The sequence below is a fragment of the Salvia splendens genome, chromosome 3 (genome assembly GCF_004379255.2).
Source record: "Salvia splendens isolate huo1 chromosome 3, SspV2, whole genome shotgun sequence".
Taxonomy (NCBI): domain Eukaryota; kingdom Viridiplantae; phylum Streptophyta; class Magnoliopsida; order Lamiales; family Lamiaceae; genus Salvia; species Salvia splendens.
The window spans coordinates 38,824,793-38,896,881 of record NC_056034.1 but is presented as its reverse complement, the minus strand read 5'-3'; the positions used below and the strand labels follow the sequence as shown (position 1 = coordinate 38,896,881).

General features: G+C 36.7%; 5 protein-coding genes, 1 long non-coding RNA gene, 1 other non-coding gene and 2 pseudogenes across 10 annotated transcripts; 3 read left to right on the top strand and 6 right to left on the bottom strand.

Annotated features, from left to right (window-relative positions):
• Positions 1–20,462: 20,462 nt before the first annotated feature.
• Positions 20,463–21,021, bottom strand: LOC121796990 (annotated as a pseudogene).
• Positions 21,022–21,110: 89 nt separating this feature from the next.
• On the bottom strand, positions 21,111–25,765 carry LOC121796228 (annotated as a pseudogene).
• Positions 25,766–29,110: 3,345 nt separating this feature from the next.
• LOC121795976 (O-fucosyltransferase 1-like) lies at positions 29,111–35,103 on the bottom strand. 4 transcript variants are annotated; one of them, XR_006049674.1, is made up of 10 exons: positions 34,875–35,103; positions 34,622–34,769; positions 34,254–34,332; positions 34,000–34,070; positions 32,793–32,881; positions 32,325–32,448; positions 31,958–32,241; positions 31,152–31,281; positions 29,577–30,307; positions 29,111–29,422 (listed from the first exon to the last, which is right to left on the bottom strand). XR_006049674.1 is itself a non-coding variant. In XM_042194654.1 (9 exons), exons 1-9 carry the CDS (start codon positions 34,880–34,882, stop codon positions 29,690–29,692), a joined length of 1,551 nt encoding a protein of 516 aa, XP_042050588.1. In that variant the 5' UTR covers positions 34,883–35,103; the 3' UTR covers positions 29,111–29,689. The 4 variants fall into 4 exon arrangements, 1 of the variants encoding a protein (XP_042050588.1); XR_006049675.1 differs by having other exon boundaries at positions 34,622–34,766; XM_042194654.1 differs by having other exon boundaries at positions 29,111–30,307.
• A 5,494-nt stretch (positions 35,104–40,597) lies between these two features.
• On the top strand, positions 40,598–45,351 carry LOC121793566 (alkaline ceramidase-like). Its single transcript, XM_042191596.1, has 3 exons — positions 40,598–40,801; positions 42,505–42,835; positions 44,608–45,351. The coding sequence occupies exons 2-3, from the start codon at positions 42,582–42,584 to the stop codon at positions 45,119–45,121; spliced, it is 768 nt and encodes a 255-aa protein (XP_042047530.1). The 5' UTR covers positions 40,598–40,801; positions 42,505–42,581; the 3' UTR covers positions 45,122–45,351.
• Positions 45,352–45,620: 269 nt separating this feature from the next.
• LOC121793553 (stress response protein NST1-like) lies at positions 45,621–47,914 on the bottom strand. The gene is made up of 2 exons (XM_042191582.1): positions 47,447–47,914; positions 45,621–46,147 (listed from the first exon to the last, which is right to left on the bottom strand). Exons 1-2 carry the CDS (start codon positions 47,861–47,863, stop codon positions 45,965–45,967), a joined length of 600 nt encoding a protein of 199 aa, XP_042047516.1. The 5' UTR covers positions 47,864–47,914; the 3' UTR covers positions 45,621–45,964.
• A 1,606-nt stretch (positions 47,915–49,520) lies between these two features.
• Positions 49,521–50,121, top strand: LOC121795975 (abscisic acid and environmental stress-inducible protein-like). The gene is made up of 2 exons (XM_042194653.1): positions 49,521–49,656; positions 49,747–50,121. Exons 1-2 carry the CDS (start codon positions 49,560–49,562, stop codon positions 49,947–49,949), a joined length of 300 nt encoding a protein of 99 aa, XP_042050587.1. The 5' UTR covers positions 49,521–49,559; the 3' UTR covers positions 49,950–50,121.
• A 138-nt stretch (positions 50,122–50,259) lies between these two features.
• On the bottom strand, positions 50,260–54,829 carry LOC121795974 (actin-related protein 2/3 complex subunit 4-like). The gene is made up of 8 exons (XM_042194652.1): positions 54,716–54,829; positions 54,545–54,610; positions 54,344–54,396; positions 54,083–54,110; positions 52,866–52,940; positions 52,352–52,456; positions 51,204–51,293; positions 50,260–50,728 (listed from the first exon to the last, which is right to left on the bottom strand). Exons 1-8 carry the CDS (start codon positions 54,812–54,814, stop codon positions 50,639–50,641), a joined length of 606 nt encoding a protein of 201 aa, XP_042050586.1. The 5' UTR covers positions 54,815–54,829; the 3' UTR covers positions 50,260–50,638.
• A 10-nt stretch (positions 54,830–54,839) lies between these two features.
• On the bottom strand, positions 54,840–54,925 carry TRNAY-GUA. Its single transcript is given in 2 exon segments — positions 54,840–54,875; positions 54,889–54,925. It is a non-coding gene; the product is annotated as a tRNA-Tyr (tRNA).
• Positions 54,926–62,248: 7,323 nt separating this feature from the next.
• Positions 62,249–67,669, top strand: LOC121793413. Its single transcript, XR_006049102.1, has 7 exons — positions 62,249–62,560; positions 62,640–62,733; positions 64,086–64,165; positions 66,045–66,177; positions 66,374–66,460; positions 67,241–67,314; positions 67,477–67,669. It is a non-coding gene; the product is annotated as an uncharacterized LOC121793413 (long non-coding RNA).
• The last annotated feature ends 4,420 nt before the right edge of the window (positions 67,670–72,089 follow it).

Below are 72,089 nucleotides of genomic sequence, written 5' to 3'. Positions count from 1 at the left end.
GAGATTCTTCTCGGTTTTACTTGCTTTCTTATTTTCTGAAGTATTAGCTTAGTTTCAATTTCACGTTGTACTGCTCTCAGTTTAGTTTAATCAAAGTTATTACGTTTTCATCCTCGCATTTACTGTTACGTTTTCACCTGCAATTCACTTGACCCAGTAGTTAACTTTATCTTGATCAAGTTAGCAAGTTTAATTCTGTCTAGAGTAAAAACAGTAGTTAAAAACTCACAAGTTAAAGTGTGACAACAACCAACCCCCTATTCACTACACACACTCTCGTCACACCAACTTCTCTGTCGGACCGACCCCGAACTTGCTGCTTTACTGTTAAAGTAGTGCAAAATTGGGAGTTTACAAATTACATTAGTAGGAAACGAGCAAGAGCGAGTTTGAATCGATCAAGTGGCAACGACATTTGCTAACTGATCCAATCGGTTCAGTTATTTCAATATAACTTGGTCCGAATTCGCGCACCTCTCGAGCCCTTCCAAAATGGCGCCGTTGCCGGGGGAAGCATGGTATTACTTTATGTTTGTGCGTAGTGCGTGGGTGTATATAGTCTTATTTCCTTGTTTTCTCATTTTGTTTTTCACTGTTGATGAGAAGGTACCAACGAGGTGGACACTGGAATCACCCCTTTCTATACAGAGAGACTAACGCTCATTGGAGAGTCTAGGGAGCCGGCGTGGTCACCACTCGTTACAGAGCAGCATTAGAAGCCGCGGCAGCCGCTGAACAGAACACACAACCACCACCATCAGAGATGGCCCTTGTCGCTGACGACTCCGGGATTGGCTCTCTGCACGCTCATGACGAGAAGGAGCCCACACATGCCATTGCCGCTACTCCTGGGATACGGACCATCGTGATCAAATTGGGAGTGCTGGTCGTTTTATCCCACTTCTACGGTCTTTCGAAGGAGTGTCCGTACGCCTTCCTAGAGGAGTTCTGCCGATACTGTGATATTCAACCCGTGCCGGCTGGATCCACATCCGAAGATTACAGGCTCAAAGCTATTCCCTTCATTTTGAAGGGCAATGCGGGTGTCTGGCTGTCAAGGCTGCCAGAAGGATCCATCAGAACCTGGGCTGAATTCAGCATGAAATTCCTAGATCGTTTTTTCCCAGCATCGAAGACTAGTGCCCTGAAAATGGAGATTACAGAGGCTAGGCAGGAGTACGATGAACCCCTTGGCCAGTACTGGGACAGATTACAAGGTTTGCTTCAAGCATACCCCAACCACAAGATGGAGAAGAAGGAAATCTACTATGTTTTCTACAGTGGACTCACTGTGGATAGCAAGAACGACCTCAACCTCGCAGCTCAAGGGGACTTCTCGAAAACCGCATTTAGCCAAGCCAAAAATATCCTGGAGAGGCTTATTGAGGCCAAGCGGTCGTATGAGACATCCCGAGGGCAGTGTAGGAGAGGGGCAGTGCACGTAGCAGGGGCGTGCAATGATGAAAAGTTGAAGGCTCGATTTGAGCAGATGGAAAAGAAACTGCTAGAGGCAGTAGAGAAAGCCAGACCACCTCCACCACCTGCACCAAAGGAAACACAGTATGTGCCACAACCGTCCCCACCAGAAGAGCATCACTACTACTATTGCGAGTTACCCCCTGAGGTGGAGCCGCAGGACCAAGTAAATACCGTTGGCCACTGGAACACAAATGGCAACTGGATCCAGGGAAAACAGAAAGATGCCCCATGGAGGGACCACCCCAATTTTCGATGGACTATTCAGAATCAGAACCAACCGCTCCAGTTATCAATCCAGCAAGTACAACCCTCTGAAGGGCAACTCAACTGGCCTGCACGGATCCAGTATAGACCAAACACTGGAGGGAACAGAATACAGAACGTACGACCACCGACCGAGGGGTCCTCACGACCAACTGTGAAGAGTTCATCAAGTAAGATTTGGAAGGCTATGCACAATGTATTCAGGGGATTTTCAACAAGGAAGAACAAAGGGAAAGCTCCAACAAAGTTCACGCCTTCGGGGAAATAGGTTTTGGTCATATGTTGGTATTTGTTTATATTGAAACAGGTTGTGGTCGTATGTTGATTTTTGAACATTTTTTATGGGTCGAAACAGGTTTCGGGCATATGTTGGTATTGTCGGGCATATGTTGGTATTTGTTTATATTTGTTTATAAAAATCATAGTAACTGTCATAATAAAAATCATAATAACTGTCGACAACATCTCACAAATGTTGATACATAAACATAGTAGCTGTCAAATATGCCCCAAACACAAATATCAACAACATTAATCCTCGAAGCCATGCCCTCTCTTGTCAGCAGTTCCTGCAATTCAACATAAATGTCAATACAAAACATAACAGATCTCCAATACACAAATCAATAGCAAATATGTACCACGAATTTACTGAACAGCACCGGTTGAGCAATTTCTTCGGTCATGCCCCTCAATCCCGCAATTTCTGCAACGGCGGGGAGCCCTCGGTTCATCTTCCTCGTGGACATCCATTTGATTAAGTATCCTCCTTCTTCTAACTCGGCCACGCGTTCTAGGAATCAACTGCTGAGGGGTGATGCACAATCTCCATGAAGGTTCAACCCAATAATCTTCGTGTCTTGGTGCATCAAATGAAATTTGACCATAGTACTGTGATCTCCATGTACTTAGGTAGTAGCACTCATCTATGAGGTCAATCATAACATGACCTCTGTCTCTAGCAACCGCACAAGCATGCGAACAAGGAATTCTCCACAACTGCAACTCGAATCCAAATACTTGACTATTTGAACATTGTTGCCCTTTGACACTCCTTTTTCAATTCTTCCTCGAGTTCGGACATGGTACTTCCCTGTATCTCGATCAATGACAGTAATGTAATGTTTTCGCCCCTTTGAGTCATTCTTAGCAAGTCTGTCCCTCGCCCATGGGGTTAACTCACCTTTGATGTGTTCTATTGTTGTCTTCTTCTGCACCCACCATTGTACCGTCCTCCAAAATGTCAAATCAACCAACGCTTTAATAGGCAACTCTCTCACACCCCTCAACACGTTGTTGTAGCACTCCGACATGTTTGTTGAACATAAACATCACACTTTCATCATTGCAAATCACAGAACATGTATAACTCATACCGGAAGCAAAGACTATACATTGTCTCTATAATAATTCAATTGTGTGTTGGTTCATATCTATTCTCATCGCATCACAGATCGTTGCTACCACTTCAGAATAGGAAACACATGAATTTAATATGATGGAGCTCCTCGCACGAGGTGGTTCATAACCAATACTCATATGTGGAAGTTGAACTACTCTACCACCCCAATACAAACTCACAAATACTTGCATGATTTCTGCATCTAAAACATTTAAAACAACAACAATTATGGAAATTTTTCCTACAAGCCCTAATTTAATAAATTGGGTAAAACTAACAAATGAAAGCAAAATAAACATGAATAATGATGAATGTAGCTAAATTGATGAACAAATTACCGGATCTTATGGAGAAAATGTTGGAAATCGCCGAAAACCCGAGAGAGGAAATGAAAGTGTATTATGTGCGCTGCTTCTGCCTTCTGCCCGTTATAAGCTGACTGAAAGACGCATAAGGGTTATGCGTCATTAGGGTAAGACGCATAAGCATTATGCGTTTTTAAACGACGCATAACCCTTGTGCGTCATTAACGAATGACGCATAAGGGTTGTGCGTTTCATTAATAACGACGCATAACTCTTATGTGTCACTCCTCCATTCGGAATAAATCTAATCTCCTTCATTAAAATTGAATTCCATTAGTGAGCTAGAACAAAAATAGAAAGAACTCTCATCCGATATCATTTGAAGCTAAAATTTGGTCACCACACAGTAGACACATTAAGGTTCATCCAGTTAAAAATCCACACCAAAATCACATCTTTAGGTCGGTCAAAAACAAAAACGAAACTCACTGGACGAGAATACAAATTCTGACAGGACTGCGCAGTTCAATTGAAAAATTCGTCAAAATTTCATCTTTCATCAAAAGAGGCTGAAATTTTGACACAACACAGAAGACACTTAAAATTTCACTCAGTTAAAAATTCGTGCTAAAATAAGATCGTTTGGTCGGCCAAACACTCGTCGGAACCTACTGTCCGAACACCATAGTTTCAAGGGATGGACAAGGGGTCGAAAATCATGTAGAATAACATAGGGACAATTTGGTTTGGATTTAATTTGGATAAATATCCCAAAGCAATTAATTAAATCCAAGAAAGAAAGTATTATTTCCAATAAATAGGAGGGCCGAGAATTTCAAATAAAATGGCTAGAATGATTATTCATTATCCGATTTAAGTTAATTCACACATTGGAAGCTTAATCACATTAACTCACATAACTCACAATAACTAATTTCACATAATTAACTCAAACACATAGAGACTCAATTTCCACAAAAGAAATTCTCATTCAACATCCACATCATTAAAATAAAATAAGCCATCAAATAAGAATAATTAAAAAAATGTCACAATTTTCCGGGGTGCTACAGCCATAGTTATGTTGTTGAGGAGGGGGGGTCTTCTGACTTGGTGGGTATTATTATACTTGGTTTCATATTCGGTGTAGAGAGCACACAAGTTAAACTCGAAGGTATGTTGGATAGTGGACCGGTCCGGGAGGGTTAGTTGAAAGGTTTCTGAGAGGTCTACTCCAAATTCGTCACTGGTATCGGATTGGGTTGCTTGAAGGGGGGCCAAGATCAATTGAACTCAAATTGTTATAATAAAAATCTAAAATCCTAGAGGTACCGGCTAATTTCCGTTTTGGATCCAATACCTTTGCAATCAAAAACACGGTTGGAATCTCACTAAAATACTTAAGCCATTTTTCAATCATATAATATAAAACACACATTAATTCAGGTGAAGATGAAGCATTTTTCATTGCAGTTTTTAAAACCAAGTGATATATACATGCAATGCTCTAAAACACGTACAACGGTGCAATAATAAACACCCGATAATTCAACAGTAGCATTTTTGAAATATTTGAACAATTTAAATAAAGCGACGCTATGTTCCCAACAACTATGTGAAAGATATAAATCATGTACGGGATATGTTCTAAAAAAATCACATAAAGAATCTTTATGCGTCAAAGTGGAATTCAAACAATCATATGTTGAATGTCATCTATGAGACACATCTATAGTAAAATTCGTATCTAACATTCTTTTGATGACAATATTTCTTCCATGCTTTGCCAATAACTGGCTTTTGATGGATTAATCTAACTGTAGTTCTAATAGGACTAACATGCTTTTGTCATAATTCAAGTGCATCTTGTACACATAAATTTAAAATATGACGTATGCATCTTTGATGAAAATACTTACCTCCAATTACCGGAGAACAAGCCGCAATCAACTCGCTAATGCTTGCGGTGTTAGCAGTTGCATTATCAAAACCAATAGAAAATATCTTGTTGCATAATTGAAACTCATTCAAAACTTGTATAATCAAAGAAGCAATTTCGGGTGCAGTGTGTGGAGTTGAACAGTCATTCTAAAACAATCAGTCCACACATCTGAGCAAATGTTCACTTTATGGCCCAAGTTAACTAAATAACGTGCTAATTCAATATTTTTATCTAAACATTGCCTAACGGTAGATTGTTGAATAGTCATTCTACCTATTCTTTTGATAGCTACGTTTAAACCACTTTGCATAGTAACCTCAAATTTTTTGTCATTATAAACGTTAAAAGGAAAATGCTTCATTACCGCCCATCTAGTCATAACATCAGAAATTGTTTTTGATCATATTTAAAAAGAGGCGTACCTGACGAACCCGAGCCACCGGGTTAGAAGTTTAGTTGGGTTTGGGTAGAGGTAGTGCCGCATTCTACCGGATGCTTTGTCACCAAATGGCGACGGAGGGTGCCATATCCCCCACCACTCGAGAATTTATACACTTTATTGCAATAGTTGCAATACGCATGAAACGCCGATTTCTCTTCTTGAGAGTGCGGATCATGAGGACTTGGAATCACCACCGGGACCTTCTTGTAGTGTTTGACAAAATTATCAGATTTCAAAGCTTTTGCCGTGTTAGTGGGTGGAGGAAGGGGATGCATCTCCTCATTTCCGCCGGTGCTAGACGGAATACGAGAATGAGATTTATCATCGTTGTTGTCCGAGTCCGACGATATAGACACGTCGTACTCATCATTTTGTTGGGAACCACCGCCCCCGCCCTCACCTTGATGCATTTCAGCGAGAAGCATGGTCATCTTATGATCTTCTTCTATCTATAAATATAATATAAGTTGAAGTTTAATTAGGAACACACAAAAAATTAAAAAAACTCAATCTTATGAAATTATGAAATATGAATTGTAAAAATAATTTTTCATTACTTACTTGCATGCGTTCAGCCTGCACTCGGGAAACCTCTTCCATAATTTCTCGACGACTAGGTCGCCTTGATTTTGAGGGACGACTAGTACTTTGATCTTGGGCAATTCCCTTGCCCTGATCACCACGTCTCGGTCCACCACGAGAAGAAGACATAGTGATAAATGAAAGTAGTATGGATGGAATATGTATGGAGTATGGAATAAGTGGTAAATTACGAGCACAACAACAAATATAGTAGTAAGTAGAAACTAGTAAACAACTTGAGCAATTAGAGAGAATGATGAGAGAATAGAGAAATGGAGATTGAGATAAGGAAATCCTTGTTAACACGAGAATATGGTGAGTAGAAATGAGGGGGAAGTGGGGCATTTATAGGAGTAAAATCGGAAGAAATAAAAAAAATTTTGAAATTTCAAATTCGGTAGAAACCGGCGGTTCAACCACAAACCGGCGGTCCAGTCCACGGTTTTCTGACGGAAACCGCCGGTTTCTGACCGAAAACCAGCGGTTTCTGACTGGTTTTCAGGCCTACACACTGCACCCTACGACCTGCCACCTGAAAAGTCACCGGAACCAGCGGAAACCGACGATTTTCTGCAACCCTAGCCTGCACCCCTACGGACCCTAGCCGGAATACCGCCGTTGGAACCGTTGAACCGCCGGTTCACGGTTCAACAATACCTCGACCCTTAACCGGCTCGTCTGAACCGACAACCCGCCGGACGGTTCAAACCGTCGGTTCCGGTTTCGGTTCATGAACGGCGGTAAACCGCCGGGCCGGTTCGGTTTGTGCATGCCTAGTGGCAACCCATATAGCAAAACATTGAAACCTCTTTATTACATTTGAAAATTTACGTTAAAATAACAAGATCAAATATTGTGATTTAAATTATAGTAATAATCTAAAACTAGTTCAGTTAGCTAGACAACACGACTTTAAATGCAAATTTAGTAAACATATAAGAGAGCAATAGATAAAGTGGATAATGTAAGAGAGAAAGAGAAAACATTCATTTAAGAAAAAAAAACACAATCAAAGTAGTTACATTTAATAAAGACTATAGTTATAATTGAAAAAAATAAATAAAAAAGAGAAACATCATCAGTCAAGTTTCAAGATTCAAATCCTTTAATTATTTGTCCTGCTCCAAATTAAAATTCTCAAATATGAAATGATAAATGATATACGTGTTGAATGATTGAGGTAATGATTGTATATATAAAGTTATGAATACATGTGGCATCTTAGCTAATTAGGGTTTCTTGGCCTACATTTTGGGTCTTTCTTGCTCCTATATAAGGATCATTTGATGTAAAACTTCACATAGTCCTTTACATCTAGTCTTTTATATAAATTCTCTCTTTTATTGCCCCTCTCTCTCTTTCTCAAACAAGCGACGAAAGGACTCTAGGAAAGACTTCGATGGCTGATTCAAGAATTGTGATTTCCTTCAAAAATCAGGCATTCATTTATATAATTTCTTGTTCCATTTTATTTTTTATACCATTCTCTTTCGGCTCATTAACTTAAGATTTACTCCATGTTTTTTTGTTTCATCAAGATTTTGTTTCGTTTCCCATGTGAAGTTGGAATTTTTATATTTATAAATAAATTAGTAGTGATGGAAATTGCAGGCTGACAATGAAATGTATGTCAGAGTTAAGGTCGAGATAGAAATAAAGAAGTTGCTAAAAAGTTATTGTAACGAAAAACAAGTGGAGTATATATGGAATTGTGGATTTCTACCTTGATGGTAATCGTGTTCCTCGTAGTAGAACTGTTGGTGAGGTTATTTATTCCTAACTAAATACTCAAATCTTTGTGTCTTGCTCTAACCTTATTTTTAGAAAATAGTAGCACTAATAATAATTAATTTGTTTGATTTGTATTATCAAGGCTGGATTGAAGGATGAGGATGTAATTGAGGTTGTGGCACCAGTCTATGGAGGTGGGCTGTCAAATCCAAGTTGTTGAATTTGCTCTCTGGGATGATTTGCATATTAAGGTTGTGTTTTAATTTTAGAGTGAACTACATAAAACGTCCCTGACTTTTGCATTTGTTTCACTCCAGACCCCTGACGTTTAAAAATATCGCCACAGGTCTATGGCGTTTAACATAATCACATATCAGGTATTTTCGGACAAAAATACCCTTCAGCCCTAAAAGGGCATTATGGTCAGACCACATCTGACCTGCAGTGGCGGCCACCATACTATGGCGTGATTTGATGTGCGGGTGTCAGCCATCAAGTCATGATGGCGCGTCAGTGGCGGTTGGTAACGTGATGGACCACACGCACACGCCACGTACTCAGGACTCTGGGTGTGATTTATGAAATAAGTTTCAAAAATTTCACAAGCCTTAGTTTCGGCCTTCACTCCCACCCCGCCTAAAAGTTTTGCAAAAAAGGAGTTATCTCTCCCACCCCGCCAAAAAATTGCAAAATATTGTGCTCACTCTTCAATCTAATCTCTCTCTCTGCCCCCTCTGTGAAAAAACTATTTTGCACGAATGGCGCCTAAACGGAAGCGCGCCGAATCATCAGGCGGTTCGTCGTCCCGAATATCGTCTCGCCGTAACAGGGAACCCACACCCCCGCCATCGCCACCACACTGGAGACCACCACCGAGACATGCACCGGTGGTCATAGATGTGGAAGAAGAAACCTGGGATATCCGCGATCCTGATCTTGATTTTTTCATCCCAGAAGATGAATACAGTAAGTTATAACCCTCGGTTTGTGATTTAGGGTTTACGGAATTTATTTAAACTGTGAATATATTTTTGTTTCTCCGGAAATTGATTTTTAATCCTCATTAGGTGAATTAGGGCACCAGAGTTTGATTTTTTGTTGTGAATTTTGTTTACTGTTTTGGTTTGATTGTTAACAGTCCGATTATTGTTCTCCTTAACAGGGGTTGCGCCTGGAAAGTTTTCAGTTGCTTTCCATCATGGCGGTTCATTCTTCAATACCAACGATGACAACAAGTATATTGGTGGGAAGTTGACATACTTCGACTTCTGCAATATAAACCATTTCGCGCTCATAGACCTATCGAGCATGGTGTTAAAGTTGAAGTATGATAGAAGATGATATGTGAGTTCTATTATTGCGATCCAAAGTACAGTAATGCGTGCGCGGGGGTTTCAATCGGCGGCCTGTTGTTGCCCATTGTTGAGGATACACATTTGACGGATTTCCTCAAGGTGGCGTCTACGACAACAAAGTTAGTTCACATCTACGTTGTGGAGATAACCCGGGCTGACACTCTATTGAAGAAAATGAAGGATAAAGCGCAAGAGCTTCTCAGATTCAGGGCGGCTAAACCCCCAGGAGTCATCATTGAAGAGATTGAAGAAACCGAACCTAGTGTGCCAAAGCAAAAGCCTAGACTGATGAGGAGGCAGCGGAATAAGCCTTTAATGATTGGATGGTATGATATGGATATAGAGTTCGAGGAATATCTTAAGAATAGTTTAGACGATGATCGTGCTAAGAGGAAGAGGGACGCGGAGGTAGCTAGTCAAAATTTGGCGAATGCATTTGAAGCGGTATCAACCGAATCAGTACCAACCGAAGCCCCGGCCTCTGAGATTGGAGAAGCATCCGTAGCAGCACCCGACATTGAATGTACAACAGAGGTTGGAGGAGGATGTTTTGAAGAAGTATGAGATGTTGGAGGTGGGGAATCACATGCACACGTACCAGAGGTAATGAGTTGTGATTTACACAATTGATTTAGTACCACATTTGTGATTTTGTATACATTTTGTGTATCTCATATGTGTACATTTGGTTCGTCTCATTTGTGATGTAGCCCCTCATTTGTGATGTAGTCCATCTGTGATTTTGTGTATCTCATTTGTGTATTGCAGGATGTCGCTAGACCTTAATCTGTGGACCATTCCATTCCGATTGGTCCAAGTGTGGATGAACCTGCAACTGAGCCGGAAGGATTAGTTCACCAACCAGATCCGGAAAGGGCAGGAGCATCAGTAGATAAAGACGTTTACCGACCGGTAATAGACTGTGGTTGTCAGTCACAGGCGGACATTCGGGTTGACAATGATATCTTTCTGATCATTGAGGATATTACCCATGAATTGTTCATGTCCGAAGCTGACACCCAAGTGCATGAGTCAGCTCCAGATGCAGCCGCATGTGAAGAACCCGTACCAGTGGTAAAAGATGTACCCCATCAGGTGGCGGAAGATGTTTATTGTCCGTCGTTCGATTATGTTCCCGATGGATGTCATCTTCATAACGAGGGAAGTACTGAAGATGATGGCAGTGATGATGAGGTCAGCCATTTTATCTCATTGGCCAACATGTATCGTGATGAACAAATGTTTACCTCATATTACGAGTCATTGTGTCAGCAACAACACTCGGAACAGGAAGCGGGACAACAAGGGGGTGCGGAGCCAGAGACATGTGAAAGCAGTGGAAGCTCCAAGAAAAAATGTAGGTTCTCCCCTGTTGTTGATAAAAGGAACTCGACAGATAAAAACCCTCTGTGCGAGCAAGATACAGTTGATGAGCTACAAGATCTCCAAGATCTTGAGGATTTGGAAGGCTTGCGTATGAAGGGTATCAAATACACCCCCTTCAAGCTGACAAATGAGCTGCCAAAGTGGAAGCCCGGTGATTTTTTTAAGGATAGAGATTTCTTCTATAAGGTCATTCGCCAGTACGCGATAATGAGCAGACGTTGTATCGATGTATCCAAGAATGATGGCAAGAGACTTCGTACCATGTGTAAAGGAAAGTCTTGTGAATGGTATGTTTATGTAAGGAAGATTGAAAGCCACAATAATACCGATTTTGTGGTAGTGAATATGCACAGAGATCATGCACACACATGCTCCCAGGTATTGGATCAGAGATGGCTTACGTCCCAGTGGCTAGCTGAGCGTTACATGGAGAAAATCAAAGCGAATCCCCACATCCCACTGGCGGCTATACGGCAGTGTGTGGATGAGGAATTCGGGCTCAAAGTTGGCAGGATGAAGGCGTACCGCGCAAGAGACATTGCCTTAGAAGGTATTTTTGGCAAGGCGGGACTCCAATATCGCAGGCTGTTTGACTACAAAGCTGAATTGGAGCGGACACACGCGGACTCTAGTGTGCATATACACTATGAGAACTTTAGAGATCCTGCGGCTGTGGGTACGAGATTCTTGCGGTTTTATACTTGCCTCGGACCGTTGAAAAAGGGTTGGATGCATTTTTGCCAACCGATTATCTTCTTGAATGCCTGTTTCTTGCGAGGAATGTACAGAGGCCAACTCATGACGGCCATGGGAATTGATCCAAACAACAACTGGTGGCCTATCGCGTGGGCGGTGACTGAGGCTGAGAGTTATGAGCAGTGGAAATGGTTCCTTGGCTATCTGGCAGAGGACATACAATTACAGGAGAATGCCCCATGATTTGTCTTCATGTCTGATCAGCAAAAGGTACGTGAAATGTGATTTCAGTAAAACGTGCATACTGTGATTATTTAAAGAATACTACTTCAGTTGTGATTTTGCCTATAAGCGTAGTAGTTCGAGTGTGATTATAGATTTTCTGTATGTGTTGGGGCTTATAATACATGTACTACTGTATGTGTTGTGTTACATGAATTTGGCAGGGTCTTGCAAAAGCCATACTGGAGGATTTCCCACAGAGTGAGCATCGCTTCTGTGTGCAGCACATCTACAACAACTTCAAGAAGCGATTCATCGGGGATAATTTTAAGGAGATGTTGTGGGAGCTTGCGTCAAGTACAACACACGAACAGTATGTTCAGCGGATGGATACACTGCGGGTTATATATCCTCAAGCACATCAGTACCTACTCGGGGTTGCTCCTAAAGAAAAATGGGTGAAGGCTTATTTCTCTCCGCATGTTTGTTGCGATGTTATCCTCAACAATATATGCGAGACATTTAATTCGAAGATAGCAATTGCTCGCGAGCTGGCCATTATAACCATGCTGGAGGAGATCCGAACAAGTCAGATGGAGAGGATACAGATTAGAGGCCAGTGGATCAAGACATACGAACACCCACTACCCCCCGTTATCAAAGAGATAGTGGATAAGTTGTTCGTGCGGGCTTCTTCTTGGAGACCAACTTGGAACGGAGAGGATTCGTACCAAGTTTCGGGACAGTCAGGCCAGTACATAGTGAACATGCGGGACTTTACTTGCTCATGCAGATTATGGCAGCTTACTGGGATCCCCTGCACTCACGCCATCACTACTATCAACAAGCTTGGGAAGGATGTAGCAGCCTATGTGTCCCGCTATTATTTGCGGTCGACAATGACGATTCTGTACTAGAATGTCCTCTATCCAATCAATGGGATGAATAATTGGCCGAAGACCTCTGCTGTAGAATTTGAATTGGCACCCCCGAGGACGAAGCGACAACGTGGTCGGCCAAAGAAAGTGAGGCATGAAGAACCCCAGGTTCGTCAGCATGCGGATGGATCTGAGTCTCTAAGACGAACCTTTGTACTCAGATGTCGTCGGTGCGGACAAGATGGGCATAACCGAAGAACATGCACTAACGATCCCCGTGTAGATACTCGAACAGAGGTTGGACAGAGTTCACAGCCCGGTGAGCCCAGTGACAGGACTGAGTCATCTAACGTGGTGCAAGATGAAGAGGTATTATTCATTACAATTACATGATTTCCGTACCCACTGATTGTGTATGTTAATGGTTTGTTTGTTACAGACAACTATGCCTCGGAGAGAACGACCTAGCACACGTCGGTCTGCGCGGTCAAGCCAGGAGGTAGTATTCACGACAATCTTTTATTTCTCATTTCCTAAAAATCCAGTCCATCTGACCGGTTTGTTGTTTGTTGTAGACCAATCCCATTATTCCAGGGCCTAGCACACGTCGGACCAGGACTCGGCCGCAACGCTGTGGCTGTCGATGGGATCATGATTGAATATGCGCGGTTGTTAATCTTGTTTGTGGCTTGTAAACAATGGTGTCTTGAAGTCTTTTTGTCTAACATTAATCACATTTTGCATACTATGCTTGTTAGGGATCATGATGGGAATGCACTCGTATTTTGTTTTGACTATGATATATGAGAAGGCATGTGTGCTGCATATCTTAACTTTGTCTGTAGGATGGTATTTCACAAAAAGTTATGTACGTCGGGTGTTATTCAACCAAAAGTTTTGTACGCAGGGTGGTATTTCAATAGAAGATGCGTACTTCAGTTGTGATTATAAAACTAAAACTTCAAAATGCTAGTTTGATGTACCTATGCGGGAAATTCCAGTCATCAGTGTGAAAGTTCATTCATACACAATATTTACTTGTTCACCCCGTACCTGTATACTACAAATGGGACTTCAAATATTTAGTACCAATAAATCCACCCTTATTGCTTGAAGAGCAAAAGTGTTACCTTTACATTAAGAAAAAATTACAATGCATAAAAACGAATATTACAGTCTTCAGATTTCGGGCAGTTTTCGTGGTTCTAACAATTTCTAAATTAACACGTGCACACTCCTCACTGTTCATGCTCAATTTTAACTTCAGCTTCTCGCACTCGTCACTTTTCCTGCGCAATTTATCTTCAAGGACACCTTCCACGATATTCTTGCAACGGAGTTGTTCTTCAAACTTGTCTCGTTCGGGCTTGATTCTTTGAAAGTAAGTGTTTTGGCTTGGCGATAGACCTGCATCAAACCAACAGAAGAATCTGCAATCATCTTCCTTCCATATTGGACAACGATAGTAACGTCGCCCATGATTAGCATCCGTCCTAGATGTCACAAGCTCCGCCTCGAGATCGTGATTACAGATCACAATCTGTGGACGAGGCCACTCCCAATTGAAGCTTGACCCGAACGATTGAGAACTTGAAGAAGACATTGCACGAACGCGCTGAATGGGAAATTAAAAACCAAACATATTAAAAACCTATACGGCATTATTTATGAAATTAAATTCCCCAAAAAAACAGCTTGGTGACAGCAGTATAACACACACATAACACACGTAAACCCTAAATTGCCAGCTACAGCTGCAAAATCCACCCAGATTGAGCTACAAAAACCACCGAAATGGGTCAGAGTGCAAGTTTGCGATCTCAAGCTCAGCTATACAGAATTGAACAACGAGTATACGACGGCAGGGACCACACGCAGTAGACGAAAGAAAATGGGAGGGTGAATTGAGGTGAGAGAATACAACACACTTTCATATCCTTGAAAATTCAAATGTAGAGGGAAGTACATAGCTTAATTCGACCATCAACAAATAAATGCACAGTACAATCGAAGGACGAATTTCAGCCCAACACACATAAACCCTACATTGAATACGACTACATTCAGCTGCAAATTCCACTCAAAAAAATACCCCACTCGGTAGGGATAAGACGACGACAGACAATGGAAGGCCGATTTACATTGCGAGAATTACCTAAATTGAGTCAATACGACGAAGTACTACAGTTGCCGCTTGAATTACAGTGAGAGGAGGAAGAAAACGATTCAATTTCAAACATTTAGGAATGAATGCACAGTACATTTAAGAAATTAAATTCAAACGTTTGACTTGACATCGATGCAGACCGGTCTGCAAAAGTGCAGCCTCGGGCAGAGATGCCTGCAACACGCCCGTAAAATGTCTAAAATACCCTGGAAGCCATAAGGGTATTGTGGACCGAAAAATGGCTACAAATACCTGATATGTGATTATGACAAATGCCAGAGACCTGTGGCGATATTTTTAAACGCCAGGGACATGGAGTGAAACAAATGCAAAGGTATTTTATGTAGTTCACTATTAATTTTAATGTTTGCTATCTGCAATGATTTCCATATGAAGGTTGTGATTTTTAATTTTGACAAAGGATCATTATGTGTGTTCATGAATATGCTCATTTTCCATTTTAGCTTAGATATCTCATAATGCTTTGAAGATTCTCTACTATTTTATGTCATTATCTATAATTTGTATATTATTGATCTTCATACATTTTTTTTCCATCTTTGATAAGAAATTATAGTTATAATAAATGGTATACTAAGAAACTGCTTAATTTTATTCTATCATCTTATTATTTTGTTAAAATTTGATTATGCAAAGAATTTGCATTAATATAAGTAATGACAAAATTTAATTTTAGGGGAAGTTTGGGAAAAAGATTCCCCCCATGGAACTTTTTTTTTATCTTCTGACTTTTAGGCTAAAATGTCAATAAGCATATTCATAGATACTACATATCTAAGCAAATCCAAACCTATTTTGAATAAATGTAACATTAAAAAGTAATTTATTTATACTAAATTCAAATACAAAATAAATATTCACCTACTCTTTATCCATATTCAATCATATCCATATACTTTATGTAAATTATATATCATCCCAACATCAATTTAAGATATATAGATCATATAAATTTAAATAATATAATAAGAATTGCTTATTAATATATATATAAATATAAATATAGAGTTGTGATAATATGATAACCCCTAAATCACGTAATAACCCTATAACCAAATCTGAACCACACATATTTTCTAATCTTGTGGTTGAGATTCAAACTTAGATTTACTTCATAAAAAAAAAGCGCGGGGTAAATATGTCATTTCCCTCATTTAATTTCTGAATTTCGCCAAATATTAGGTTTACTGCATACAATGATAGTTTGCCGGATAGAATGATAATCTGAGTTGATAAAATGATACTTTTGGCTTATATATGTTAGGTTTACTGCATACAATGATAGTTTTGCCGGATAGAATGATACTCTGATTTGATAAAATGATACTTTTGACTAATAAAATGATAAAATGATATATGTTATGTTTATTGCATAGAATAATAGTTTTGTCAGATAGAATGATACTCTGAGTTGATAGAATGATACTTTTGACTGATAAAATGATAAAATGATATATATTAGGTTTATTGCATAGAATGATAGTTTTGCCGGATAGAATGGTACTCTGAGTTGATAAAATGATACTTTTGACTGATAAAATGATAAAATGATATATGTTAGGTTTATTGCATAGAATGATAGTTTTGTCAGATAGAATGATACTCTAAGTTGATAAAATGATACTTTTGACTGATAAAATGATAAAATGATACTCCCTCCGTCCCGGACTACTCGCACATTTCCTTTTCGGCACAGAGATTAAGGAATGAGTGTATAGCAAAGTCAACAATTGCGGCTGTAGGTGATAATTTTTACTAAAAATGGAAAGAGTGCAAATAACTTGGGACGCCCAAGAAGGAAATAAGTGCAAGCAGTCCGGGACGGAAGGAGTATATGTTAGGTTTATTGCATAGAATGATAGTTTTGTCGGAATCTATCATTTTATCGCATAGGATATATGTTAGGTTTATTTAATAGAATGATACTCTGAGTTGATAAAATGATACTTTTGACTGAGTTGATAAAATGATACTTTTGACTGATAAAATGATAAAATGATATATGTTAGGTTTATTGCACAGAATGATAGTTTTGCCGGATAGAATGATACTCTGAGTTGATAAAATGATACTTTTGACTGATAAAATGAGTTGATAAAATGATACTTTTGACTGATAAAATGATATATGTTAGGTTTATTGCATAGAATGATAGTTTTGTCAGATAGAATGATACTCTGAGTTGATAAAATGATACTTTTGACTGATAAAATGATATATGTTAGGTTTATTGCATAGAATGATAGTTTTGCCGGATAGAATGATACTCTGAGTTGATAAAATGATACTTTTGACTGATAAAATGATATATGTTGGTTTATTGCATAGAATGATAGTTTTGCAAGATATAATGATACTCTGAGTTGATAAAATGATACTTTTGACTAATAAAATAATAAAATGATATATGTTAGGTTTATTACATAGAATGATAGTTTTGTCGGAATCTATCATTTTATCGCATAGAATGATATATGTTAGGTTTATTGCATAGAATGTTACTCTGAGTTGATAAAATGATACTTTTGACTGAGTTGATAAAATGATACTTTTGACTGATAAAATGATAAAATGATATATGTTAGGTTTATTGCATATAATGATAGTTTTGCCGGATAGAATGATACTCTGAGTTGATAAAATGATACTTTTGACTGATAAAATGATATATGTTAGGTTTATTGCATAGAATGATAGTTTTGCCGGAATCTATCATTTTATCGCATAGAATGATATATGTTAGGTTTATTGCATAGAATGATACTCTGAGTTTATAAAATGATACTTTTGACTGATAAAATGATAAAATGATGTATGGTAGGTTTATTGCATAGAATGATAGTTTTGCCGGATAGAATGATACTCTGAGTTGATAAAATGATACTTTTGATAAAATGATATATGTTAGGTTTATTGCATAGAATGATAGTTTTGCCTGATAGAATGATACTCTGAGTTGATAAAATGATACTTTTGACTGATAAAATGATAAAATGATAATGTTGACCTATAAAATGATAAAATGATAACTGACAAGAATTTATTATGCATCCACACGATTATGCAGACTGTCAAAACACAATTCAATTTACTCTATCCATGTTGAATCTAGTCCACAACCAATCCACATCAATATAAAAGACTCGGACGCCATATACATACATACATACATACATACATACATACATACATACATACATACATACGTGTAACTGAACCTCATACATCTGTTTTCATGAATAATCATCAGAAATTAAAACACGAGTAGTCGCAGCTCAACACCTTACAAACCAGTTACTAAAACATAAATCAATTAAATCCGAATCGAAGTAGGTGTTCATTTTATCATGTTATCATTTTATCATGAGCGAAATTCAGAAATTAAATGAGCGAAATGACATATTTACCCTCTGCGCCTTTTTTATGAAGGAAAGCTAAGTTTGAATCTGAACCACATGATTAGAAAATATGTGTGGTCCAGATTTAGTTATAGGGTTATCACACAAATTGGGGTTATCATTATAATGCACCCCTATAAATATAAATATATTGCTTATTACATAAAAAATTACCCAACCTGTAAATTGAAATAAATGAAACATTTTACTACAATAAATCTAGGTTTTTGTTTTATACTACTCCCCCCTTCTCACAATAACAGTCATACGTTTCCATTTTTGTCCGTCCGTCCCACAATAAGAGTTCTCTTTCACTTTAATTTACTATAAATGGTAAGTAGGTCCCACATTCCATAAACTTATTCAACTCACAATTTATTTATAAGTGGGACCCATTCCACTAAATTATTCAATCTACTTTTCTTTACCATACATAAAACTTGTGCCCAAATCAAATAAGACTCTTATTGTGGGACGGAAGGAGTATAAAATAAAAATAGTTTTATATCTAAAGTTCTTCAAAATTAGAATACTAGACAATTTACTTTCTTTACATCCCTATATATATAATAATATTTAAATTTATTAATTTACATGCATCACATGTTCAATTTTGTTAGTTAAACTAATTAAGTACGTAATCTAGTTGCCTTAAATCTTGGTTTTCAAATATCTAGATTGTTTAGTTCAGCTCCCTTCCTTTTTCTAGTTTCAACATATCTAAATCTAAATTATTTTGTGTTCATCACATGTAGCTTGATTTTACCTATAGAAAACACAAAAAATCCATTGAAGCAAACTATATGTCAAAAAAAAGTGAGTGTGATGAATGAATGAATGAATGCCACACAACAAGCCAAGAATATAATCAACATGATGATATATCCTCCCAACAGACAACAGTAGTAATGTAGTATCTCAACTCTTGCTTACAACCGCGATATATAAGAGTATCAGAACTGATTTCTATCCAAAGTAGGGATGATTCATAGCATCTTTTGCTGAGATTCTATCAGCTGGATTATATATAAGCATCTTCTGCATAAACCAACACAAACAGCTGTAAGAAGAAGAGAAAACAGTCTGCATTACAAATATATATGAGGCAAATTAAGGAATCTCACTGATAGAAGGTCAACACCATCAGCTCCCACTGGGGATACGCATGCCAATCGGGCAGAGAAGTAACTCCCGGCAACACCTCCTCCGTAGGCGTTCCAAGCAACCTGCCATCATCAGAGTTTGCTTGGATTGAAATAGGTTGCTATCTCCCAACAACAGATCACACTTTTTATTTACTTCAAAATCATGTTTCTTTTTTACTAATATACTTCAGAGACCCTAATTAGGATTATATCTACAAGAAGGCAAACACTAAAAATGAAATGTCTATCAATAGCAAAGTAAAAAAAGCAGCAAAATCAATTCAAATCACATGGAAATCAATCTCCTCTCACATCCTATATTTAGATGTTACTGAAAAAGTTGTTTTCATTTCTATCTTGATGAAAAATAATCATGATTGCAACAAGAAGATCAACAGGTTGTGAGGCTTGAGGTCGCGGTGGAGGACGCCACTGCAGAGCTGGAAGAGGAAGCTTTGGACGGTGTGGGGAGGGAGGAGGGTGGGGTTGGTGTCGAGATACTCAAAGACGAGGTAGAGGAGGTGCTTGCCGTTGTGGAGGGGGACATGCTCGACTGAGAGGGAGTGGGAGAGGAGTTGGAGAAGGGAGACCTCGCGGAGGGAGGGATACCTTGATCGGAGATGGGGAGGTGGGTTTTCTTTAAAGCGACGAGCTGGCCGGTGGATGTGTCTCTGGCTTTGTAGACGGTGCCGTAGGCTCCCTGCCCGACCTTCTCCAGTTTCTGGTACTTCTCCATTGACGGATCAAGATAACTCTCTCTCTCTCTCTCTCTCAACTGTGGAAATCTGCTGTTTTTTAACGGTTTTGGCAGTTCAGTTTTGAACTCTTTGGAGGGAACGACTACAATATATACTTCGCCTAGTTACCTTATCAACTCTCATTTTGTCATTTCTTTAGGTTCGGATCAAAAAATTATTAATACTATAAAATAATTCAGCATTATTTTCCACAATCACTTTATTGAAAATTATTAAAGTGATCAAAATTATTAATCACTTTAGATGTTACTGAAAAAGTTGTTTTCATTTCTATCTTGATGAAAAATAATCATGATTGCAACAAGAAGATCAACAGGTTGTGAGGCTTGAGGTCGCGGTGGAGGACGCCACTGCAGAGCTGGAAGAGGAAGCTCTGGACGGTGTGGGGAGGGAGGAGGGTGGGGTTGGTGTCGAGATACTCGAAGACGAGGTAGAGGAGGTGCTTGCCGTTGTGGAGGGGGACGTGCTCGACGGAGAGGAGGCGGACGATGTAGAGGGAGTGGGAGAGGAGTTGGAGAAGGGAGACCTCGCTGAGGGAGGGATGCCTTGATCGGAGATGGGGAGGTGGGTTTTCTTTAAAGCGACGAGCTGGCCGGTGGATGTGTCTCTGGCTTTGTAGACGGTGCCGTAGGCTCCCTGCCCGACCTTCTCCAGTTTCTGGTACTTCTCCATTGACGGATCAAGATAATTCTCTCTCTCTCTTTCTCTTTCCCTCTCAACTGTGGAAATCTGTGTTTTTTAACGGTTTTGGCAGTTCAGTTTTGAACTCTTTGGAGGGAACGACTACAATATATACTTCGCCTCTCAAATATTATAGTATCATCATCACCTCCAAAATTTCTTGATACATAAACGTCAAACTTCCACTAACGTTTTTTTGAAGACTGAGTATAAGAAAAAGACCTTCCATAAAACAGCAACAGTCCTGTGTAGAAGATCAACGTTGATAGCGGTACCTTTTGAAATTGAAGTAGACGTGCAAAATTCCTCGTTCAAACGTACATTTGAATCCTTTCTTGTGCAAATACTCCCACTCCTTATTGACAATTCGAAAGCCTGCACACATCATAACAAGGGTGAGTGGATTTTGCAGTAAGTTTTATTCTATTCTTATTGGATTGGTCGACGATGGAGAACGAAATTTGCATATAAAAATTGTAAGAAGAAAGAGACTGCAAATAACTTACAATGTCTTCATAAGGGGGCCCTGCATGAAACCTGATAATGCAGGTCTCAGCACTATCTCCATCTTTCTCGATGGTGTAGATTGGCGCCCTTTGTTTGTCAACCAGGTCTGGGTAGAAGATATTGAATTTGTATCCTTGCACTATTTTTGGGGGAGGATTGTCATGATCATAATGTGTCTGATTATATTTATTCCATTCATATCCCGTGTGCACACGGTTAAAGTACTTTGGCTTTCTAGGCCGGTACTTATCATGCCACCAGTACACCTGTAACCACAGGCATCAGTATAAAATCATGTTAGATCGAAGAAATTCTAAAAATATCAAAATTGCTCAAATATATAAAAGTGCAGTTAACTGAAGCGTACCTGAGAATCGAGGTTGATTTCGTCACTGGAGCCAAAGACGACATCGCCTTCTTCCATTGCTCCCATGGTTTTCATGGCACTTCTCTCAAAGTTATCCTCTGGTGGCGGATTCTGTCTCGAAGAGATTTCTTGGATGCGGCGGTCTTCTTTTACAGCAATACGCTTCCTCTCCTGCACAAACAAATGCAACAGGTTCAGCTTATATGTCAATTACAGCCAGGTAGCTTAAGAATGTATATATATATTACTACTATTAAACTCAGATATGATCAGAAATCCCAACAAAAAAAGACCAAGTGAAACTCACAAGCTACAAACATAAGTCAGAATTTTTTAAAAAAGAATTAGTAAACAGTGAGGAAAGATTGAGCTTTAGAATCCAATCACAAAGAACCTACCAAACTCTCAGCAGTAAATTCTAACGTTACAAATAAGATACAGTCCTGCTAATGATCTAGTCAGGATTGCATAGAGTAATGGGTGCCTAATATGAGAGCTTGAGAAGATGACTTAACAGAAACACTACAAACATTGTTGATCAGTCTAGTCTATTAATTTTTCAGATAATAATAGGAAGCAAACATGATTAAGGCCTAGACAATTTGAATGGATCCGAGCAGTAAGGGGGGGAGCAAGAAAGAGAGAGGATTGGTAAACATAAGCCCCCAGGTTCCCTCTCATGCACCCCTCTCACTTTCCTCTCCCCTTCTTTAAGGAATATAAAGGCTGCATAAAAGAAAAAAAAAAGACCAAACACAAAGGAGTATTTTCCACAAACTTCCTTACAACTCATCCAAGCATAAACTATACATATAAATTAAAGTCAGCTTACCAAAATAGCCTTGTCCTCTTCAGGGTCAATAGCATCTTCTTTTTCATCTTCATCACCATGCAATAGTTGTGGTGAATATGATCCAGAAAGCTCTTCTTCTTCTGGGGCCTCCACTTCCGTTACAGGTGTTGGAGAGGCCCTAGCACCTACATAATCCATAACCTCCTTATCTTGATCAGACTCCTGTTATCAAGTTCTTGAGACGGTTCTGTCTTGATATTTTCACCCTCAGATGGGGTCTCTAGGCATTCCAAATGCCTGCGCAGCATGCTGGTATGGATTTCCTTCAAACAAGCCTGTGATTCACAGTAACATGTCAAGGCTAACTGAAATTCGCATGATTTCCCAAATACCATAAGATTAGGATTAAAATATCACCTTTGCTTTGTAAATATGGAGTCGTTTAAGAATGGCTTCCCAGTATTCAACCACCTTTGCAGTCCCAGATCGCATTTGCGATTCAATCTGGGATTGCAGAGCTTCTAGTTCACTATAGGTTTTTCCTTGTAACAGACTTTTAACATCAGCTTCAATGCTCATATGCAAACCTCGTTCTTCACCGACCATCTCTGGAGGTAATTTCTCTCCTCGCTCTCTTGCACGATCTAATGCATCTTTTTTCCTAGCTTCACTTAGTTCCCACTCAGAAACTACCAAAAGTGCCTGTTATTCATTTATGTAAGGGCATGAAAAGTCCTGATTTTACGTTCATAATATTTTGAAAGAGGATAAAAATAAATAGAAACCGCCCAAAGTTCTGCATGAACTGGGGGTCAATCAAAGAATTTATTATTGGGTAGCTAAGAGAGCCAATCATTGTTATATGAGAACGAAATTAATGGACACAATATAGTACAGCAAATTTAACAAGGAAAATGGGGGACACAAGGAAAAATCAGGTTGTGTAGCAGTACTATTCACATGCTCAAAAGACATGACACATTATCATCGGATGAGACTATAGTCACCATAGATACACTAAACTAATATACAAGTAAATGGAAGAGTCTATCTGAAGACGGAAAAAGAAAGCTATAGTACCTCCCAATATCCTATATGTGTAGGAGTTGCTCTGTCTAAATCAAGGTGCATCTTTATGTCATTATGAAGCTCTTCCATTTCTTTAACAGTCAAACCCTAAACAAATAAACAATGTCCCTGTCAAAACATCATAACCGCCAAGAGAAAGTCCAGCAAATATTTCCCTCTAATAGTGTACAGGAACTTGCAGAAGCTTTATTGAACATTAGAAGAAGGATTAATGGCAAAGAACAAAAACTTGAGATATATTGGAGTATAATTCTTAATCTTTACCTTGAAGACCATGTAAGGTTCGTTTATATCTATCTCAAAGTCATCAGAATGGTCTAGATGCTTAGTGAGAATGTCAATCGGCTTCATGCGACCTTCACGTAATCGAATCTCTGATCTGATTTTGCTTTGATCAAAATGAAACTGCAAATTAAAATAATTGTGAATCAGAATCTAGTTAAATTTTAAAAATAACAAAAGGAAATACTTGAATGAAATTTAATGATTTACCTCTTCTTCTTTCTTCTCCCAGTCTTGGAATTCAGCCCGAGCACGCTCACTAGCTAGTAAAGCCATCTCTTCCTCCCGTTGGGCTTTCTCAATGGCCCTTTCTTCTCTTCTCTTTTTAACTTTTTCAATCTCGGCCTACAAGAAGAGAACACATGCATATATTAAAATGCAACTCTGTCAAGGGTGTAAAGTAGTATTCAAATAAGAGAGCATTAAGTCTGCAAGAGAAAGGAATAGCGAGAGGTATACAAGTTGTTGGCAATTCATCTTATTATAGTTCACTAAGCTTTTCAAAACATATGAAAATTTTGTAATCCTATCATATACTATAGGCCTACACTACAGCATAAAATTGCAGCCAAAACACATTGTATGAATGTCTAAGACCTGGAGCACTCCAGAATGCATACAAAAAAGAAAAAGCTTTAACTTTAGGTCTTGTAGTTGAACCAGTCAAAAGTTCAACAAAAAAAGCATGGTAAAGTTGAATACAGGCATAGACAGGAAGTATTTACATCCCCTTACAAATAATTAGTAGATGTCCCATTGTGAAACAAAATGATTCCATTATTTTCTACCCGTTATTTATGTTGTTTCTACTATATATATAGTCACAGTGTCAGCCCACTAACAATAATTAAGCAAACATAGAGTTTAAGGTTACTCGATATGCCCCATAGAACCGCGACATTTTATTTTAGAAGGTATGTTTCTACTACATCAAATCCTCAAAGAGAAAAAAAGTACCACTGCATGATAGAAGTAACAATCATATCTTTCTTTCCCTCTGCCTCTTCTTCTCTGCTTTTAGAGAGAGGTCTTCAAGTGGCACACCCTGCGACACATCCTTCTCAATCTTCTTTCTCCACACGAATCTGATATTCAAATTGTAAATTCAGGGAAATTTGAACCCATCTAAATTTGCATCCTTCACAAATCCGCCAAGATCAAATAAAACTTTAGGCTGTAAGTTATACAATGGACCAGACTAGATAGCAAGATAAACTTGAACCCGTATTTTTTATGAGTGAAGTAATGCCATCCATCAGCAGTCCAATTACTGATGTTACAAGGGCGACAATGTGAGTTAAACTTGTTCCGATTACTTTTACATAGGCGTTCAAACTAACTGATTTAATGCCAAAGAAGGCGTTCACCGCAGCTCTAGAAGAAACCTCAGAACCAACTGTTACTATAAAAAATAATACAGCGAATAAATCGGGACTCACTTCTCATTCAAATTTGAATCACCAAACGGATTTCAATCATTCGAATAACCGGAGACATCTTTGCCCTGCAATTTCAATTTCTTCGCAACTTTCATAGCCTGCATTACCAGGAAATCAGAAGATAATAACTTACATACAATAATTCAAAATCAAAATTAGGGAGAAAAAAGTTGGACCTTCTTCTGCGCCATATTAGCGAGATACTCAGTAATCTCATCCTCGGTAATCTTCCGCTTACTATTACTCTTTCGCTTAGATGGCTCGTCGGAATCTCGTCGCCGCTTCCGCTTTGATACGGATTCGGACTCGGAATGACGACGGCGTCTACTACTCCGTCGGTCGGAGTCGGAAGGTGATTCCGATGAGGAATCGTCGGAGTAGCTTCGCCGCGGCATCTCCTTCTACTCGGAAAAGTAAAAAAATATTCAAGGGGTTTTGACTACATTTCCTTCACCTCATGCTATATTACATTTCATACTACGCTATTAAAAAATTGACAAATGGATTATATTTTATGGAAATTAAAGTTATTTCCAATGTAACCTCTCCACTAAAGTAAAGAAATTTAAACTACACTAAATATCAAAAACGTATATATTCAAATCAATTTCAGTTAATTATGTTCAATTCTAATAAAAAAAGAAATGTGGATCACATTTTATAAAAAGAAAATTTATTTCAAATAATCTTTCTCGTTTCTACACATCTTTCAGTTTCACTAATTCTCAACATATTTTAATTACTAATCTTGTTTCTTTTCAAAAGTTATCTCTTCATAATTTTTTAGCTGCTATATCAATAATATATATATATATATATATATTAATTTTTATGTATTGTATAGTAAAAAACATCAACGTTACTCCATATATTAGTATTTTTGTATCATGAAATAAGTACAAATACATAACAGGAATATTAAAATCAAAATCAAAATATCATAAATAGAAAAAAAAATATTGGAAAAACTTCAAGTAACAAGAAAGAAAATAGTAGTACTAAAAAGTAATAAAATATTTTATATTCAAAAATTTGAAGGGTTCATAATTTATTTATTATAAATATAGCTTCTACATATAATATGCTTGTATCAAACGATCATGTTTGAGTTCTAGAAAAACACAATATCAAGATAATAAAATTGATTGAAATATGATCCACCATTACTTTTTTTATTAGAATTGAGCATAATTAACTGAAATTGATTTGAATAAATACATTTTTGATATTTAGTGTAGTTTAAATTTCTTTACCTAAGTGGAGAGGTTACATTGGAAATAACTTTTATTTCCATAAAATATGATCCACTTGTCAATTTTTTAATGGTGTAGTATGAAATGTAGTATACAATGCATGAGGTGATCCCTTCTGTTCTTTGCTACCTCCGGCAACGGGTATTCATAATAGTAAAAATACAAGTTCTATTAAATATAGAAATTTTCTAAATATTTTATTTTAGGATATGAATTTGGAGAACAATCAACTGCTACAACTTTCACTACTTTTTCTCCTTTTTATTTTATTTTATAGACTATTCTCCCTTACCTTATTAATTATTTATTAAAATTTATACTATTTAAAAGTTTTTATTTTTTTAAAGACGGAAATAATATATTTTACACTTATGAAAATTGTATGAAGTTATATTAATTAGACTAAAGTTCCAAAATGGTCCTTAACATATTACGTTTTTTTAATTTTGGTCTAAAACATTATCTTTTGAATTATTCGGTCCCTCACATTTGAAATCGGATCACATTTGGTCCATTTTGGACGGTTCCGTCAATTTTTTGACAGTTTTAATTATCGGGTCACAGATCCGTCACAGATCCGTCACTAACTGGGAGAAACAAATCTGTCACTAATCTGTCACTAATCAGCCGTCGTATGAATCTCAACCACCACATGATCACCATCATCCACAGGGCTAACAATCCCACTCCGATTAACCGCCGCCGCCGCCTCGGTCGTCTTCAAACCCTCGAAACCCGCCTCCCTCGCAAGCTCGCCGACCGCCACCGTGATTCCGTCGGCGCATCTAATAACGTCGATGAGCACCAACGCGGATTCCGTGCTCATTTCGACGCACAGTTTCTGGATTTTGGCGCTGAACTCCGACGCCGACCACGGTTATTTTGTGTTTGAGTTTAGTGATTCGATTAGGCATGCGCATTCCCTTGTTAGAGCTTCGATTTTGGAGTATTGCTTCCATGGATGGTTGAATTTGAACTTGCCGTGAGGAGGCTCCCACCATGCAAAATTTGCCTACACACATATTTAATGTGGTGGTTGAGATTCAGGTGGCGGCTGATTAATGACGGATTTGTGACGGATTTGTGACGGATTAGTGACGGATCTGTTTCTTCCAGTTAGTGACGGATTAGTGACAGATCTGTGACCCGGTAATTAAAACCGTCAAAAAATTGATGGAACCGTCCAAAATGGACCAAATGTGATCCGATTTCAAATGTGAGGGACCGAATAATTCAAAAGATAATGTTTTGAACCAAAATAAAAAAAAAAACACAATATGTTAGGGACCATTTTGGTACTTTAGTCTATTCATTAACTTCAACTTCAAATATAATCAAACATCATATCTTACTGGTTGAACTTAAAAACATTTAAGTAACTTTAGGCAGTAATCCATGAAGTTATTGATTTTGCTTTAGTCAACTTAATTAATGTGTTATGCATAAAAAATTAGTTGCAGATAGGTTAAGCAGACTTCATATTTGTCAATATAAAAACAAAATAAAAAATATGTACATTATTATACTACATTAAAAAATGATACATCCTCAACAACATAACATAGTAAAAATGAATAAGCTAACGAAGCGAGGAAAATAACCTACCTACTCTACATCCGTAAATACCAAAAAACTGAAACATACACATGGTCCATGGATAATCCAAAGGTGATTTGTCCCCCATAAAAACGCATGATATACAACACTCATTCATCTTGATATTTAAATCATTATGATTACTAAGTGCTTTCTAGTGAAAGTTGCATAAATGTGATCATACAATGAGGTCAGATGTATGTATGTGCTCACATTATTGCCCAAAATATGATGCACGTTTGACTTCTCTAGGAATAAGAATGATCTTGATCTGTATATATTGAAGAATGAGTTTGATCAGAACCATTGTATGTCAGATGGTTTTCGAGGCATTCTTCCCTGACGCGAGAAGGTTGACAATGGTGGTTGCATCTACTCCAGGGATGTATGTAGGTCAGATTAGACGGGATTAACTGATCTTACCCATCAGATTACACGGGATCAACCGATCTCACCCATCAGCGCACGAGAGCATAAAAACTCCATTACATTAGGGCTTTCGCCTTTCAAGCTACCGCCGATTTTACAGCAGCTCCACCTCCGCCCCCAGGTGCAGCACATCCATCCATGGTTTTGTAGATGTTCATCGTTGCGATTGAACTAGGGTTCGTGTAAATTAGAGTAAAATGATGTTCATGTATTACCGTGTTTTTAGATCTTTATCCGACCATGGTAACCCGTTCCTATTTTCTTAGGTCAAATTTGAAGGATTACGTGATAAAAGAATAAGCTCAATATCAGATTGCAACATTTATTTCAAGGTCACAGTGGGAACGTGCATGATTGCTGGCTGCAGTAAGAAGTAGAGTGACAATCGAGTTCAAATACTTCTATCATGTCTGAACCATAATCACCCTATTATAGGTGATTATTTAATGGTCGGAAAATCTCATTTTCTTTGAAAACTTCACTACTTCACCCAGAAGAGAGTAACATAATAAGACAAGATTAGAATAAACTTTAACAAGTACAACAAACTCCATGAGAAAAAAGACGAATAGTCACAAAGAGGAGAGGTAGAAAGATTTGGAGGAAGAAGGTTTCGGTTCCATTTACAAATACAGCACATTTGGTATGAAAAATCATCCTACAAGAACATATGCTCGGATCCAGCAAAAAATGCTTATATCCAAATACACTGCTCAGAACCTTCCTCTACTTCACCCAACGGCTTAGTCTATGTAGAACTTCCGAAGCTAATTGTGGCTACTTTTCTTAATTTCTTCAAGTCATGGAAATTGACTGCAATGGTATAAAGACTGTCAAAGATTCTATAATGTTCAAAAATAGGATGTTTCCTTTCACCAGAAATATTTAATGGGGATAATCGACCAATAGACGAATGCATCCTACATCATATCAAAATTCTACAAGATGTAAGTAGTAAAAGAAGTACCTGCAGTGCCAAATTAGAACAACTACCACCAGTTACCAGTAGCTGCAATTCGGCATCGTGATATAGCTCTAGGGATTATCGACATGTTTTAACTAGTGCCAGTATCTACTATCCTATTTCTCTACGACGGATGTTGAGTTTGATGAGGCAGATTCTTCTTGATCGTCATTTCCTCCTGTAGTCAACTGACTGTCCTGGATATCCAGGACGTTATCAGGTGGACATCTGTCGGCCGGATTGGCTGCTGACATCTGACAAAAGCACTCTGGCCATGAATTCGTGTAAACGGACTCAGGCTGGACCCGCTTGTGAGGTCCGCCAAAGTTCGTGTTTTGCATTGCGCGCCTAACAGATTCTTCAAAACCAGCTGTGTGCCCCTTCTCCCTCTCAATGAAGATAGGAGCAAGAGCTTTTCTATCAGGTATTATGTTTGTACGGAAACCATAATAAAGGCGGTGGCCAAGAAGATTATTTGCGAAGTTGCTTGGCCCATCATATGTTGGCATGAAAATGTCTGAGAGCAGACAGACCATATAATCCACAGCAGAGCCCACCAAACCACGACTATTCTTCCCCAGTTCGCCACTGGTGTCTAACGAAATGTGGTTCTCAAGACGAGGGAACAAAGACCGAAAAGGCTTCATAAACCTGTCACCTCCAAAAAGTTCACCAGCTGCAAGGTATATTCTGGTCGAGTTGTCAAAACCCATAGATCGCAAGATTAGACCAACCTGCAGGTCATTAGAGCATCATTTCAATGAATTGATAATTCTCCCTATCATCTGAGTAAGTGTTATTTACATGTATTATGGCTTTGGTAATCACAGCCATAAATCAATTACGATAATGATTGAGAGCAGTAGTCCACATTTTATATATGAGGTTTTTCCATTTTTATGCATATACAGAGTATATTGAGTTAATACCAGTAGCTAGCCCCAAAACCACATTATGCAACTTGGTCCAAGATTTGTTACTTTGAGCCTTCTTTGAAAAGAGAGATTTATCAGTCTCTGATTTCTACTGTTGTAGTAGATTGCACATCAAGAGATTTAATTCATGACAAGTAATCTTTATTATAAACAGTTGTCACAACCATTATACGGAAAAAAGTAAAAAATGAAAGAGAAAAAAAAACTGATATACCAGCATTATTATGGATAGAAAGGAAGCATAATTTATAGAAAACTATGCACAAAACTTTTGATAGTATTCAGGTAAAAGAGTTGCTTAGGTAAACCATTCAAATATTTATGCTGCTGAAAAGGATTCTACAGATCTACTAGAGAATGCTTTTTCAAGTATAAGAGGATTGTGTTAAAAGGCATTCACAGCATGGAGATATAGGAATGCTAACTAGTACAACACCAGCAAAACTAAAAACTAGAATTCTTATGTGGTATTCTCCCTGCTACTTTTATTCTGGTACAAGCAATTTGTTTATTTTGAGAAAATGGAAGGAATTTTAACTTAAAGAAGCAGTAGGTACATCAGCAGTAAACCATTATACTTGATATACCTCAAGCATGCAATTGCAAATGATAGTGAACAGAATAAGACAAGTTGAAGGATTACCTCTTCAGGAGTTAGAGGACATTTTCCAATCGCCCTTCTCTCACTATAAACAAGTTTTTTTGGCGCAAAATTTTCCTCCCTGTATTTCTTCAGGACCTTTTGTTCTTCAGGAGAAAATATATCAAAACACCTGAAAGAAACCAGAAGTTGCATGGCTTAAACTTATCAGATATGCATATCTTTTCCATGTTATCTCCCAACTTCTTTTCAGGACATTATCATGCAATGTTGAGCAACAGATATGAGGAACACTCATCATTATTGGAGCTGAAATATAAAGTCATTTGATTCAGCAGCAGACAAACTATTTTTTCTCAGAAGTCCTGAACATGCAGAACAATTTCCTTTTTCTTTCTTTTTTCTTGGGAGGGGGGGGGGGCAGTGAGTTCTGACCCAGGATCTGTTTTGGACACCATTAGTACTATTTGAACGAACACCTCATCTAAAAAGCTAAAGCTGTTAGAGAAAAAATATAGTACGTATAATATTTAATTACTGAAGACTTGATTTCTACATATATATATCCGTTATGCATATATGTTGCTGATGGTTCAGGCTGTCATCATGAATAAATGGATCACTCCATAAATGTTTTCTAGCTAAATGACTATTAACTGACACGAGTCAAATAAGGAAGCAGATTTACTAGCTTGTGACACAACAGAGCGCCAACAAGTCAAAATTAGACGATTCTCATCTAGCTCACTTTGTACCTATACTCAGCAAATGAGAAAGGGAATATTAGAGTAACCCAAAAAATTGGAACAATTTATTCTGACTTCAAGTGGAGCCATATAGGAACTTACCCAGCAAATGACAGCATATCCATCTCAAAACGAAGATGTATGGCCATGAAATGACCTTGTGCACGAAGTCTATTCACAATTGAGTTGCTGAGCTCCATAATGTGAGGCTTAAACCGTAAGGCATGATAATTAACTCTGCATCTTAGGCGCTGGTACTCAGGGTTATCAATCTCTTCTGCCAAGCGATGTGAGAACGGTGTAAGATAAATAGCACCATGCTCTTTCATCTTTGCCAGAGCATCTGTTGTATACCAACTGACTGAAGCATCTCTAGGAGGCCGTATCTGATAACAAAAATGTTGTGTCAATATCTAACAGTGTAAACTGCATTTGCATAATTTATCCAATGGTGAAGAGCTTCCTTCACCTGAAAAGCTTTCATCTTCTTAGTCTTCCCATTTTTCCGGACTTCGGGAATGCTTTCCACTATTCGTACATCATATCTCAGCGACTTGATAAAATGCTCGACATCATAGACACCATGAAAACCACTGCAGAAGAAAATATATAATATCCATACAAAGACTCAGTTGTAATGAAATAAGATCGACTTAAGAGTTCTAAATGGGTTTATTTATTGGAACTTATGTGATGCCCCGAAATTTATCATAGTTCAATGGAAATGAAGGATCTCCCATTGGGGATTAGCTTTTCAGGACAGTGAATTACATGGAAAAAAGTGGTTTATTTGAGACTGAGTTCATAAACATTTCAATCACCACCATGGTCTAGTAAAAATACTGTAGTAACTAAAGCTCCAGAATCTCAAGTAAAATAGAAGATCCTATGGAAACTAAAATATGCATATATGAAACATATGTTTAGAAATTAGCACCTGTCATCATGCCAGAAGGAATTTGCGTCCAGTTCAGGAAGTACAAGAGTAGCATTCATGATTCGAGCAGCTAGCACAGCATTACAGATCTAGAATATCATACAAGTTAACCAGATTAGAAAATTTACAAATTTCACCAAAAAATTATAAATTCAAGATGAGTAACTATTGTTTCTGATAATATTGGGGCAGGCTGCAAATAAACCAAAATGTTCTTTTCGTACTCTATAAAGCCAATTGGATGAAGATCTTTTTTCTAGTATTACCTATGAGGCCAATATGAGATTTTCAAAAGAAAGATGCCATGAGTGAAACACATAAACAGATTGCATACTCCGAGGGTCTTTTAAACTGATGTTTGCAAGACTTGTTATGGTTTTATAACCAAAATATGTAACAGGTAACAGACAAGCTTTAGTAAATCTCTGAAACTCATTAAGATGGTGTTTTTCTACATTAAAATAAGCATATGAGTTTCTAATTGGTAAACATGAAGGATGACCATAAACGGAAAACCATGACAGTTGCATTTCTAGAGGCAGCATAAATAAATAAATTCACTGATGAAGCACATAGATAAAAGTGAAGTCACTTTAATTTCAAGAAAATATAACAAAGAGAGTTTCTCTAAGCTTTATTTGTTTACACTTCTAAACATAGAAAGTAAATGAAAAATATTCTTGACTATGAAACCCAATGTTTGCCTCTATCAAATGGTGAAAGATACGCAGAATAGCTTTTTTTCTTTATGAATTTTGAATTAACTAGTACACAATCACCTAACGAAGTAGAATACGTAGTTGTTCTTAACTTGAACTAGTTTTCAAGTTAATTATCTATAGAATACCAAAAGACAAATGAGTGTCCATATAACTTAAGAAGCATGTAGGCCTTGACTGAATTCATTTTATGGAACCAAAAACCCTAGAGATCTTTACATCCCCAAGATTAAAACCAAAGAATGGCACATGATGAGTGCATAAATGGAAAGAAATGGACAATGAAATGATAGAAGAATTTATTAACCAAACTAAGTGATTATGTGAACTAGCCTACGAGGGTGAATTATTAATTCAGCATAAAATGGTCAACCCAGAGGAAGCCCTAACATCTACAGGATAAATTATTAAGGTAATCGAAATATTTGCAAAGGAGGCCTGAGAACATGAGTTCTATTATGACACTTTACTAAGACTTTATTACTTACTGCACTTCTTTGCTGATTGAGGCCACCATTACAACGAACTCGTAGGTACCCATTAGTTTCTGCTGGGGGAGCTGCACAAGCAGATGGACACAAAGAACAACATCACATGCATAGAAGTTGGAAGGTGAATCAATAAATAGTCATGAATTTCAAGAAACAATAAATCAAACCAGTGGCATACAAAATAATTCAACCCAAAGCATCCAAACCGAAAACAAACTTCTGAATGCAAGACATATTGAAGAAAATCATACGGGGCCAATCAGATCTCGGAGCAGATGATGGCCTCCATCCACCAGAGGCAGCTGTATCCCAAAGTGCATCGACGTTAATCTGCTTATACACAAGCAAAGTACAACAAATAAGCACAACTTACGCATGGTTGCTTACTACAAAAGCAGCTACAATATTACAAAAAAAGTAGCCCTTAATTCTGTCATCTCCAATCAAGAAAACAAACTACAATCCTTTTCAACCAGCCACATTTTCAAATTCTATTAAAACTAGCCAATTTCTGCACGCCAATAACTTCAGCTAAGTAAAACCCCAAACCCCAAAACACATTAACAATTCACTGAAAATTTAACCCGTGTGAATGAATCAACGTGCTGAATATATGTACCTCGGATCGAGAGATAGATCGCGTGTTGCTCTTTACAGTGGACAGTAGCGAAACAGTACAGATCACCAGAACGATTACAGCAAACGATAGCCTTCCAAACATACCCTTAACTCCGGATTGCTTTGATTGGTGCCTATGCCCCAGCCTGCTGTAACAGTTAAAGATACATTAGGTTGAGCGGATCCGAGCTCTTACTATATAAAAAATTAGCAATAACTAATAGAGTGAGTGAAATGTAGGCATATTTTTCTACCCCCTCATTTTCGAAGTTTATTTAGAGATGGGTGAAGAGAAGCTTGAATTTCAGCAGTTCTGCTTAGCAGTACTGATTAGGATCGAGAAGAGCGTATGACTGTGTGTTTGAGAGTGAGAGAGAGAAGGAGCTAGCTAGATCAATGATATCGATGAGTATCGATCGAACTCCCGGTGGATCGGATTCTATGGTCGGTTATGTGCTGGGATCTGATCCGATGATTAAATCGGAAGCCTCCTATTTATACAACTCTATAAATTTTATCATTAGCATAAAGATAAAAATAAAAATAAAAACTAGTCGTCTAAAATAGAAAACAAAAATGACTATTTTGGGGACAGATAAAGTTTATTTTAATGCTTGTTTAGTAACCTAGATAAGACCAAATATATAAGTTATATGAGTTATTTAGCTGTTTGGTAGATAAAATAAGGTTATGTTAGGGAGCAAAAATTTAGTGGTCAAAGCATACCACATGGCAATGTGATGTGGTATGTTCCACTAATAATACTTTGACAAATGGATTTATAGAAGTCCAACTAAATACTTTTATCTTTTTCTAAAAATGGACATTATTATAAAATTCGGAAACTATCCAAAAATTAAGAGTACTTATATTTAATATAATGAATGCATTTATATTTGACCAAAATACTTCCACTATGAACTAGCAAAATTTATTTCGTCCTTTTATATTTCTAATTCTAAGAATAATTTAATAAACAAAATATATGTAGTAATTAACTTATTATATTTTGATTTTTAGAGTTTTTTATGGTATGTCAATGATAATTTAATATAATAAAATTAACTTTTATGTCATTTTCTTATTATTAGCTACTTATATATTTAATATAATTATTCATATAGTATTTAACAATGGTAAAATAAGTATAAAAATGAAACTATATAATCAATCATAGTTACATACATTTAATATAATGCTAACAAATTTTGTTTATGATTTAGTTTAAGGTTATGGTAATCATTTGTAATTTTGTGCATACATATAAAACAAGAAATAAAGTAAACAACAAATTTAAGTTAGCATTACACTAACTGTGCGAAAAATCACAAATAAAAAATGTAACTATAAATTAAATTATAAATAAAATTCAGTGGCATTACATTAACTATGCGAAATTAGGAATAATTATATAGTTTCATTTTTATATTATTTTACCATTGCACATATATGAATAATTATACTATTAAACATAAAGGTGGCAAATGACCTTAATTTTGTTATATTAAATACTCGTCTGCATTCTTATTGACAACTAATTAGGTAACAAAATATATAAGTGTGTTATACATGTATTCATTATATAGGTGGTATTAATTTTTGGACTTTCCAAATTTTATAATAATGTCCATTTTTAGAAAAGGATGAAAGTATTTAGTTGGACTTCTATAAATCCATTTGTCAAAGTATTATTAGTGGGACATACCATATCACATTGCCATGTGGTATGCCTTGACCACTAAATTTTTGCTCTATGTTAGGCCATCAAAGTTTATCTCGGCCCGCTGAGGCTCGGAGTGAATTAGTTCAAAATGATGGATTATTTAAAAACCCAAACGAGTGAGATAGCATATCTTTATCTTAAATTCTATCTATCTTGTGTTAATTTAACATACAGCATCAATAATACAATCCTCGTTACTTATTTTGTACATACCAAACTTGCAAGATTTGGGACGCGACACGGCAAGCGTCTTGAATGGAAATAAGGATGAGTTTGACTTCCCCTTCTCTCCAATGGTTGAGGATGAATGAGGTAACATAACTAATTTCGTTCACTATGAAGCCGCATATAGCTTTCTATCTGCTCGCGACAATCCACCTCAAGATGTTATTTATGATAGATACTAAAACTATGGTTTGAATTGCTTGTTAGAATGCAATCCTATCTTTCAATTTTATGAGAAAAAAAATTTCTTTGCTTTTATTTGTTGTTTATATTATGCTGTTTTTGTTTAAGTACTGATGAATAAATGAGTCAAGATCTTCTGTAATATGGAATGAATGATATTCATGTCATCTCTAAAAAGTCTCTTACCCGATATCTTACAAAAGTCAATAACAATATTTCACAATCTTAATAGAAAAATGACTACATATAGCCAATGGTTGCATTGCTAAAGTCTCATAATCTTAAAGTGGCGAATTAGTAAAACAATATGTAATGATTTCATTGCTAAGTACTCAAAGACGTATATCTAATAACATTAAACATACAACATTAGGGTATCCACAATTGGACGCAGTAAGGCTCGCCCTATGGCGCGTCACGTCAGCAGTTTTATCCTCCTACCCCCACCTATAATGGGGCGCTCTATGCATTTTATTTTATTTGAATATTTAAATAACAAAAAATCAGGAAAAAACTTCATTTCATATATAAAAATTAATACATTACAATACGAATTAAAAAAAATACGTAAACTCAACGCCGGCGGTTACGGGCCCACACTTCTTCAATCGTGTCGTTCATGAGTTGCACATGGTCTTGTTGGTTGCGCATTGAGGCTTGTCTAGCTAGAACCTCGTTGAAGCCCGACGGCAATCCTCTAGCGGGGGGTCGGTCGCCGTGCTGGACGAGCTAGATGCACCATCATCATCGTTCCACTCGGTGATGCTCCCACCTTCATGCTCGACTATCATGTTGTGCATGATAATGCACGCATACATGATGTCGTCGATGATTTCCTTGAACCAAAGACGAGCCGACCCTCTCACAACGGCCCACCGTGATCAGAGCACACCAAATGCCCGCTCGACATCCTTCCGCGCCGACTCCTGCTTTTGCGCAAATAAAACCCTCTTCTCACTCATTGGGCAGCTGATCGTCTTCAGAAAAACAGGCCACCGTGGGTATATGTCATCGGCCAAGTAGTACCTCATGTGGTATCGACTCCTTATGGCAGTGAACTCGATGGTCGGGCCGTTGTCGTTGCATTGCTCGGCGAAGAGGGTGGAGGAGTTGAGGATGTTGATGTCATTGTTCGACCCGGCTACGCCGAAGTACGCATGCCAGATCCAGAGTCGATGGTCAGCGATGGCTTCGAGGATCAAAGTCGGGTGGCTGCCCTTGTATCCAATAGTGAATTGGCCTCTCCACGCCGTCGGACAATTCTTCCACTCCCAGTGCATACAGTCGATACTCCCTAGCATCCCAGGAAAGCCGCGCGTCGTCTCGTGCATCTTCATCAGGCCCAGGCAATCAGCGGCAGTCGGCTTGCGCAAATATGTGTCGCCGTATGCCTCCACAACTCCCCTACAAAATCTCTTCAAGCACTCCCGGCCTGTTGTCTCCCCGACGTGGAGGTACTCGTCGAAAATGTCTGTCGTGGTGCCGTATGCCAACTGACGGAGTGCAGCCGTGCACTTTTGCAACGGTGTAAGGCCAGGTCTGCCGATGCCGTCTTCCCGATACGTGAAGCATTCATCACGTGACGACAATGTCCGGACAATGCTGAGATATAGGTAACGCGGCATACTAAACCGGCGGCGGAAAACAGTCGGTTCCCACCGTGGTTGATCGGCAAAATAGTCTTCAACCAGACGTTGGTAAGCTGTCGCGTGGTCGCGTCGGACAGACGTCCGACGTCGAATAGGCCTGCGGATCTGCTCCGCCTCCGCCGCCTCCTCGCGCTGTAGTTCGAGTAAGCATTCCGCCATGACCTCCGCTGCCGAGGTCTCCGAGTGCGAACTACCCGACTCCGAGGAGCTAGAACTAGTAGTGTCATCGTCGTGGTTCATTTTGGTATGTGAGATAGGTAGAAATGTGAGAGGGGAGCGAAACGAGAGAGACGAGATGTACGTATGAATAAGTGAATGGGAAATGAGGTTCAAATAGAAAAAAAATAAAAAACGCGTGGCATCATCCGCAGATCCCCCAATGGGGCGCCAGATGGCGCTGACGATGGCCTATCGTCAGCGCCATCATCCGCCGAGCTCACAATGGCGCGGACGATAGGCCATCGTCCGCGCTTCAACCGCGGACGATGCATCGGTCGTGGGCGTAGGGCGCGGACGATGGCGGACACCCACAATGGGGTGGACGATGGCGCCCGCGGACGATGACGTGCATCGGGCGTTCCATTATGGATGCCCTTAGTTATTCACGGATTTGACTTGCTAGTAGGTGAGATTTTTTATAACCCAAATAAATCTCATATCCAAACAGTCAGATTGATAATATCTCTAATAAATTTCTAGATAAAGATGGAGATTGGTGAATTTATAAATGCTCTATTACACATTTTTTTTTTTGGTTTTTACTGTACTAATTTTATATTAAAATTTGTACTATTTTAAATGATTTTATTTTGAAAAAAGAGAGGGAGTAGCTATTTACACCCTCCGTTCCCTCATAGTTTAGGCGAAATTTTTCAGCACCAAGTAGGCCTGCAAATTTAGTCCGGGGGTTTCGGGTATACCCGATCCCGACCCAATACCCGACGGGTTTTGGGTACCCGAAACCCGAAATTATGGGTTCGGGTACGGGTTTGGGTAGTTAATGTTATGATTTTTCAGGTTTAGGGTACCCGAAACCCGTATTAGGGTACCCGACTAATGCCCAATTAAACCCGATTAATTATGTATTTATGATAAATATATTTATTTAGTATATGGCCTAATGCTCGTAAGGTAAATCTAGAGTAAATTTATGCAAAAAATTTCTATATTTTAAAATTAAGCAGTGTCTGTTTGTCTAATGTCTATTATATACTGTATATATAGTCATAGAATCATAATCTAGATAAAGCTAAAGCATTAGAATTGAAGTTACTTTTAATAATAGTCCATAAATAGTATTATTGTGTTATTTTCAATAATTTCTATTCGCATCACAATATAATTTATATAAAAGAATAAATTTGAAATACTAATTTCGGGTTTATGGGTACCAGATTAGTTAGGTTCGGATACCCGCACTGGGTATTAGGGTACCCGAATTCACATACGGGTCGAGTATTGAGTATAATATTTTTGAGATTTCGGGTTCGGGTATTCGAATTTTTCGGGTTTGGGTACTGCGGGTACATGAATTTATATGCCTAGCACCAAGTTTTAAAAAAGATGTTTAGTGTGTGAAATTAATAGATAAAATAATAAAAAGGAAAAAAAGTAGAGAGAATAAAGTAAAAAGTAATAAAATAAGAGAGAGAGTAAAATAAGAAAGAGAAAAAAAGTTACGAAAATGACTCAACTATGAGAGAACTTTCCGAAATACTACATCCGTCCTTGAAAATTCGTCTCAGTTTTCCATTTTCGTCCGTCCTCCAAAATTTGTCTCATTTCACTTTTACCATTTTTGATGGTGGGTCCCATATTCCACCAACTCATTCCTACTCACATTTTATTATAAAACTAATATATAAAAGTAGGTCTCACAATCCACTAACTTATTCAACTCACTTTCCATTATATTTCTTAAAATCCGTCCCCAGTTAAACTGGAACGAATTTTGGGGACGAAGGTAGTAGAAAAAATGACTAAATTAGAAGAGAACGGAAGGACTATAGTATTTTTTAGATCCACTAATTGCGGCGGCCGTCCCCGTTTACATTGACGATAGTAGACCTATTTCCCAGCCCTTAAATTTTAATTAGGCGATTCTATTAATTTGTCACCCGCAGTCCAAACACGAAACTCTGAACACGCGCGGTGTCGCGCGTGGGCACTAATAATATCATGTCAAAATCAAGCATTTTGGATTTCCAACCCTTCTTCTACACTCAAAACTGTAAATTGTTCCCGAGAGAAAAAGAGAGGAGATCATCGAATTCTGTTACAAATTGCGCATGAGAATGCAGATTGATATGTACGTATAAAGCCGTGCAATTGCATCCATCCAACCGAATTTCAAGTTTTCCAGTGTGTGTGCTGACGACGCCGTTCAGATCTGTGTGCAAAGGTAAATCCTGTTTGTGCTATGTCTTCTACGCACAATTTGTTATCCTGGAACTGCATTTTGTTGTGCGAAACTGGCGGTTTCTTTTTTTTTTGTGATAAAAAATTAATCGAAACTCTGTCTGCAGAATCATTGAGTTCTTAACTTCTTTGCCTTTCCTCCATATGTTTTATGGCTCTTTGTTGTTTTTGCTTAATTTTCCCTAGTAATTTGGAGAATGCATATTGTATTCTAACTAATTTTTTTGATACAAAAGACTGAATCGGATCAACAATATAATGCTTGTGCAATGTGAGGTTGTGTGTGTGTGAACATGTACTTGAGTTCTAACCATATAATTATCCAGAAAAATGGAATATTTTGTAATTGATATTAACTCCAACCCTCTTAAAAGTCGAAGGATATTTAGATTTTCTTGATTACCTCTTGTGGTCAAGGAAATCGGTAGTTCTTGTGAATATATTGTTCGCCCAGTGTTATTGTTGTTGCGTTGCATGTACCAGTTTCTAGAAAGTAGTTCCGTGTTAACTGGACATGCTATACCGCGGTATAGCTCAATTAAATGCTTTGTCTAGATACCCCAAGCAGATGTGAAGGATTATCTTTCGGACCAAACGGAAGAAAATGTTCAAAATTGAAGATTAAATACTGAATTTTGATTGAATCAGGGTAACAATCTTCCAGAATTGAAATAATGGTTAGAAAGAACAACAAACTCAGGAGATGCTCTTCCCTGCCTGCCAGCCCATAATTCCCAACTCAATTTGTTGACTCCTATCCAATGGCTAACCTCTTATTTATAAAGAAGTAGGCCTTATTCCATGAAGCATCCTACTCAACATGGCAACTAACTAAACTATTCTGGAGATAATTATAAATTTACTGAGACTCATCAACAATATAGGAGAAGAAAGAAATAGACTAGATAAACCTTACAGCTTCCTCTGCCTGCTCAATGACCCAATTTTGTCATGCGTCAGTGATGGAGTGTATAAGATTTGTTATATGAGTACAATTTGTAAGGTTCTACCACTGTATGGTAAATCAGCTACTTTGTGGCTTGTGCAAGAATGATACATAGAGATGGAAAAATCCAAATCTTTTTGGCCAACCAGTTTCTCTGAGTAAAGTTCCGCTCTGGCACAGCGTAAGCTTTTTGCTCATAAGTAACTGATATACTAGTGTTTCAGTGTCTTGTAATTTGTAAAGCGTGTGAATATTTAGAGTTGGTCAGAGGCTGTATTTGCTATTTGTCAGAGGTTTTTTTTTCCTCCTGTATGCCCAACTGTGTATAGAATTAATTCTACACTAAAATATAAGTATGTACTATATTATTGTCTAGGCCAATCCATTGAGCAAGTGAGCAACTCTGCCATTGGATCACTTTGAAAATATTGAGTTCTTAACAAAAATATTTGTGGATCATCTACATTTTAAACTTGATGTTGAATAGAGAAGTATGTGTCTCTGTGTTTTATCAAGTCTATAATGCATATCCCGTCGAAAGAATGCCAACTACCTTGTAGTACTTAACAGAGCCATTCACCTTCACTATGAATATCTTGTTGATTGATTTGTATTGATCCTTTCCAGCCTCCTAAATGGCGATATCTTTTGATTAGTTTGAAGAGCAAGAAAAAGAAAAGTCATGCTTGATAAATATTATTACTTGTCAACTTACATGGATTCTACTTGCATTTTTTCAGTAGGATTTGTTGAAACTATTCAAGTCCTGAGGCGTTCTTCAGAAAGGATAATCCCATCTGGGCCTATATATTGAGATATGGCAGATGATGTGTCAAGTTTTTGGGGCCCTGTCACATCCACACATGAGTGGTGTGAGCCAAATTATGTCTACTCATCTTATATTGCAGAGTTTTTCAATACCATTTCTATTGCTCCAGGCATCCTTTTAGCACTCATTGGTCTTGTGAATTCATTGAGACAGCATTTTGAGAAGAGGTTCTGTGTACTTCATATATCAAATATGATACTTTCTATTGGCAGTATGCTATATCACGCCACATTACAGCGACTGTAAGTTCTTATCTCTCCCTTCTCTATTCTGATCAAGTTCCATTTTGTAACGTGTGTAATATTAGTGTGTCTTGTAGTGTGCATACTATTCTATTTGGGTGGTGTAAACGAGACATGAAATATGAAGGCAGGGTCTGAGAAAAGTCCTGTAAATAGTACTCCTACTTGTGAACAGTGCTATTAGGACTATTGAGGGCTACAGTAAGCACCTAAGCAATTATTTATACCTAGACAAATTAAAATATAAATGACTTTGGTGTAATTTAAATCCTTACAAATGCCACAAGATATTAAGTACTAGCATTTAATATGCTATGTGCTTCTAGAAAAATGCTGTTCCAAGTATGGAGTTACCAGTCTGACCCGACCCTTATTTTCTGCAGATACTTTTTATTTAACTAATTTGACATAAGGAGTAAAAAAAATTTCAATACTGATATTCCAGTCTAATATTTTTAGTATTCATTCATCGAAGTAATAGCTCAATGTTAATGTCATTATCTATTTCTGTTAGGCATATAGAATCCCTCCATAGCTTGCCTGTTACCATTTACTGTACAAACTAGGTGGCTCGCTCTCACAAATCTCTAGAATCACTATCTTCCAGAAGAAATTTTTTTTACTGAAAAAAGGTCAAGCTTTTGGTGCGTTCGCCTGCTCTGGTGGCTTTGCTGGACAGTTGATTGATTAACACTTAACAGCTCATGTAGTCATGTTTAGGTAATCCAAAGCAGACAGCGACTTAGAAATATAACAAGCATCTTAATGTTCTTTTTATGATGGATCTTAATGTATGGATGATAAATCCTTCAATCAAGACTGGCATAAGTTATTGTGCTGCTAAATTTTGGGGCATATATACCTGCTTGTCCAGACAACTAATATGAGTTTTGTGTTTCTACTGTGGTGTACTTTCAGTGGCTTGAATAAAATGGTTGTAGCTAAGATTTTTATCGCAGATAATTGCTCAGGTTTGAATTGTTGTCAAAGTAATGCTAGTACAGAGACTAGTATTATATGGAAGTGTAAGAAAATATGATGACCAGATGTTTTGGGGAGATTTCTCACATTGGGAATTTGGGATATGGGAGTGTTGTTTGGTGAAAGGTTGATTATATGTATAGGTGTAATTCAGTATCTATAAAATTATAGATTAGTTGGGCAATGATAATTATAGTAGTTGGGAAAAGTTGAATGGAGTATTGCCTCATAATTTGGTTGGAATCTGCTGATAAACATAGTGGATGGAGACGAATTCAGTTGCTTCACCTGTTTTTGTTCTTTTTACTCTCTAGATCCTTAAAGCAAACCTCTTCACCTTCATGGATATCATAAAAAATCATTCATCAACACTGATTAGATTATTAAGTGGATTAGAACTATCTGATGAACAAATGGCCTGGTAATTAATTTTTCTGTACATATCTATTAGTAGTGCATTGATCACTAGTTCACAACTATATGTGTATGCTGCATAAATTGATTGAAGTTTGTATAGCTATTATTAGTGAGGCAACACATGAAATGCTAGTGAGTAGTGATACTGTATGACGGGTCTTCTTGGTTCTTGTTCTGTGATCATGTAGTAACACAGAAAAGTAATGTGATTGATAATTTTTTTTTAAAATTAAAGTTTCACTAGATTCCTGATTTCTTTGTATGATCTGCTATCATGAATGTGCCTTCAATTTCAATCCAATCATAGGATATCTAGTGAAAACTGCTACCCTTCAATCTTTATCTTGACAAACATTTGAAACTCCTTTTTTCAGGCAACAGCAAGGTGACGAAACACCTATGGTGTGGGAAATGCTCCTTTATATTTACATCCTCTATTCACCTGATTGGCACTATCGGAGTACAATGCCCACTTTTTTGTTCCTCTATGGAGCACTATTTGCCGTTGCTCATTCTCTCGTTCGTTTTCACATTGGCTTCAAAGTGCACTATGTGCTGCTTTGTCTTCTTTGTGTTCCGAGGATGTACAAGTATTATATCCTCACAGAAGACAGATCAGCCAAGCGACTTGCAAAGTTGTATGTTGCCACCCTTCTTGTTGGGAGTCTCTGCTGGCTAGTTGACCGTCTGTTTTGCAAGGACATTTCTCGTTGGTACTTCAATCCCCAGGGCCATGCAATGTGGCATATATGCATGGGGTTCAACTCATACTTTGCCAATGCATTCTTGATGTACTGCCGTGCTCAGCAACGGGGATGGGATCCAAAAGTCAACTATTTCTTGGGAATTTTCGCATATGTGAAGATTCAGAAACCAAAGGCTCAATAGAAGAAGGCACTGCAGCTTGGCAGAACTGAAAATTGTGTTTGGAAGACTGACGAAGGCAAGTTATCTCTTCATTTTTGTCTATTCCAGAATTAAAATGCATTGTAAATGATAGCTTGATGTAATTTGAAGAAGTTCCTGACTGTAAAAATAGCAGTTTGGTGGTTGTACCGTATTTATCAACTAGTACTAGATTTTACTTTAACTAATTTCAACCAACTGAATTTCTAATCTTTTTGGCATAGTGTTTTTATATGGAATTTTCAGACTATTGAAATTACTTCACCGGAAATGAAAAAGTCGTTATGGTTTCGTATAAAGTCTCCTCGTACCAGCCAAGTTAGACATATTCAACAGTGAGGACTGAACCTCATTTTCATAAATTGAACTAAATTATTACCAAGTAACCATTACGATTGAAAATGAATATAGACAAATACAGATAATAACATTAATCATACTATGATAAAATCGACTGAGAAATTTTTTAACTTGGAAAATGTTAACAAAATTGCGATTTCCTTGATTAAGAACCGGTTATAACCATCGGCACTTGATTATAACTGTTTGATTCGCCCATTCTGGGCAAGGCTAAATTATAAAACTCAGACAAGTCTTTTCCAAACCACACATCTAAGAAAATGATGCATCAATGCTGCAAAAATACAGAGAGCATTTACGTTTTCGTATGCTTTAAGGATTAAATCCAGGACGAAAATATAAAAACTCCCCCAGCCGCCCTAGTAACAGTGTGACAGCATTTAACTTGAATAAGTAATTAGGTGGGCAGGCCTAACGATCAGATCCAAAGTCGAAAAGAGCTATGAATGAAGTTGTCTACACACACTACTTGGGATATGGGAGTGGAACATTGTCAAACACAGCATTCACTGCTGTCTTCACTAGATTGTGTTCGTCAATCCACTTTGAACTTTGCCTACGCAAAAGCTCTTTCTTCTCTTTCTTTTGCTCCTCAATCTTCTTCTCTCTCATTCTCCAGTATTCAAGCTTCTCTGCTCTTTCTTTCATCTGCGTCACATCAAAAAAAATTAAAACACATGCAACTAGGTTTCATCTTCAGAAATAGTTACAATGCTGGTATTTTGTTTTTCCACACATTCAATATCATCTGTGCACATTCCTTGTAGAAGGAAACAGTTACTGAGCTGATGAATATATATCGCAATGGGAAAAATCATGATCAAGTTATGACCTTTTCTAACTTTTCATATCATAAAATTTGGAACTCCAAAGTCTGATCAATGTACCTTAGTATTGAAGTTTGAGCAGTGAAAAAAAAAATGAGTAAAAAGTAGTTTAGGCAATGGTTGAGACTACAAATAATTGCAGCACAGCACATACCATTCAAGAAGCTACCAGAATAATGCCTGTCTTTGGACATAGAAACCTCATTTTTCCGGTTGTAAGAGCCAAACTTTGCAAATTTTACAAGTTCAACTTCATACTACTTGTTTTCAGGCAATTTTTCTAATCAGATGTCCATTTTTAAGAGTTTTTTTTAACATTGTAGCTTCTTTCAGGGACTACCCAGTCATCTCATTTCAACTCCTATTAATTACTAATTGGTAAAGTAGAATAAAAGTATTTTTCCCAAACCATTCTAAACATATTAATTTACAAATTTAACAATATATAGGGTTTTATCCATGAACAATTCACTAGGGAGTGACAAATTAAGACTACATCGACTATTTAGTCCCTGCACAACAAGCTACATGCCAAAAATGAACCTTAAAATGCCCTTCTGGTGATTGAAAGAGCAGAAATTTTAGTACAGGTTGCAATCTGTAAGGTTAGCAAAAGTTCAGTTTGGTTTTTGTAATGGAAGTAGTTCAGGTGGAAGAGTCTTAAAGATGACCAAAGTTCGTAAAATGAATTCAAGAAAAACCTACATCCATACACCACAGTGACCACACTACATATCAACATATCTAGAAATTATGATACTACTAAACAAACAAACAAACGTAAGTCCACTCACAATGGCCAGAAAAATCTACATTTTCAAATGCAATACATACAGAAAAGTTAATCCAACCGAAATATCCGTAGAAATATGTTTTTTTGGCAACAACAATTTTCTCCTATAGAAGTTAGAGCTAATAGAATCTGTATAAGCTCAGAGAACAATATCAAACCTAATTTTGCGAATTATACCGACGGAAATGAAAAATGCTATACTGTGTAGTCGTGTATATGCTATGCCTGGTAAATTATGCAATATATTACAGTCTCAGAGTTGTTATGCCTCATTCTTCGAATATCAATCAAATCGAATTTTAGAGAAATCGAATGAATTTAACATACCAACATCTGCCGGAACTCTTCTTCAGCAGCCTGTCTCTCGATGGCCTCCGCCTTCTTCTTCGCATCCTTGGCTAGTCTCCTCTCTTCGTTGGCGATCCGCAGCGCCTCTTTTCTCGCCGTATCCTTCCGTAATTTCTCGATTCTCTGCAGCTCCATTTCATTGATATAGTCCTTGCGGATTTCTTTCATTTTTCGGTCGTAATCGCGTCGGAGCAATGCCAGTTGCCTGTTGGCTTCCTTGGGGTTTCGCGGCGGCTTCCAGGAGTTTATGTAGGAGCTTGGAGGGTCGAATTCGTGCTGTTGGTGGTGTGCGAGTGAGGATCCAGGTGCGGTGGTGGTTGTCGGGGCGGTGGAGTAGTGACGGAAGACGGTGGATTCGGAGGAGGCTCGCCGGAGCAGGTGACGAGAGAGCGACATTTGTGCGTGTTCGTATCTGTGAGAGAGGGATTCTGTTGAAAGGGTTTTGGGTCTCTGTTGCTTTGGCCAATTTTTTGTATTTTGATTTTATAGCACTAAATATTACTCCCTCCGTTCCACACTAATAGATGCATTTCATTTTGAGCATTCATTTTGAAAAAATGATAATAAATTATTAAAGTAGAGAAAGAGTAAAGTAAGATAGAGAATAATGTAGAGAAGAGTATTATCTACCCTATTCTTTATCTTACTTTACTATTTCTCTATTTTAAACATTTATTATTATTTTTTCAAAACGAGTGCTCAAAATGAAATGCCTCTATTACTGTGGAACGGAGGAGTACTCATTTATCACCTCGTATACTGACTTATTATTCAAAGTTTTCAATTTATATGGAGTATTTAATTATTCTTAAAAACTACTCATTCGTTCATGATTCAAAATCCACATTGACTCGATGTAAGTTTTAAGAAATGGAGAAAAAAAAGAGCATAAAAATTAATGAATATATATCACTTATATATATTAGTCATATTTCGATTTTTTTTATTTGATTATTTATGATTTTTGATGTTCCAGGTTACTTTATTTAAAATTTGGATAGTGTGGTCTTTAACCATTTTTCTTTTTATAAAAAAATTTGAATTTAATAATAAAATGTAAGTAATGATTTAGTGAATATTATTTAATAAAAATTATTCAAGATTTACTGAAATGATATTAAATTATTCAAAACGAATGATAATAAGCCAAAACAAATCTCATACGGAGTATTATACTGTATCTTTCAAATGATCAAATATCATTCATAACATTCAACCATGTTTAATATCCCAAACCAAACACTATACTCAATATTTATACAAACATATTCTTATAAAATAGTACTCAAAAATGATAAAAATGATCTATTGAAAATAATAATACTATTATTAAATATATACTACATATTTTTTTGTGATTATCACTCTTATTTATCCATATTAGCATCATTTGTTTTTTTCACAATGTTTACTTTAATTTTAACATTTTAAAAAATTGTTATTGAATTATAATTTTATAAATAACAAAAAAAAATCAAATTCTCGATCTGTTCGTTATTTATTTGGTTTTAGAAGAAATATTTGATTTAAATAATTTTAAATCAAATCTCACAAGGTATTGCAAAAAATAAAATTTTGATTATATAAAAATTGCAAATCGTTTCCGGCTTCTAGATTGTGAAGATCTACAATGTAATCGTCAATAGTCAGTGGGTTGAACGAATTAAGTATTCTAGATCTGAATTTTATAGGGAAGAAAATTCATAGTCTAGAATGAGTTTTTTTTCTTATCCTCGAGATAGAATACAGATAAACGATTTCAATAATATGTTCATGTGCTAATAGTTAATTACTACTAAAACTCTATGAAAGAGATTGTTTGGAGAAGAAGAAGAAGAAGAAGAAGAAGAAGAAAGATGGTTGTCTCATATGTGTGTATGTAACTATTTGTTGAGGAAATGAATATGTTTAATTAAGAAAGATAGGCATAATTAATTTCTGAACAACCAACTAAAAACTAATTTTGGTCCTTCTCTACTCTATACTATCACTATGAACTAATTAAATTGAAACCTTCATAGCTAAGATCTGTGAATAAATAGAGAATGCAAATGCTACACAATTATCATCACAAATCACAATATTTGTTGAGATGGCTTCCAAAGTGATTGCTTCCATAAGTTTATGCTTAGTCCTGCTTCTTTTCATTTCCTCGCAACTGCCCGCTGACTCCGTTAGCCTCACGCCTCGTAAGTTCTACTGTGTTTTTGCAATAGGAATGTGACACACATCTTAATATATATGCACCTTCACCCAATACTTTTTTATTGTATTTTCAGAGGATGGAGTTAATGATGCCAAATACGGAGGTGGTGGTGGTGGCGGAGGTGGAGGCGGAGGCGGTGGCTATGGAGGCGGATACGGACACGGCTATGGGGGCGGATACGGACATGGTGGTGGTGGGAACTGCCATTATGGTTGTTGTCGTTGCTGCACTTATGCCGGTGAGAAGGCATATGCTCTACCCCATGCAAAGCCATAATTAAATAAGTCATGCCATATATAACTATATTTCTCTTTTGTTTTTTTTTTCTTTGTTTTCACTTTGTGTTCGAATATCAAATCCACTTGTTCCGTATGTAATATCGAAAGGGGCACTAGTTCCTTGTGTAATAATAATATCTATAATAATACTCCAGAATAACTTAAAAGTATATATTACCAAAACAATGAAAAGATACATATTAGATTATTAGTGGCATGTTTTAAGTTGCTTTAAAATTTGTTAACGTCCTTTTAAATGCAATGGAAAAAATGTGCTTGACAAACTTTTAGATTATACTTCAACAATATTGCTCAAAAGCCAACTATAATTGAATGCATTCGTCTGGATTATCTTCCAAAATATAACACAAATTAAAAAAAAAATGTGTCTAGTGAATGAAACAGTTTGTCCACTGTTGTATGAAGTACTATCAAAATATTGCTACGACAGAACATGTATATTTCATCTCAATTACAAACTCAACCAGATATATCCAAGTTACTGTTATTAATGGTATAGCCTCAGTTGAACGCTTTAGGATACGCATCGAGATTTTTCTTGAATTTACGCAAGTAATAACAACCCACCATTCAACGTTGCTAAAGCCTTCGGAGCTCTGCATTTCCCAGAATGTGCCACAACTTTTCATACGCTACAATGTGAGATTTCAACTCATGGGGAAGTGATCAGATGAATTGCTTCAGGAACTCTGTAGCAACGAGTCTCCCTCGTGTATTCACAGACAATTTCAGCTCACTAATCTCTTTATCGATGTCCTGCAGTTCAGAGATGTGAATGAGGAGTTAGAAGCCTTCATTTTGCCACTTGTTTTGGTCTTTGGCATAAAGGTTTAATTTCATTGATGACCTATGACTCTATTAGCAACACTACAATCACTAGTCACAATGCATGTATCAGTATATATCCTGCTGATCCACCTCCCCTTTACTTTTAGGGCATTAATTTTAAAAGATTGTTTAAATTAATCATGCATAAGATCAAATAATGAAGGTTAACATGATCAAACAACCAAACACAGCTGAATGTCAAGTTTCTCTTCAATCATTTAAAAGGAAATGTTATGTCATCATAATTAATTTATTGTTTTATATAAAAAAAAGTCTCGTATTGATTATCATTATATGGAATTAGAAGCATAAGAGAAAAATACTTATAACTAAGAATACATTTTATACTTTTATTAGATAGTATAATATTAGATGCTTCATTACTTAATACTACTATAATTACCTCCATGAACTGAACTATAAATTCTATCAGTTTCTGCTTCTGCATGTCCTCGCAGTGATAATTGGTGATGAGAAAACTGATGTCATACCCCTGATGAACCAAACAAATTAAAAGGAACAAAAATCATAAGGGATTGTCTTGGTAAAACAAGATCAGCAAAACTAACAGTATATGAGCAAGGCGATATTGAGATTAATATATTCATATATCTGAAGGTGAAAAATCTTCACATGGCAATGCATGAGGATCTAAAAAATTTGATGAATAAGTGCTGCTCAATGTAAATGCATAGATATCCTTCCAGTACCTAAGTGTAATAAACTTATGGACATGTGGGAACTCTAAATAAGGAAACAAAGGAATATAGTTTCTCAATTCCAATAACTCCAAAATTCACAGCATAAGCTTATGATTGCTGTGAATCAGTGAACAAGATTCAATCTGAACAAGAGTTGCTTCGGTGAAGAACTCTCAAGAACAATCGCAACACCAAGAAACCAAGAGAGAAAACAAGAACACGGGAGAATTACGTGGTTCAGCCTTGTAGGCCTACGTCCACGGGAGAAAAAGGAACAACTTTTATTGATTAATCGTGTACAACACACTCACTCGAATACACTTACAGAAACGAGCTACAACACACACTCACTCAACACCATCTCTGCAACGCTCCTTAGAAACCCTCGATCAAGAAGTTGTAGAGAAGAGAGAAGATTTGTATGTCGTATTGAATGTAGAAGAAGATCGACTTCTACTTGGAATGTTGAATGGCTGAATAATGAATCCTAAAAATGAGCTGGATTAAGTCTTTATATGCACTGAAGCTCTACCAATCAGATTGAGAAAAGAACTAACTCTTTAACCAAATCTTGAACCTCTTCATAACCAAAATAACTGCCAACTCCAACCGAATAATTTCTCAACCTTATTCCAACAATTGCTTTTTAATGTCCTTTCTGGAGAGTCAATCAAACCCACTTACAAACCAGTATTTGTCCGTCATTGTTAGAACAGCAGTCATGTACTTATCAAACCACTGGGTTTTAATGAAAAACTAGAACGGCTGAGCATATAATAGGAGTATCAGTTAATATTGGTTCTGATGCTTGACAACAACAACAAACTAATAGTACAAGAAAAATACAAACCTGCACCGGTTTTCTTCTTAAAACTTGAAATGCTTCTGCTCTCATGGACAAAAATCTAAGAAACTTCTTTGTCAGTATATTCTCAAGTTCATCTGCCTGCTTAACCTATAACAAAAATGATATACAGAATGTCAAGTTTCTCATTTCTTGAGATAGCCAAATAGATTTTGTGTTAATACAGTCAGCTTGAAAGCGTAAACCAAAGACCTGATCACTCTACAGCTTTAAATAGTCAGTCACTCCCATGCTAATTATGAAACGAAGCATGATTGTAACATCTTCAGGAACCATAAATTTCAACTATCACCAGTATCATCTCTGTTGCCCCACCCCTCTTCTTAACCAAACTAAAGACAAAAATTGAATAGGACTCATAAAAGTATGACTTGTGCTGGTAGCAACACAGGATATAGATATAACTAAATTATTTGGCATAATATGCTGAGTCTGCACCAGGCCATGAACATATAGCATATACATTTCTAATAAACTCATGAAGCTTGCCGAAATTTACCTTAAGGCTAATGCGTAAGGAATTTATAGATGTTTCTATCAAACATTTCTCAGCTTCATTTCTACATATCAGAATCTGGAAGAAAGACAGAGTAAACATTATATGAAGCATAAAGTAGCTCAAAGACAGAATAAAATAAACCATAGTTATATAAAACAAAAGAACTCTCCCATGTTAAACTCTTAAGCATTGTTTAATTTGGTTGATATGGTTGGATTGCTAGAAATTGTCGAACTATGTAAAATCTTTACTTTACTTGATTTCAAATAAATGATAACACAAGACCAGTGATTAAATGACTAAATGTATAATAAGTAGCCAATCCAAATATCCCGTGTAGTATACATGGAAACAATAATACACTTTATCATGTCCAATATATTTGCAAAGAAAACAATCCACCAAATTACAAATCTTTGTAGTTAACAAGCTTTAATGTTCCATCTCACAGGACCCAAATTTGGCAGATATACAAGATGAAGAGTAGTTAGCGCCTCAGCATTAAAATAGTTACAGAAGTTCTGAATTAATGAAAAAAATACCGGTGACCTCAAACTAAGACTAAAAATGACGGAGTAAGAGTTAGAAATTGGCATCAGTACCAATAAGATAAATGCTATGCAATGCATAAAGCACTTGCAGTAAAGTAAGTATCACAGAGAGTGATACTAACTAAAACTGGGCAACCACACATGAACTCTTAGAATGCATTATGCACCAAAAAATGTAAAGAATCAGCTTTTTCATTTGTAGTTTTAAGTTGCTAAATTAAGTTCAATATATTCAACACAAAGAAGAAAGCAAAAGAAAAGGGACAGTCAATGAAAGAGTTCCAAAGTAGATTAAATCTGATGTCTCTGTGAATACGGTCCAACGAAGTCCAGTTATTTTGTTATAAAGCTCTCGTTATAGGGCTTGTACAAAAAATTACTTAGTCTGCAGTTCTAACACACTTTCACAAAGTTAATGAATGATGCTCCTATAAGAAAAAAATTAGAACAAACATACACATAGCAAGAGCAAACTTAGCCGAACCCCCCTCCCAGAGACCTTCTTCAACTGATTCAAGTTTTTTTTACTTACTAGAGGACCATAGAGATTAGTAACAAGAATCAATAGAGGACCAGTCATATAGATCAGTACCAAGAACCAACCCGATCATATTATGTTTAAGTAAAGCAAAAATTGCAGCATAATAAGGCAATAAGAGTTCTTACTGGATTCAGTAGAAGCTCTGGACTGGTCCTGAAACCACAAAGCAAATGATAAAGTTTTCCATGGAAGTGATTATGCATTTAGTTAATGCTGAATCTTATATTGATTCATAAACCAGATAGACATTCTGATACAAATTGTAGCATATTAAAGGGCGAAGAAAATCTACTTACTAAAGCATACATGTTTTATTGTGCACCACATTCTAAAATTAAAGCTTATTTCGTCCAACACAACAAATGGAAGTAACCGCCATTACATACTTGAGTTCAACTTCTGGCTTATTGTGCCTTTCCACTTCTTGACAGGGAAAATTCTACAGAGACCAAACCCAAAAAAAAAAGAGAATTTACAGAATGATCAAATCAACAAATACCGAGCAAGAAAAACCGGAAAATTTACGCAATTTCCAAATCCAAAATAAACTCGCATTGCCCCGAAACTGGAAATGAATTAAAACACACCTGCAAGCACAGGGCAGCGTCTAGAGTGTTCCGAATGCATGTTAGGTACAATCTCAATGAGTTCGCCTACAGAGTTATACCACAGGACCCAAATAAAAAAGAATAATCTTGTTGAAATTCAGTGAAGGAAACATCGACATGTGAGGGAAAACATTTACACGAAAATCTTACCATAATCGGTCGATCAGAAAAAGGGCAGGAGTAGTGAGGGATCTTGATTTTTCGGATGAATTTGTAAGATAATTTTTTATCCAAGTAAAAGTGCAACATTATTTTAATAAAAAATAAGTAAAAGTCCGACCTACCGGATTCGAACCAGTGACCTAAGGATAACAGCTGAACCACTACAGTCCTCCGCTCTACCAACTGAGCTAAGGTCGGCTTGCATCTCAGACCAAATTATATTTTATTTATATGTATTTAAATGGAGAGAGAAAAAATATAGGCGTAAGAAAAAGTGAAAGACTTACTTAATTCATCCATCTATTAGTTGACCTTTTCCATTTATCAAAATTTACCTTTTTCATCGCTCGATTGTGTTTGTCAAATTTCTCGTTGATTTCACGCGCAATTTAAAATTTTAAGCATTTTTTTGCACTGATTACATTAATTTTTAGACAATTTTCAAAAACTCAGAGCATTTTTGTTTACCAAATTCATAAGTATCACCAAACCAATTAACAAAAAACTACTATGATAAAAGAATGACATAACAAGAAATACATTACATTGGGTGTGAGTTGGTTTAGTGATAGAATGGTAATGCTTGAACCCAAAGATCTCGAATTCGAGTCTACTATAACGCGATATTTTCATTTGACTAAAAAAAATTGTACATTACTGAATTTCAATATTTATAAATTGGGGTCACAAAAGTTAAGGGTTAATCAATTACTACATTCTAAAAGTTACATGTATATATGTATTTTGAAAGAATAATGTAAATTAATGTGATAGGCGTGTGGAATGTGAAAATGGCGTCCTACTGTGAATACTCTAAAACCCCCGCATGCATTTCTTCGGTTACACTTAGCATTTCGTCTCTTTGCAGAAGCAGACTCCACGCCATAGCCCAAACCCTCGAAATTATTTCTCATTAACAAAGATTCCGAAGAGATGGATGATCACAGCGCTGCCGCCGCTGCCAAGCTCCCGATTCCGGGGCAGCGGAATGTCCTCATCACCACCGCTTTGCCTTATGTCAATAACATTCCCCATCTCGGAAACATCATCGGAAGTAATTTTCACAAATTTACATTTTTCAATTAGTTTCATTTGCACGTTCGTGATTGCGGCAATTGGTTGTGGATTTTGCGCGACGGAATTATCTTTCCTTTTCATGTTTAAACATATGCACAATTTGTTGCTCTAAGTGTTCTGTTTCCCGTTTGTGACAAATGAAGTTATTTTTATTTCGTGTGGATAGGTGTTCTCAGCGCTGATGTATTCGCGAGGTACTGCCGAATGAGGGGATATAATACGCTCTATATTTGTGGTACGAATGAATATGAGACCGCTACTGAGACCAAGGCGTTGGAGGAAGGGTGCTCCCTATAGGAAATTTGTGACAAGTACTTTCCTTACATTTTCTGTAGACATAGGACTTTTGTACATTAACTCTTGATTCACTGAACTATCTTTAGCATCGAGGTGATAGAGGAGTATTTTATTTTGGCTTGCTATTTTCTATTCATGTTCTCTTTCTCCAGTGTTATTTCTATTTGAATGGGTAAATGAATGTGGAATCTGGTGTTAATGAAGACTTATGTTGTTACCTGCATTTAACAGTAAATTTCTTGTAAAAAGAATATAGAACGTTTAAGTTTAAAGTATTGAATACAATCGGTAATGGATCATAGTCCTTTAAATGTTTTGTCACCTTTCCGATGACTGATTTTTGGCTTGGCATGCCAAGTGATGATTTACAATGAACTGGTATTATAAAAATCTTGAATCTACTATGTGAAAGAGATCAGTTCTTAGTAATGGGGTTAAATACCAAAGTAAAAACAAGAAGCTTGCTGATATTTTCTAGAAGCCTTTGCGTCTGCACATAGTGGATTACTGGATTAAGGTTTCTTTTATCTACTATCTGAAGCTGGAAGAAGGCTTTTGGGAATTTACGCTGGTAGTTTTTCCTGTGGATGAAGATAGATCTGAAGCTCTGATCTTCGTTTGGAGTTGGGAGTTTAAGAATACAAATGGGTTTTGAGATTTAGTGTTCCTAGGTCTAATTAAGTTGCACTCGGTTAGATATATATGCATACATGCTGTTAGTTATCTATGTATATGTGTGAGATAGTCAGATAGATAAGTAAATTTATGTTTTTTTTAAAACTTGTACTTGTTTAAAATGCTTTTCCTATTCTCATTGACTCACTAAGAATGTTATTTGCATTTTCATTTTGAAGAAAAATGAATCATATATGCTTGATATTTTAAAATAAATACTTTCTCTAAAGTAAAATATTAGTAGTACTATATATTCTGCGCAGTAATTTTAGTACGAACAGATGCTTGTTCATTCTCTTGGTCTTTGACACACATCAATTTGGGGCGTGGGAGAAGACCTCCACGGCTAAGATGGAGGAGGTGTTGGACTCAATGCCTACGGCAGGGGAGATTGACTCCAACTCCACGGCTAGGACGGAGAGCCGTCATATCTCGATGGCTGGGAAGGATTGCCGCCATATCTTGATTCGTGCGAGTCGGGTGATTCGTCGTCTCCATCGTGCATTTTTTAGAGAGTGAAAGTGTAGATAGGGAATGAATGGAAAGTGTGAAGAGTGTGTAAAATGGGTGGTGGAGGAGTGGTATTTATAAGGTAATTTTTGAAAAAAAAAATAATCGAAGGGGCGACCGGCGCGCCTATCGCTGGGCACTATAGGCGCGGCAAATCGCCACCGGCGCTTCCTCGCACAATTATCGCCGACCGCCCGTCCGCCCCGGGGCGGACGTCCCACCCACTATAAGCCGCCCCGTCTTCGCCCCCGCCGGGGCTATCGCCGCGGCTGTGTTATAGTGGATACTTTTAGATGTTTTTGTATTACTACATCTGTCCATGTTCCTTTCACTTTTATGTTTTAAATTTTTTGGAAAGTTTTCTAATTTAAAGATAATGCATATTTTCAAAATAAATTAGTGGAACGTAAATTCCATTTTTATATATTAATTTATAATAAAATGTAAGTGAAATAAGTTAGTAGAATATGAAGTTTATTACCAAAAATAGTAAAAATAAAAAAGTAAGGATGCTAATTAGTTAAGGACATACGAAAAGAGAAATTGGTGTCAATTAATAGAAAAACAGGAGGGGGTAATAGTAATTGGTATTTTACACCATGTCATTATACCATTAGGTGTGTCTAGATCATCCACTCTTATATATTCTTGCAACTCTGCCACTCGTAACCAAGTGCGCCATCCCTAGCTATATATGCATATGTAATGTAGGTCATATCAATTTTGTAAATGAAATATTCTTATATTCGTATTTTAATACAAGTGGAAATGTAGACGAATTAAGAAGTTGCACGACTTGACCAAAGTCTTGGTGTAAAACTACAAGTCTTCCCACATTCATATTTTAATACAAGTATAAATGGAGACATATAAATTCGTTACTATTTATATCTTCCAACTAACACGCGCAATTCCAATTTCCACCTACACGAAATTAGTAATCAAATTCTTTTATACACGTTACAAATTAATTATATAAATTATATTGTTTCAAATAATATTAAATGGTATAGTATTTATTAATGTGTGATGAATAAAAATGGATTATCTTGATGAGACTATGGAGTAGTTAAAAAGTTAAACTTTTGGATTTTAGATGAACTAATGCAAACATGCCACAAAAAATGATTGTATAGTATGGATATCAGAAAATCCTAATTTAATTTCTTGATATCAAAATATTAAAATATTCAAAATTGACTGCAAAACAATGAAAAAATTCATTATTTATAAGTAGTTTGGAAACCCTACAAATTCAAAGAAAATAAAATTAATTATGAAAATTAACTCGTTAACCCGTTTCGCAAGTACAATGCAAATTTCAAGTTATTCCGACACAATTGACATTTTTTTGGAACTGTATCTTGGACTATAAATTTTATTCTTTCTGAAAAAAATGATACAAGCAAATATAAATTTTCCCAGTTATCACCTTTTCATATGAAAATATAATTCCCCCAGCTAGGATGGGACAAAAAATTGAGCTACTCATTTTTACTCGAATCCACGATAATATTATCATCATGCATGGCTATATTGGTTTTATAATATTATTTCCATTTCCCCATCTTTCCAACCTAGAGAAAAAGATCTCACTATTATAATACTCTTTTTTTTATGATCTTTTTCTTATTTCTGTTTTTCTTAATTAGGATAATCAAATTCTGCAACAAAGTCATACGCTGATACACGTTCATCAAGTCAATCACCAGAACCCAGTCTTCGTTGAACAAGCAGAGTTTTGTGACAAATTAATAATTTAATCGGTTAAAGTAGTAATCTATAAATTGGCGTAGAGAGTGCATGGAAAGCTCACAGCCTTCTCATAAAAAAAAACCAAATATAAACACATTAATTTCCTAAGAAAAATGGTTTCCAAAAGATTTGTATTTATTGGTGTTCTGATTGTTATGGCGCTGGTCTTATCCATGGAAGTTGCAGATGCTAGACAACTGGCTGAGACGTCCAACAATGTTGCATGTAAGAACACTTTCTTTCTTTTAAATTCAATAAAATTATGGATATTGAAATTTCGAGATAAATATATTTTATTTTAAACTGTAACAAAAATGATGATAGTGAATTTAAAAAAAAATTATATACTAGAGTAATTTTTCATGTTAAGTAAAATTTGTTTTGGGTAATTTTATTGCAGCTGAAAGGAAAAATGTGGATCTCATGGAGAATGATGTTGAGTATACCTGCCTGGATGGGTGCTGTGGAACTGGAACTCCTGGGCGCTATTGTGATACAGACCCTGCGCTAGAGCCACAAGCGCCGGTGATAGAGACAACACGAGAGGCGGAGGCGCCGGTAGAGAAGAACATGCCGCCATCGATCGCGACGACCAAGGGACGGAGGAATCGACGCCCACCGGACTTGTTCGGAGATTACGTTCCAAAGTAGTGTTGCGAGTATTACTTTCCTTTTATTTATTTCTTATTTTTGGATATTAGTTTATTTTGATTATTTAATTACCTTATAGAGTCGAGCGTAATTATAAGCTCCGTTTCGGGTTTTCTTTGTTGGTTCTTTCCCGAGATGATTAGGATTAGAAGTCGAACCAACCCTAGGGTCCTTAGTCTATAAATAGGGCTATGTTCATTCACTTTTGGATATAAATAAAATTCACGTGAATTGCCCACAAAAGCAAGACTTTATTACAAACCCTAGTTGGTCGCTGCTCGTCGGAGAACCTCCGCGCACAGCCGCCCTAGAAGCACCGCCGATCCTGTGTGCAGGACACCGGGAGTGTCGTGATCGCCGAGCCACCGAGCCGCCGATCATCGTTGAGGAGCGAGTCCTTAACATATTGCCTTTGCTGTTGATATCTTATTTTGCCTTTCCAATTAATTGGTGTTTAATTTCAGAAATAAATCTACAAATCCTCATGTTGGGAAATGTAAAATCAAGCTGATGATCATGTGGATTGAGAATAGATATTCATTTCATTGCGATTTATGTCGGATTTTATTATGAATAAAATTGGTGTATTAAAGTTACATCCATTGTGGGGCTGTTCGGTATCTTATGATGAAATATCTGAAGTTGAATCTCGCAACTTAATTTTAGATGAATAATCATTTGATAATAAGTTATAGCCACCACCTCCAACTAAAATAATTCCACAATTTAACCATGGATGAATAACCATATGATAATAAATCATGACAATCGAATGACACCTATATGTACATATTTCAGCAAACGAACCGCAGTTTGCTGAAACTAGCATGCACGAGAAATTTGATCATTTCTGAGGCACCCAGTTTAGAAACCGCTGGTTCTAGTTGGAAACTGTTGTTTTTTTACAACTAGTTTTACCACCCGTGCTACGCACGGGCCATAAAACTTTCCGAGAACTCTAAGATAAATGAACAAAAAAGAATTAGATAATAAAAATTGTATAATTATGCTTGTTGACAAAGAATAAATGTCTAATAAAAAAAATATTACCAAAAAGGTTTACATGATGTCTAGAACTAAAGACTGAAGTTGTAAACTAACAGAAAAATGTATTAATAATGAGCATCCCTCAATACTTATGACTGTTTTACATGTGCTCAATGTACATATAATCATAAATTGTTATTTCAATGTATACTATACATAAAAATTAAAAAAAAATAATACTCCCTTTGTCCACAGAAAATAGTATTATTATTTGTGGACGGCACACGTTCTAATGAGAAATTGATAAGGTAAGAGAGATGGGGAGAATAAGTAGGTAAAGTATGAAGAGGGGAGAAAAAGTGAGAAAAGTATGTGAGAGAAACTTTCCATTTACTAAATGAGACTATTTTTTTGTAGACATCCCAAAATAGCAAAATGAGACTATTTTGGAATGATGGAACAAATCTTGTTTCTAGTGCATGCACAAGCATAAACAACACAAATAATCTGAAAAGGTAAAAAACATTTTTACTGAATATAGTTTATAAAATGTGGAGCCAAAATATATAATGAATATATAGAAAATAAAAATTTAAAGCAATGTTAAGATTTACAAAAATAAAAATAGTACTTATCTAGCCTCATTTTAAATAAAGAATTTACTACTTCCTAGTGAATGAAACAACAAACCAATAGTTCTTAAGTTTAGAAAAACTTCTTTGAGAACAACAGTAACAGTGGAATCGCCTCTACTATTATCATCATCTTTACAAACCAAAATATTTAGACCTGCACGACTCGTAACTCGTGACTCAAAGATATTATTCTATTATTGATCTCATTCTCCGTATCGTAAATGTACAACTGAGCAAACTTTAGGGGCAACCATCTTATGGCAACAAACTACCCATTAGGTGGTAATTTTGACCATGCAAACGAAAAATAGGTGGAGGACGGCCAATGTTCATTCTATTATCAACTTTACCGTCGAATTATATGAAAATAAATTGCAAAAGACGAACAAATGATACTATCATGCACAATACATGAAGTAGGTTGATAAGAACAACATCACTTGAAGTTATTGAACTTTGAACAATACACCAACATTAGCTACAAACAAAAATTTAGTAATTTCAAACACAACAAAATACGATTCAAGATATAATTAAATATTTACCATAAATTTTTTAATAAAATGAACATAATATTAAACATATTTATTTCTCAAATTATTTTTCTTTTATATAAATACATTAAATAAAACCGGCCCAAAAAAAAGATTATATACCCAAAAGATATTATACTCTAGGCCAAATTAAGTAAAATCCACAGTCCAAAGATTTTTTAAATAAAAATCTCAAACATAACAGCCCAAATTAATTATAAGAATAACCCAAATATGAAAAACTAACAGCCTTGAAACAATTGAAAGTGGCCCAAACGTGTTAATCCAATATCCAATTATCCCAAAACCATGATCTCATTAATTTACTTAACCTAACAATGCATGTAATTGTGATTAAAAATAATTTAAACATATAGTACCACTGAAAATAAAATACATGCATAAAAAAAAAACCAATCGACCCCAAATGAAAACCCCACCCCGCTCCCATTCCCGTCGCCGCCCTCTTCCCCCACCACTGCAACGACGCCTTCCGCCACACCACACCACTGCACATCATCAATCCACAAAGGTCGCCTAAACGGCTACCCAATTAGCCCTATTCTGCTTTTAGATCTGACTTCCAAAACTCAAAACTTTGGAAACGTGTAGAGCAAAAGATTTGGTTCGGCGGTCTCGATGAGCGGAGGACGACGGAAGCGATGGACCTTCCGGCGAAAACGGGCAATAAGCGACGGAAATCAACGCTAAAGGTAATCCAAAACTCTATTCCCACCCTAGAAAATTTGTTTTTCTACACGATTTCTAACAATTTGCTAAAAACATTAGCAGATATGAGGCAACTAATTAATCGATCGAGTGCCGATGAAGGAGTTGGAACATCCAATGGAAGAACAAAGCAACAGACGGCTCTAAACGGCGAAAGGTAAATTAAAATCCCTTTCCCAGACCTAGAAAAATAATTTTTCTACATGATTGTCACATATTGGTGAGGACCCTAACAGATCTGAGGAAAAAATCGGAAGGACTCATGCTTGGGTTTAAACTCCCGAATGAAAAACGGATATCATATCAAAGTAGACAAAAAATCAATTACTCCATCTGTCTTGTGTTACTTGCACTATTTTCCTTTCTGGGCGTCCCAAGTTATTTGCACTCTTTCCATTTTTAGTAAAAATTATCACCTATAGCCGCAATTGTTGACTTTGCTATACACTCATTTCTTAATCTCCGTGCCGAAAAGCAAATGTGCGAGTAGCCCGGTACGGAGGGAGTATTTTTTAAATGCATGTTTAAAAATTAAACAGAACAACCTCAAAAATGGAAAAAAATCATATATGTGTCAAAGTTCTAGTCAAAATAGAGCACTTAAACAATTGCTATGTCATTCTTCCAAATGCTGAACACAAAATTGTTGTCTACAGAAAATTCCAGAGCTAAGAACTCAAAATAAAACTACTTGAGATACAAAGCATGCCAATAACTTCATGAAATAAGGAGATGAGTACCTGAATTTGAATTAGTTAACTGCTCAAATGGTAAACTCCTAAGTATTACATAATTTTTTAATGTCTTCATTGTTGCAGGGTCTGTATTGAATCAATAAACAGATTATAGGATAAACATGAAGGTTATCAGAATTAAAACCTAAGAAAAAAGTGAGAGACAATTGATAATGGGAAATAAGCGGATAAGTACATAAAATTGAATGAGATAACTGTTCCTGTGCAAAGAACTTAAGTACACAGAGTTCTTTAACTTCTTTCATTGGTACAAAGTAATACAGATGTCTTTAGCTATTTTCCATTTATTCTGTTAGTAATTTGTAAATGGTAATCCTTTGAAGCTCCTTCTCTCTGATGCTTTTCATCAGTCACATTTGGATGAAATAAAGTGGATCATGTGTCTAAAAACCAGGACTCTACATGTACTGTTATCTCATATTTAAGTTTTAAAACTGAATATAAACCAATATGGAATTTCAGTTTATCCAACAACTGAGTAACCTAAAAAATTCAATCTAGGAATAAACATCATTTTACTTAGTGTTGTGATCATATACCTGTCGATCAGAGATTAAATATTTTATGTAGACTTTGAATTAATCTATGACAAACAATTGGACATAAAGAAAAAAACACTTAAAATTTAGATAGAGAACCAATTAAACTGTGAGAACCAACTGGATTCCATTTATGCTGCAGAATTGTGTGTCCGTATGTTTCTTTAAATTCTGTAATTCTTATTCTGATTCAGCTGTTTGATTATGAATTTCAGGCAGTTAGGTTAATTTGTTAATGAGAAACATTGATAAACATGGAATGAGCGGATAGAAACTTCAAACACTCCAAAAAAAGGTTAGTGTTTGAGACTGAGACTTTAAATGGAAATTTAATACTTTTTATATTATATACTGTACATGTTCTCATTGATTTAGACACATTCTTTTGAGGTGAAAAAAGTAAAGTTAAGTGCATGTAGTGACTGAGTTCATTATTTGAAAATCTGCAGGAGAGAAGAAACAAAAGTTAGTTAACTGCTGTTAGTAACTGAGATAAAATAGAACTGGTGCCATTAAATGGAGTACATTCTTAAGCACATAAGCTGAATTAAAAACTGCATAATTATAAATATACGGATTACAGTGCACTGGACATAATTCATTTGACTAAGGTAAGTAGACCAAAAATAGCTCATATCATGTTGAGCCAATAAAACAGTAATCTTCATCAAGATAAACTTAGCATTGTACTGCCTGCCAAAAACTCAAATGTAAGAAACCAAGGAACAGAAACACCTAAAATGAGTCCATGACTAATCTTCTTTACTGACTTTTTGAAGCTTGTTCTTCTGAGAGCCAACAACATCATCACGACAATTAAATTCATCTTCTAGGCATATCTTAACAGAGCCTTCAATGTTGCATTCATGATGAATCTCATTAGTTACACTTGACAAATTTGGTGTAACAAAACCTTTCTAAGACACCTGAATAATAGAAAATGTAAGAAATTTAACAGAGATAATCAACATAAATTAAATGACAGTAATATAAGGGAATTAACCATTACAAAATATAATTACCTCTAGAAGGACCCCAAAATGAGATCTGATAACTTTACTTCTTTGCTAACTGATTGTGAACCAAGGTTTTGAGGTATATACTTCTCAACTACATGAGGTATATTGCACACCCAATTTCAAGTATATAGATAAGACTTGTATTATCAACAATATTGACAATAAATCTATACCTAAATAAGAAAATATTTTAAAACATATAACTGATCAAACATTTAACTGATAATTAAAATACTCATAATTGAAAAAGTCTTAAGATTATCATACTCTGATCTTTGGTCCAACCTGACCCAAAGATCCTTGCTGAATAAATCTATGATCACCTTCAATTCTATATAAAAAATCATCCAAAATCAATTGGAAATAAGATGATAAAATCACTATAAAGCTGTACAAATAATTTGAAAGCAACAACTGTAAGGAATTAATTGCAATCAATAACTTGTACATTTTCCTAATATCTGTAACTACATCCAAGTCAGCATTAATCAGAACCTTTGATGCTTGAAAATGTGTAGATATTCTCATCTCACCTAACAAAATAGACACAAAAATCAATAACTGAGAATTTACAGTAGATAAATATCACAAAATAAATTCAATACAGAAATTGCAATTGAGAAACATGAAGAATGAAGAAGATTCAATAAAGGGGAATGCAAATAAGAATTTGATAAGAAACTTAACCAAGTTTGTGCTGCTGATTCGGTTAAGTGTTTTCAGTTGTGAGGGGTTGTTGAGTGATTGTAGAAATGTTAAGAAAGGATATTTATAGGGAAAAAATGATCAGCATGCTCTTCAAAAAAGTAATTTATGTTCCCAATGAAAATAATAATGAGAAAGACCTTCCAAATAACAAAATTAATATATACTATTAGTCAATAATATTCTGACTGATAAAACAATTAACAACTAATATGCAAAAGTTTAATAGGAACTTTTTTTAATTAATATTAAGATAGAATTAAAATTACATAATCGCATTGGTCAGATTAGGCCCAGATTTTTTCATAAGTTTACAATCAACAACTTTAAGTAAGGCCCATTTCACTTATTCTATTATTCACTTATTATTATACTATATATATGTGGTTGCTTGAGTTAATAAAAACAAATAAAACCCTATAGAAGCTTCAGCCGCCCTTCACTCTACAGGAAAAAGGAGAGAGAAGACTCCAAGGAAGATGAAACGGCAGAAAGGGCAAAATGATCACACAAAGAGCACACTTGACATGTCAGATATGGTGGGCTCAAACCTATTCTACTCCATCAACAGATAACATAATAGGTATGAAATTCGTTTGTTTTAATACTTGAAAAGAAAATGACTCTCACTTATAGGTTTTGCATCTAACTGTAATGGGTGCAGATAATTACTAAACCTAGTCAGAATTATATCATCCATGTATAGCTCACACAATAATATGTAATTTCTACTATAAATCCTTTCCAAACTAATAAATACTCTACATGATTGTTTACAGATAATGAAGAGATTCATGATTGTGAAGGGTGCTAACTCTATACATGAAACAAAGAGAAGGAAGAAGAGGAGGAAGATAATACAAAAGGTACAAAAAACTCATTAGTATAAAAGGGTTTTCAAATATTATCTGAACAAAGTGAGTAGATACATATATAAATTCAGGAGTTAATCTAAAATTTCATCACCTTAGTTATATAGGATATAATTTAACCTTAGCTATACATATTTTCATACTTAATCACTTTACTAATCTAGAAACTCAGTAATCTTAATTACAGTTACTTTCAGATTTAAAAACTCTAGTTACATAAATCATAATTTATTCTTAGGTATCACATATATCAGATTTCACCACTTTACTCCTCTAGGAAATAATTTATTCTTAGGTATCACATATATCAGATTTCACCACTTTACGCCTCTAGGAAATCATTAGTTAGTAAGAACATAGTGAATTTTGTAACTATATGATTTGCCCTTCAGATTTAGTGACTTTATATGCTAATATTGAATCATTAGCTACATAAATGATATTGATTAGGGAATAACGTGAATAGCTTCACTTATGGGTATAATGTGTGCCAAATAATCATACATGCATATACACAGTTACACACACCACAATTTGTAATTTGATTGGATATTTACAAAGTTATATATAAATGTGCATGTATAAAGGAATTAAATGCAGGTAGAAAGCGATAAAAAAGACAAACCCAATAAATGCATGCATTGGTAACATGGAAAATTGTGTAATAAAGTCAGACACAATAAACGCATGCTCTAGTCTTTATTTATAGATTTTGTGTTTATAAACATGTTAGGTTTTAATATTCATTACTAACATATGAACAATTTTTTTCAGGGAAAATAGGATTTCCAACGATGAATGTGCAATAAGTACACTTTGGCAGAAATCACTTGCCTAATACTATGAAGGTAAGATCATAATACTTGGAAGGTTACACCCTTTTGGTTCAATCATAATTCAATTATACAACTGCCCTTTTGCAATTATCACCAGATTTCATTATAGATAATTTGTGTTTATAGTCATCAAAGCTTTTAAACATGAATGCTAATATATCATGAATTTTTCAGGGACAAAAGGGCATTGGAAACTGATTTATTGATCAGCGAGTGCTTTGCCAAAATATTGTAATAGAATAGGTTTCTTTAACTAAAGCCTCTACAAACCTAACAAATAGAGGTTGCAGAACACAAAACACAAAAATAATCTATGCATAAAGACATATAATTACATAAGAAAAAATAAAAAAATATTTACACATCAGCTGCACATTTCACAAGAAGCAGCAGTGGTAATGCACAGTTTCCTGCCAAAAAGGGCAAAACTGGCATTTAAAAAATTTTCCCAAAAATTGTCACTTTATATTGATAGATTCCGGTTATAATTTTGGAGGTTTCTCGATTTGTTAAAAAAGTTTTTAAAAATAATTTTGTAGATTTTCTATAAGTAACTTATAAAATAAATTTGAACAAGGCAACACGTAAATTAAATTGAAAGTAGGTTGAAGGAAGAGAATTTACAATTATAGTGAATTAGATTTGTACAATGTACATATTACAGGTTACAAGTGTTGACAATAGTTAGACAAAATGAAATAGAAAAAAATGAAAATGAAAATGAAAATGAAAAGGGCTTAAGAGCATCCACAACGGTGGTGGCTCAACCCGCGTCTGTCCGCGCCGCTGGCACGGACGTGTCTCGCCGCCGCAGTGCTCGCGCCGCTGGCACGGCGCTGCTCGATGCATCGAGCAGCGCCGTGCCAGCGAGCAGGACACGTGACGCGCGGCGATTGGGCAACGGCATAGCCGATGCCTTTGATTTTTTTTAATTAAAAATCAGTTTTTAATTAAAAAAACCGATTAAAAAAATTTCACTTCCCCAAAAATACCATTTATTACCGTTTTAACCACTTTTTTTCCCCCAAAAATACACACTTTCATCTATAAATACACGCGGACTATGATATTGGGTCTCCAAAAACAATTGGGGTTAGTGCCGCCGGATGAGTAGTCTTCCTCGGGTAATATTAGCCAATAATTATGTAATTTTTAATTTTTAGGATTTTAATTATGTATTTTTTATTTTATTTGTAATTTGTAATATTTATTGTGGTTTTTAATGAATTTTAATATTATGGAAATATTTTTGTATAATTGAATTTTAAATTGAATTGTGCTCGTCCTTGCGGAAGAGCACAGCTGTGGGTGTTGTGCTCTTGCCAGAGAGCAGGCATGAATAGTGGCGCCAGGCCTACAACCGTGCTCGCTGGCAAGAGCACGGTTGTGGATTCTCTAAGCTCAACTTAGGCATGTTAAAGTTAGAGTTTTCAAATTGAAGTTGAATTTTTAACATATTTACAATTAACTGAGCAATCAAATTCCACATAGTTCTTTTATCCAGCCATCTATTCAGCTCGGTTGTGCTCGCCGCTCATCGTGCGCCATTGCCGGGTCCTACTACCTCATCATCGGTAAACTCTTTCCCGTCATTCTCTACACGAGTGTCCCAATCTAGCTCTTGTTTTCGCATGTCTGCCTTTGCCCAATCATCGAGTAACATAGTGGCTTCCGTGTTTTTGGCGGAGTCATGTAAGACAAACCGCCAATGCTAAAAACTAGCTCAGCGACGACAAATGAAGCGGGAATGACGAAAATCTCCTTGGCCATTGTTGCGAGTATTGAAAACTCTTTCTCATGCATCGACAACAAATAAAGGATGTCGATTCCAAGTACATATTTAATGCACTAGTAACTCTAGTCCTATTAGTACTACCACGTTGATCTTGTAATTGTGCCGCTACATCTGAATTGACCAAATAATTTTTTAGAGGATCAATAATGGTTCTTCATCTATCTCAATGATAACTCGAACCCCCGACTTATCAGTTGGAGGGGAAGTGTCTTATCAACTGAGTCGAGCTTCATTGTCTGGATTGACCAAATATTATAATACGTGGCGAATCCAAAATTATACATGGAGCACTAGCTAGAAGAGAAAACTTGGTGAGAACTAGTATTAGAGCATCCACAATGGGGCGGACGATAGCGCGCCCAATGCATCGGGTGCGCTATCGTCCTCCACTGTTGGTGCGCGGACGACGAACGATGCGTCGTCCGCGCCCTAAGCTTAGTCCGCGGACGAAGCGCGAATGATGCAACGCATTGTAGTTTTTTTTTTAAATTTGAAAATTTTGTTTATATAAATACCCCATCCTCAGATTTCATTTGTAACTTTTCGATTCACTTTTCAACTCTCAAATTACGCTATAAAATTGATTCCGGTGGATACTGAAGTCCTGGTATCCCGATATTTGTAGATGGCGCACGGTGGCCGGGTACAGAACCTGGCGAATATCGGTCGTTCGACGACAACACGCAGTACGACCCCGACTTCAGTACGGATTTGTACGGTCTCTCTGACATGGAGCCGTCTCCAACTCGCCCTGTCGCCCCTTCCCGTCGTGCCACCGCCGCCCCCGCCTCGGCCGCTGCCGCCCCCGCCAGAAAGAAGAGGACCAAGCACCGCGCGTACAAGTTGCCACCTCCGGCAACGAATGAAGAGTTCACCCCCGGGTGTACAAACTACCAGCCGGATGAAACCCTCGTCTTGGCGAGGTGTTGGGTGGATATATCGGAGGACCCAATATTCGCGAACAACCAAAAGCAGCTGGCGTACTGGGAGCGCATCGCTGAGCGCTACAATGAGGCGAAGCCGCCGAGCGCGTACAAGCGCCAAAGGGAGCAGCTCCGCAAGTACTGGGATCAGGTGAAGAAGCAAGTCAACCTGTTGGCGATGGAGTACGAGAAGTGCTCAAGGGATCAGGGAAGCGGCGAGAGCTTGAGCGGCGTGTGCGATAGAGCGTTGTTGTCGTACCAGACCATGTACGGCGACTTCAAGCATTTCAGCATCTGGGCGCTCTTGAGGGACAAGCAGAAGTTCCAAGGCGGGATTCTGCACACCGGTGGGACAAAGAGGACGAAGACCACAGACACTGGTGGTTACACGACCAGTGAAAACGGAACTCGTCCGGTGGATCTCAACCTGACGTGCACGGAGGAAGAGAGTTCTGGCACACCGATGTCCTCCCGGCGGCGTCCCATAGGCGTCAAGGCTGCGAAGAACAAGGGGAAGGTGAAGGCGACATCCTCCTCGGCCGCCGCCCCCCATCGCCGATCTCGACCCCGTCCCCGACCCCTACCCCGACCCCGGCGACAATTGCCTACTCGGATTTGGCAACGGCCTCGATGGCGTGGACGTTGTTGGATACGCACAACGTCCTTATGAAGTGTACGGATCCGACCAGAGCCGAATACCTCCAGGGGTTGATCGATGAGTTGCGCCGGAAGTTGGGGCTTTTGTAGAATAGTCATTTTTTTTTATTTATAACCATTGTAACTTTTTTTTATCAATGTAATATTTGCCGTTTCTATTTAATCGCGGTGTTTTTTAATTAGTTTGCATTTATATATTTGAAAACATTTAAATTAATTAACAAAACAATAGTCAAACCTATAGGGCGCGCCTTATGGCGCCCCACTGCAGGTGGAAGGGCATGAGGATAAAATGTTGATGTGGCGGTGCATAGGGCGGGCTTTAGGGCCCCCATTGTGGATGCCCTAATATACCGAATTTCATCTAAGTCCGAAAGTCTTAATTCGAAGGTTTCGCCACTAGCCAAACTTAAATCCCGAAGTGGACATATATATATATAATATATCTAAATCGCGCACTGTTATAGTAATACATTTCTAAAATCGGACTACCTAATTAAAGAAACAGCGAAAATTATTATTTGCTGATGCTGCTATATAGTATTATATATCGAATTTGATTTTAATTTGAGTGAATTTTCAACATAGGGCTCAGAGAAAAAACGGACCACACCAGTTTGTTGTTTATGTTATGAATAGTTTTCCTTGGTCCATTATAGTTCACAACGATCTGTAGGAAGTAAAATGAGTTGACCAAAATATTGGTGTACAATTGCAAGTCTTCCTATAATCATATTCTGATACAAGTACAAATGGGAACGTAGAAAATCGTTACTGTATTAATTAAAGCTAATAGTAATATGTTCCCATCCACCACACACTTGACACTCCCATCGCTTTCCTATTTTAACTATCATAATCCTTAGATAATTTAATGATAATCTAAAAAAAGTACTTATGTGCCCTAATTGGTTTTTATTAGCCCTAGATCAAATACCAAATTCTAATTTGAACATAAAATTAAAATTGCAGATAAAAGATGAAATAAAATGGAAGTATGGGTGTAACCACAATAAACTGTTTTTCAGGACTTATTTTTAATTTTTTTTCTTTTACCTTTTAGATCCTTAGAAATCGAAGTAGCTTATAAATAATAGTACTCTCACCGTCTCATAATAGATGGCATACTTGAGCAATGATACATGATTTTAAGAGATATTGTTGTGTATGTTAACTTTAAAAGAGCTCTATAAGTGGTTGCCTAAAGAGGGAGTATGAGTTAGTACAAGGAATTCACAGATTTAGAGGCAACGAATCCTATACCGGAAGAACTTGAGAATTAGATCCAGATGTACTTCTATATATTAATTAGGAGAAATCGAGGACTGGGGGAGCGTGAGTTAGTGAAATATATGGTACATTACTAAAAGTAGTAAAAATGAAGTGAGGCAATCACTAAGACACTGGCTATA

Excerpts from the sequence above, each read along its gene's own strand:
- LOC121795976 (XM_042194654.1), bottom strand. Across the intron at positions 34,333-34,621 it reads GATCTATCTCTCGATCCGAG|ATTAACGTCGATGCACTTTG; the intron begins GTACATATATTC and ends GTGTATAAGCAG. Across the intron at positions 31,282-31,957 it reads GATATGCTGTCATTTGCTGG|GTGTTTTGATATATTTTCTC; the intron begins GTAAGTTCCTAT and ends GGTTTCTTTCAG.
- LOC121793566 (XM_042191596.1), top strand. The coding sequence starts at position 42,582 with ATGGCAGATGATGTGTCAAGTTTTTGGGGCCCTGTCACATCCACACAT. Across the intron at positions 42,836-44,607 it reads CACGCCACATTACAGCGACT|GCAACAGCAAGGTGACGAAA; the intron begins GTAAGTTCTTAT and ends TCCTTTTTTCAG.
- LOC121793553 (XM_042191582.1), bottom strand. The coding sequence starts at position 47,863 with ATGTCGCTCTCTCGTCACCTGCTCCGGCGAGCCTCCTCCGAATCCACC. Across the intron at positions 46,148-47,446 it reads AAGAGTTCCGGCAGATGTTG|ATGAAAGAAAGAGCAGAGAA; the intron begins GTATGTTAAATT and ends GATGTGACGCAG.
- LOC121795975 (XM_042194653.1), top strand. The coding sequence starts at position 49,560 with ATGGCTTCCAAAGTGATTGCTTCCATAAGTTTATGCTTAGTCCTGCTT. Across the intron at positions 49,657-49,746 it reads CTCCGTTAGCCTCACGCCTC|AGGATGGAGTTAATGATGCC; the intron begins GTAAGTTCTACT and ends TTGTATTTTCAG.
- LOC121795974 (XM_042194652.1), bottom strand. The coding sequence starts at position 54,814 with ATGTTGCACTTTTACTTGGATAAAAAATTATCTTACAAATTCATCCGA. Across the intron at positions 54,111-54,343 it reads AAGCCAGAAGTTGAACTCAA|GACCAGTCCAGAGCTTCTAC; the intron begins GTATGTAATGGC and ends TTGTGGTTTCAG. Across the intron at positions 50,729-51,203 it reads TTATAGTTCAGTTCATGGAG|GACATCGATAAAGAGATTAG; the intron begins GTAATTATAGTA and ends TCTGAACTGCAG.